The sequence below is a fragment of the Rattus norvegicus genome, chromosome 3 (genome assembly GCF_036323735.1).
Source record: "Rattus norvegicus strain BN/NHsdMcwi chromosome 3, GRCr8, whole genome shotgun sequence".
In the NCBI taxonomy this organism is placed as follows: domain Eukaryota; kingdom Metazoa; phylum Chordata; class Mammalia; order Rodentia; family Muridae; genus Rattus; species Rattus norvegicus.
In genome coordinates, this window is record NC_086021.1 from 166,425,290 (window position 1) to 166,496,265 (window position 70,976).

Sequence of the window (70,976 nt, forward strand, 5' to 3'; positions counted from 1 at the left end):
TGGGGATCATGACATCTGCCTCCCTAGACAGGCTGGGTCTTAGCAAGTGGAGGTAGATACAGTTCACCACCAGCCCTGAGCTCAGAAAGCCAAACCCCATGGTTAGGGGAGCTGGGAGTCATCTTGTTAGCATGCTTTATTTGTTGACAAGTCCACTAAGATGAGGTGGGAGAGCCAGAAAGAGTCCCAGGAATAAAAATCCAGCCTCCACCTCTGATTCCCACCACCCTGCTCTGGCTGGCCTCGCTCAGTGCTGGCTCCTTCCCAAGATGTGTTTTTAACCCAGCCTTAATTAGTGATTGTGTCAGTGTCTAGGGTCCTCAGGATTGAGCTGGAAAAAAAAAAAGAAAGAAAGAAGAAAGCACCCCAGAGAGAGACGGGTTCTAAAAGGCCCCCAAAGGCTGGGGCAGTGTAGCAAGGCTGAGAGGGAGAAAGGCTTGCACATTTGTGTTGCAAATTTCCAGTGTGAGAGCCAGCCATTCAAAGGGGTGGCTGCTGAAGACTGGGCAGGAGAGAGCCCCGGAACAAAGGGGGCCTCTCTGTGGGTCTCAGACCCTCCTTTGTAAAACCTGCTTTCCCAAAGGAGGGGAGAATTCCCAGCCTGCCCCAGGCCTCTGTGCAGCAGATGGGGAAGCCCAGACCCTAGACTTCACGACTCCCTTGACCCTCTTGCCCTTCTGGGTCTGTTTATGGAGTCCTCAGTAGCAATGTCACGCGGATGCACATGTGTGTTGTGTCAGAGCCAGGCCACCGAGGTTGGCTGCTGTGGCCTTTCTGGGTGGCCCCAAGACAAGTCACTTAATTTCTCTGAACCTTGGTGTCTTTCTCTGTAAACTGGCCTGGTTGGTCCTCTCTCCGAGTCTGTGTGGTTCCTCCAGAAAAGGCGAGCTTCTGAGTGGGTGGTAACTGTGAAGAAGCTCACCTTTTTTTTTTTTTTTTTTTTTTAATTTTAAGAAAAGCCTGCATCCGAGGAGGTCTTGCAGAGCTCTCCAGTGAAGAGACAAAGTCAAGACTTGCCTATTCAAGCCGGTCTCTAATCCCAGCATCCTCCATCCCAGTAGATGGAGGTAGAAGGATCACAAGGTCAAGGAGCACCTGGGGGCTACAGGGAGAGTTCAAGGCCAGCCTAGGTGATTCTCAAAATAAAAGTTTAAAAGGGGGCTGGGGATTTAGCTTAGCGATGCACAGTGTAACACCTCTGGGTTACTTGAAAGTGCTGCCCCTTACAGTATGTAACAGCTCTAGTAAATTCTTCTTGCTTGGAATATCTCACCTTGGAATGTCTTGTGGCAGGAGAGCTATGACTTATGAATGCCTACCGGGATGGCTATAGGGACAGTAGAGTTAATGCAAGTATCATGCTACAAAGAGACTGTTCCTACATCTGGCTGCCTCTCCTTGGCCTGTCTCTCCAAGAAACATTCTCCCTGCCTGATGTCCCCTGGAGTTGGATGATTTTATATGTGGAGGCAGGGGGGAGAACTTTCTCTAAGCCCCTCCACATGCTAGGGACCAAAGCTGATCTGGGTCCGAATAATAGGTGTATTGGTGAGGAGGGGGGGCGTTAGTAAGAGAGCAGGATCTCAGGCTCACCGGAAACGAGCTCAAAGGATCATTTTATTCTTGACTGCTAAGACATCAGACACACAGGGAGGGTCTCCCTAAAAACCCTGCGGTTCTGCCTGTGGAAGAGGGTCATAGCCTCAGGCAGCCAGGAGGTGGCGCTGTTCTCCAGTCTTTGGTGGAGTCCGGCTTTGTTTCAATGTCTGAGGCCCCTTGTGTGGGGCTTTGTTCCCTATGAAATCCCAGGACTAACAAAGCAGGTTCTGGTCAGATCTGTCTTGCCATCCTTCACTCTGCCACCCAAGCCCCTTCATCCTTCTCTTCCCAAATCATTCCCAAGTCTTTCTCTGTGTTTCCACTTAGGGGACCGTCCTGGCTCAAGCCCTGCCGCAGGACCAAAGTATATCTATCACACAGGGCTCTCGGCGCACCTGGGGTCAGTCAGTAAGGAGAGAACTTCTCTTGGGATCTCCTCTGAAGTCTCAGGGTTAGCATGTCTTAGCGACAATCGGCTCTGCGGACACGAAGAGGGCGTTCTTATAATTCTCTCATCATAGGCAGACCCCAAAGCCCTGTCTGAATCTCCAGTTCCCAGTCTCCCATAACAAAAAAAAATCATCAGGGATCTAATATGGCCTCATTTCCGCTCCGTGGTTCCACTTTCGTTAAGGCACCTAGTAGCCCGGCACCAACTAGCAGAAGCAAGATGTCTGCGTTCTCCTCAGAGCCTCTATCTCCAAGTGCAACTTTCACCCACTCCCAGTCATTTAGTCCAAGATCAGCCCTGCCACAGCCTCCCCACTCACCCCTGGCTTCCTAGGAGCTCTGTTACTAAACTCCAGAAGCTGGAATTCATGGCTAGGACACAGCTTGCAGCTCTGTCGCTAGCACCTGGGGCCAGCAATTATTCGTTATTTACTGAACTCCACTTGTCCTAAATCACAGCCCAGGTGGTGATGTCCACCGTACATGACTTCACCGCTCAGCAACCACCGGGATTAGGAACACCTAGGGCTCCCACTGCAGGACCGAAAAAGCTGGACCATGGAGAATCGGAGTGCTATGTGCCAGTCTCCTAGAGACAGTAAGTGGGGGCCAGAACAGCATAACCACCCTGGTCCAGCTACAGCACCCCAAGGCACGTCTCCTCCAGCCCTACAACAAGTAGCAGATTTCCCACAGAGTAGAGCCAGTGGAGGTCTCTGCAGATCCTGCCGGGTGGAGTTCTCCATGTGATAAAATTAAGACTGTCCCGAGGTTCATGATGGGAGGGCTGTGAGGGAAGATGACTGTCGGTTCACACGCATTCATCACAGCGGGGTGAGGTGGTTCAGCAGACCAGAGTTTGATCCCTGATGCACAAGGAGAGAACCAGCTCACACAAGTTTTCCCTGACCTTCACACACACACACACACACACACACACACACACACACACACACACACACACAAATAAACAAATGCTGTAAACGGTTTTAAAAGAGCAATGCTCCTGATTAACGTCAGAACCTTCAGATATGGTGACTTCATGAAACCTAGACCCCACAGAGCCATGCCCTGACCCCGTTTACAGCTCCCTCAGATTGGTCTCTCACAGACGAGCATTCCAGAATGCTAAGCAAGGAGAAGGCATCTCTAGCTGATCTGTGCGTCTCATCGTCCCTTCGAGCTCCCATCCATCCCTTTGTATCTTCCCATCAGACAGCACCCAGTGGCGCTAAGCACCATGCTCGGTGGCCAGGAACCGGGAAGAATAAGAAGCGATCGAATGAACTGGTATTTATGAAGCACTGCTCTGTGCCGAGCGAGGGGACCCCTGGTGTTCTGGGCCTTGCTCTGGTGGAGATTCCACTCTAGACAGGAAGGCAAGCAGAAAATTGCTTACAGTGTGGTGTGCACACTGTGTGACCAAAGTGTGTTTAGTGCTCTCAGAGCGCAGTGGGTCCAGGTTCCGTTTGTCTGCCAGCAGCAGGGGCTTTGTGAAGGACATGGCATTGAGATGGGGCCTCAAAGAGAAGTGAGATAGGGAAATGACACTTATTGTGGCTGGAAGGAGGGCCCTAGGATCTTCTGTGAACGTAAAATGTACTTGTGTATGTATGGAGGTTCCTGTGGGTTGCAGGTGCATATGCATGTGTGTGTGTAGAGGCCCTTTTCTTTCTTTCCTTCTTCCTTTTAACAAAAACAATCTCACAACATTTATTGCCACCTAATGATAATGTACAAGTGAAACAAGATGAGTAAACGTAGCTCCCAGAAGAAGACACCTTTAAAACCCTGAACTCCCTTCTCGACTTCTCCCCGCTTGACTATTGCTAGTTGCAAACACGTTGGAGCACAGTAATATTGTCTCCTTTTAGCATGATCCGACCCGGTTGTTCTCTTGACTTTGTTTTAGAATGAATTTCTTCTGCATCATCTGAGTACAAGGTTCATGTACTCATCAAAGCCAATGATACAACCCTCTATCCGAGCATCCACTTGCTCACATAGCCACACCTGAATTCAAGATCCACTTTGCAAGTATCTGAAGATAAGAGAGGAAGATGGGCTGCACCCTCTGGCCCTGGTGATGGAAGTCCCACAGACAACACCAGTAGGAAGGCCACCTCAGAAAACCGGGACCTGAGTTCTGGTGCTCAAACTTATAGAGTTAATTCCCACTTGAGCCCTATGCCTTCTGGTCCTCTGTGTGCTTCTCAGATGGGCTGATTGATTCCTAATTCAAATGTTGAAGGTAGGACCTAGGATTCTGGCATGTTAATCATAGAGATGGGATCTTATTTTGATATGAACCCAGGTCCATGGCTCCACTAGTAGGAAATAGAGACCAATAGATTTAGACCAAACTATGCAGGGTATCAAATGCCACACTAAGGAATTTCGTCTTTTCTTGTTCTCCACAGAGAGAGGACATTGGAGGCTCTCGAGGCCTGGTGGGATGGTTTGGGAAGGGGAACATTGGCAGCAACCTGAAGGAAGTGAATCCAGTCAGGAAGTTCAGGCCAGTGAGCCTTGGGCCTGAACTAGTGCAATGGTGAAAGGTAACTAAGGGAGGCTCTGCAAGATGAGCATAGGCTAGACCAGCACAGCCTAGACCAGCACAGCCTAGACGAGCTTATCAAGACAGCCAGGGCAGGGAAGTGAAGGGAAAGGATGCCCAAATGAGTCTATGGATGACTGGAGGGAGGGCCAGGATGCCTGTGGAGATCATGTTAAGAGGGGATGGGAGTTCCATTCGCACATGTTGGGGACGGAGTGTCATAAGACCTCCAGGAAACCCTGGGGACCAGGTGACTAGATCTGGTTCAGATCTTGGAAATGATGGTTGTTTCTCTAAGCTGCCTCCTCCCTCCCTCCCTCCCTCCCTCCCTCCCTCCCTCCCTCCCTCGTTCCCTCCCTTGAAGGGCACAGGAGTTGAAGTGGGGGGTAGGGTGGGGGTCGGAGAGACCTTGGGGAATTTATATCTATCTTCAAGACAGGTGAAGCAGAAGTAGAAAAGGGGGATCCAGGCCATCGAGATGGTGCAGCAGATGAAGGTGCTTACCATGCAAGCCCAGCCACTTAAGTTCCATCCCTGGGAGCCACATAGGGTGGAAAGAGAGGGGACAACCCCTCAAAGTTGTCCCCTGACCTCCACACACACTAATAATAAGGTCAAAAGAAGGAAAGACCCCAGTGAGAGAGCGAGCTACTTTCTGTCAGCCTGGAGATGGGCTCTCGAAACTAAGATTCTCTCTCTCCTTTGCTGAGTCTCCCAGAGGCAAATCCCATCTCCAGGCTCAAAACATACAGATCCAAAGACTGGGGGCGAGAGGTAAAAGAGAGGAAGCCAAAGGGTCCCTGCAAGAGAGGTGGGCAACTGCTTAGTGGAAGAATCCCTACCAAGCATCCACGAGGTCCCCAGTTCTCCCCTCAGCACTGGGAAATGAATGAAGGATTGTGAGAGGAAGCCAGCAAAGACAATTTCAGTAAGATATTGTGGTGCTTGCCATCTCCCTCACCGGACTGTTCTGAAGCAAATCCCGGACTGGTAAATATTTCAGCACGTATCTCAAAAAAGATAAGGGTTCTTTCTTCAACATAGTCAAAATCCTATTATCACCCTTTAAGAAAAAAAAAAAAAAAAAAGCCCTAACAATAATTCCTATGGAGGGCAATTTGACAAGACCTCAGAATGGAAGCTAGGCCTTAAGCTGGGGCTGTCACAAACCCATGATAAGGAATTTAAATTCTCCCAAGATAATTATAGCCAAGGCAAAGAGGAGATTGGAAAGGCCAGGGATTTTAGAAGCTTGGGGGCGGGGGGGGGTGCCCCTGGGAAGGAAATGTTATTTTAAAGGAGGAGGAGGGGAGGGGAGGTATAGAAACATTTGCAGTGCATAAAAGAAAATGGTGTCCTTGAGTTCATTTTTCTCACTCAAGGGCCTTTGGTCATAAATAAGAAATGGGAACCGGTCTGAAGTGAACCCAATCAGATAAAAATAACAAAAGAGATTGACTGGGTTCATTTCCCTCCCAGGCACTGCAGTTTCCGTGCGTTTCACTGGAAAGGGCGGTTAGCCACATTGCTGTTCATCAGAGGTCTGCAGATCCCTATTAACCGCTCAGTGAGGACATTGTCCCTCAATAGGGGCATCAGGAGAGCTAGGTTCAAAATTTAGATGTCGGGCTGGAGAGATGGCTCAGTAGTTAAGAGGTCCTGAGTTCAATTCCCAACCACCACATGGTGGCTCACAATCAACTGTAATGGGATCCGATGCCCTCTTCTGGTGTGTCTCAAGACAGCTCAGAGTATTCATATACATAAAATAAATAAATCTTTAAAAAAATTTAGATGTCTACGAACTTACACTGTGCAGTTGTGGGATCCAGGCGAGCTGGGAGCCTTGACCAGGAGAGATCTGCAACCAGGAAAGCTGACCTGGAGCACCAGTGATGTCCAGACCCTAAAATTCCCATCTTAAGGCTGGCAGGAGCAGGACGCCTCCTTCTCCGTCCTGGGCCTGCATGTTCCAGAGCACGTACATAGCCTTTTGGCCCCACCTCTGCAATCCTTGAGGTAGTCATAACCGGTGGCCAGGTTATAGGTTAAATTTCCTCTCTGGACAAAGTCACGTCCAGACAGCAAGCACCTCAAATTCCTTTTCATGCAGTAAAGCATTCCCTACACCTTGGTCTTGGACAATGACATCCGTTTGCCCTGAGTGCCCCTACTCACTCCCCAAAAATTTAAGTAGCCTTTGTGCTCCCCAGTTGAACGACCTGCTCGATAAAGCCTGCCTCCAGAGAGTCTGTTCTTGGGGGGCTCACAACAGCCTTGAGGTCTCCATCACACCCAGCCGTTCCTGCCTTGATTTCCCTCCCTTTCAGGTCACCAGTCACATCCCTGGCATCATGCCATTCAGGGAAGAGGAGCAGGTGACACCATTACTCTTTAATCTTGGGCAAGTTTGATCCTCTCTCTGAACTGATTTGTGAACCGAGGGAGGTAGACTCCAGATTTGATGCGCCAATAAACTACCTAATAGAGTGGTGTGCAGCTCCTGGGGTTCAGAGCGTGTTCCTGGGATTTGGCTCGATGTTCCGTGGCATCCGCAGAACGCTCCAATAAGCTCAATGAACGGTGTCATGGAGACGCCTGCGCTTATTATGCCAGTCCGTGCCTTGGAAACATCCAGGGCTGTATTCTACAGACCCCTGGAAGGAGAATGAAAGGCAGCCCTTGGGGAGCTCCTGGGAGGTGGCTAGGAAGGCATGCTGCTTGGAAGTTGCTTACAGCCATCTACAGATGGAGTGGGTTGCCCAAAGCTCAGGAAACAAATTGAACAAATCAGCTAAAATGACTGTCCAGTATCCCGCTTCCACACACGGTGGCAGGGAAGGGGATTCGGTGGGTGGTTGCCAGGGACTGAGGACTGCGATGAAGCTGGAGGAGCCGGGGTTGGCAGAGGATGCCGGATGTGACTGTCCTGTTTCTGGATCCTGGGAGAGGGGCCTGTGGAATTGTGTATGTCCAGAGCCTTAAGAACTGGTGTTGGAGAGGAGCCAGACAGAGTAGGCGAGAAACAAAACAGACTCTGTCCTGGGGCGGAAGAGAAGCCCTTTTCCCGAGTCCCGCTTCTGACAGGCTGTGGCATCTGGAGAGAGGAGACTCAGCTCCAGTGGTTCCTGCTTCTACTTCTAGCTCCTCCGGCAGGCCTTAGTGGGCTCCCATCACCAGGTCTCTGCTCATGCAGTCCTCATCCAGGAAGGCAGTTCTTTGTCCCTGCCAGCCTCGGCTCAGAGCTCCGCGCAGACTGCTGCCCTCCCCTGCCTGCCTGTTTCCAACAAAACACTGGATTTCAGACCCTTTAAACCAAAACAAAGCTGTGCTCGCCACAACTCTTTATATTCGTCTCTTCTTTTAGTTTAAAAATTAAAATTTTATTTACTTTTATTTTTTAATTTCTGAACCCTTTCTTCCTTCCTTTATCTCCGTCCCCCCCACCCCCCAAGACAGAGTCTCATGTAGCCCAAGCTGGCCTCAAACTTGCTTTGCAACCAAAGATGACCTTTAAGTTATGATTTTTATGACCCTCCCCCATATCCCACAGCAACACTGGACTCACAGGTGTGCTCCACCACGTCAGGGGGCTGGGCATGGAATTCAGGGCTTCATGCTCTCTAGGGGAATCACATCCTCACCCCGGTTTTCGTTGTTTTGTTTTGTTTTAGGTTCAGATATCACTGACCTGGTGATCCTCCTGCCTCAGTTGCTAGTGCTAGTTTGACTGTGTTTCTACTCAATAAGCTGTGTGTGTGTGTGTGTGTATGTGTGTGTGTGTGTGTGTGTGTGTGTGTGTGTGTGTGTGTGTTTCGACGGGGCTGATTTTTGAACTCGTTGGCCCTCACATCCATTTCTGCAGGAGATCAGAATCCCATTGAAATCAATTATGGTTCCTGAAGAAAACACTTCCAGTTCTCTCCAGCCAGCTCTAGCCCTTCCTTAGCTACACACTCCTAATGAACATTCTCTCGGGTCCAGCAGTCAGTGTTGGTCAGCCCTACGGTGAGGCAGCTGAGTGAAAGAGCTCTAGCAAGAACAGGCAGGCACCCGCCAGTCTTCCCACCCACTCATCTTTGGAAGCTGCCCTGAAAGCCCTTGGCTCACAAGATGTCTGCCGGGTAGGATGTTAGGACCTTGTGCCTCTTGGTAATAGAGGAGATCAGTGGAGTAGGGTAGATGTGTCTAGGACAAGGAGAGACTAGAGCATGCCACTCACAGAGCCCAGTACAAACCCATCGGGGCAGCGGCTTTTGTGGTCCCAAATGGCACTCTGTGCACTTACTGGGAACTGGGTCAAAGCACCACACACATCAGGCCCACTGGAGCAGAAAGTGACGGCTGAACTGAACTGGCCTCTGGCGCTTCAGATGCCTGCCCAGGTTTCTGAGCCTCTGCTCTCCGCTCACCCCACCAGCGTTAAGACAGACTTCAGCCTCAGAAAGGTCACCCTGATGCTGTTCTCGCCCGTGAGCATCTTCTCTCTCCCTGCAGCCGTTCTGCAGATTATTACTCTTTGCTTTTCTTTAAAATATTTCAGAATTGAAAATGAGCTTATCAGAGGTTATTACATTACCATGACAACCTGGCAGCTGACAACAAAGAAGCAGGCAGCACACGAAGCGAGCGGTCTCAGTGGCACTAGAGTAATTGCGAATTTTTTACCCAGGGGTCACTGTATGTAGACATATCCTCTGTTTCTCCTGTCTCTTCCTCTCCTTTCCCCCCTTTCCTGTTTGGCCCTTGAGTCCTCTGCCATCTCACTGTAAGCAACACAGGTTCTAATTCTAGATTCTCCCCGAGGCTAATGTATTGTAACCTCTCCTTTGAAAATAACGCTATCATTTGCTCAAGAGGCTGATGAGAACAGGGATGGTGACTGAATTTTTTTCCCTCACACGAGTGGTATATGCAAATTTTCTTGGGCTGGAAAGACGGCCCAGAGGTTCGAAGAGCTTATTGTTTCCCGAGGACCCAAGTTCGGTTCTCAGCGCTTCTGTCAAGTGGTTCATAACTGCCTATAACAGTTCTGGTCTCCATGCATACATTGCACTCACACACAAGAATTAAGATTTAAAAATAAGCTGGAAGCTGGGCAGTGATGGTGCTCATCTTTAACCCCAGTACTCGGGAGGCAGAGGCAGGTGGGTCTCTGGGTTCGAGGCCAGTCTGGACTACAGAGTGAGTTCCAAGACAGCCAGGGCTACACAAAGAAAGCCTGTCTCAGAAAAAAAAAAAAAAATAAGACAAATATTTTTTTTCTTAGCCTGACTAGTATATATACTCCCGGAACATATATAAACACAATATAGGGGTTGGGGATTTCAGTGGTAGAGCACTTGCCTCACAAGTGCAAGGCCCTGGGTTCTGTCCCCAGCTCCAAAAAAAAAAACAACAACAACAACAAAAAACAAACAAACAAACAAAAAAACACAATATAAAGTCCAGTGGTACAAAATGACATGCATTAAATGTGAGACACATTCCTGTGATCTCAGCACTTGGGAAGCAGGGAAAGGTCAGGAGTTCAAGGCTAGCCCCAGCTGGACTGGGCTACATGAGACCTTGCCTCTACAAAACAGAATAAATAGACAGACTAAATCTTGAGCTGGGTATGATGGTACTCATCTGTAACCTTAGTACTGGTCCAGTAGGAGGAACAGACTGGACTATATGGCCAGACTCCCTCTAAACAGACAAACCAACGCCAATAAGTCTCCTTCTGACATAGATGCTAGCTCTCCTTCCCAGAAAGGCCCTTTCCCTGTTTCTTGCACATCCTTGCTGGGCACCTGCATCCATTGCGAGGAGGCTCCCTCACCTCCTGCACCTGTCTCCTTTCCCTCAATTTCCCTTAAGGATCCTTCTCCGGCATCCAGAACTGCCTCCTGCCTTCTGGTTTACACTTTTCCATGTTTAGACACGTTCTCACTGCAGTCCAGGCTGGTCTCAAACTCAAAATCCTCCTGCCTCAGCTAGTATTGCAGGCTCACGTCTCCACGCCTATCCTTCCCAGAGCGTTTTCTTTTTTTTTTTTTTTCCGGAGCTGGGGACTGAACCCAGGGCCTTGCGCTTCCTAGGTAAGCGCTCTACCACTGAGCTAAATCCCCAGCCCCTCCCAGAGCGTTTTCTAAGCTCCGTGGTCCACAGTTTAGACGCCCCGCCCTCTGTTGAGCAGCCCCCTGTGGGTGAGGTGTGAGCTGTTCTGAGGTGTGAGCTGTTCCGGGTCTTTTGTCACTGCTATTTTTGTCCCCATTTTTATAACTGGAAAAATCTGTGACTCAGAGAAAGAAGTGCCCTGTTAACATTTTCAGAGAAAATATGGGCATCCTCTGCATTGCCTAACTACAAAATATAAAAATAAGGGAAGAGTTGCTGATCCCCAAGTTAAAAAAAAAAAAAAAAAGAGCCATCCAGAGATCTGACTTAACTTCATTTTTTTAAAAAGATTTATTCATTTATTATATATAAGTACACTGTAGCTGTCTTCAGAGGCACCAGAAGAGGGCATCAGATCTCATTACAGATGGTCGTGAGCCACCATGTGGTTGCTGGGATTTGAACTCAGGATCTCTGGAAGAGCAGTGAGTACTCTTATTTTTTGGTTGTGAGCCTAGCCTTTAACGGCTGAGCCATCTCTCCAGCCCGCAGTGAGTACTCTTAACCACTGATCCATCTCTCCAGCCCCAGAACTAACTTCCTAACAGTGCCTTTCCAATTCCTAATTCTACAAAGTTCTTCAACAAAACTGTAAGTACATGAGTTCAACCTCCAGCCCGCACACAAAAAGCTGGCTGTTTGTAATCCAAGTGAAGAGGTAGGGGTCAGGGCATCCCTGGGGCTTGCTGGACAGCCAGCCTATCCTCAATAGCAAACGCCAGGGCCCAGTGAGACCTGTCATAATGAAAAAGGGAGGGGTTGGGGATTTAGCTCAGTGGTAGAGCGCTTGCCTAGCAAGCGCAAGGCCCTGGGTTTGGTCCCCAGCTCCGAGAAAAAAAAAAAAAAGGGAGGTAGGTTTCTGGTCTCCATGCTGTTCTAGCTCTTCAGGCCACTCTTGCTCTTGGGAGCATCTGTCTCTTTAATAAACTATCTGGGGGCCATGGAGACAGCTCAGTGGGTAACTGGCTTGCTGTGTGAGCGTGAGGATCTGGGTTTGGATCACCAGATCCCATTTAAAGCTAGATGAGGTTTGGGTTTTTTTTGTTTGTTTGTTTGGTTTTTTTTGTTTTTTTTAGAACAACTCAGCAAAATAAAATTCCGGTTTATTGTTGGACATTGTTTCACACATACATCAAACAGGCCAAAAAAATGAACAGCAACTTCATAGACAAAAAAAAAGGAAAAAAATCTTTTTATCTTTGGCCTTTTTAACCATCTCATACAAACCAACTACTTATAGTACAGCTAGGTACATACACAAAACAAGTTACTGGAATGCTCAGAATAAGATTTTTTTTGTTGTTGTTGTTGTTTTTGGTTTTTTTACAAGGCTTTTTTTCTCCTAGATGAGGTTTGTAATCCCGGTGCTCCTGCGGTGAGGAGAGAGGCTGAGACAGGAGAATTCCTGGAAGCCTGTGGGCCACCTAGCCCGGGGTGTGCCGCAGCCAATAAGAGATCTGCCTCGGGGTTGGGGATTTAGCTCAGTGGTAGAGCGCTTGCCTAGGAAGCGCAAGGCTCTGGGTTCGGTCCCCAGCTCCGGAAAAAAAAAAAGGAAAAAAAAAAAAAAAAAGAGATCTGCCTCAGATAAGGTGGAAACTGAGGATCAACCCCTGAGGTTGACCTCTGACCTCCACATGGGCATACCTATACTCACACACACAGGTAGACACACGTGAAAATGGGTAAATAAGTAAATGAGATTTACAAAAATAAACAAACAATCTCTATTTCTATCACTTAAAAACAGACAAACAACAAAAGCGCTGAAAAACACCAGCAGGGGTTGACCTCTGCCCTGACATGTGCAGACTCATCCATGGAAAACTCTATTAATATGGAGTTCACATACACTCCATGGAGGAGCTTTAAATCTGTCTTCCTTGCTGGATAATTCTTTACGGCAGAGAACGTGTTCCTTCGACACTACTTTCCTAGCAAGCACTGACCAGGAAGGCGTGTGCTCCGGGCTGGAAGGTGGCTCAGTGGTTCAGAGCACTGGCCGCTCTTCCGGAGGACCTGGGTTCTGTCTCCAGCACCTGCATGGTTGCTCACAACTGTTCATCACTCCAGTTCCAGGAGATCCAATGCGTTCTTCTGACCTCCAAGGTCATCTGTCACATGTGTGGGGGGTACATATGTATATGCAGGCAAAACACTTGGACACTTGAAATAAAATAATGCAAAAGTAATACAATAAGTATGTACTCAGTGAATACCTATTTGAGTGAGTGAATTGCAGGTTTGTCAGTGGTTTAGCCAAGGAGCTCCATGCCCTGACTTTGAGTCCTGGCTACAATACTGATGAATGTTGTGTGAAGGAGACTGTCACTGTGGCAAATACTGGAGAGAAACAGTTGAGAAGAGGACTGATTTTGGCTCACAGTTTCACAGGTTTTGGCCCATGATTGCTTGGCCCTATTATTGTGGGCCACAGCAGAAACGGTGTGGCGGAGCACAGCAGCTCACCTGGCAGCCAGGAAAGCATGGAGAGGTAGAGAATGCTGCTAGATATTCTTTCACAGCTCTACTCCCACCAGGCTCCTCCCACCAGGCTCCTCCCACCAGGCTCCTCCCAGTGATCGACAGCTTTCAAGGAGGCTCTGCTTCCTAACTTCATCCCTTCCCAATAACCCCATCAAGGAAAAGAGAGCCCTCAAGATCAAAGCACTTCTCCAGAACCCAGCTCTGAACCCGAGCACATTGGGAACCAGAACTTCAAGGAGGCTTTTTTGCCTCCTAAGATTCATAAATGAATCCTAAGATTCATTTATGTGTTTGAGCGTTGACCCGCATGTGTGTTTCAGCACCGCATGCGTCGCTGATGCTCATAGAGGTCAGAAGAGGGTGCCTTGCGACTGGGCACAATTGTGAGCTGCCATCTGGATGCTGGGTACCTCCGTAAGAGCAGCAAGTTCTATTAAGTACCGAGCTATCTCTCCAGCCCCCAACATGAAATTTTTGAGGGGCCACCTCCTAATCAGAATGCAACTATATACACAATACAACAATGTACGGCTAACACCAGGTTCTCCACTCAACCCTGCCTCAGAATCATCAGCATTGGGAGGAAGTTCAATTAAACAAAGGCAGGTCACAGAGCAGCCACGAGGTGGTCAGCAGTTAGGGCTCAGCCGTCCTCCCAGGCGCTGTGCTTCCTTCAATGGCAGGCTTTGCGGGGAGAGTCTGATGTGAGGATGGAGAAAGCTTCAAAGTCAACAGAACTTGACCCTGGAGGAAGAGTGTAGAACCAGGGTATGTGATGAGAGGGCCAGCCAGCTCCCTTTGCTGAGTTCATCACTACTCAACAGAGACGATGACATCCAGTCTGTCTCCCTCTGGGAGATAGTCCTGCTGCAAGTCCCTTGGGAGGAAAACACTACACAGTTAAAAGGCACTATTGTTATTCAGCTGGAAAAGTGCTTTGCGCAGGACAAGGAAGCTAATCCCTGCCAAATGTGCACTTGCTTCTGCTGTGTATAATTGAATATTTAGTGTGGATTTAACCCGGGAAGCCAACAGTGCTGTCAGAGCCAAGGTTAATGGGGCACTTAATAAATGTGGAAGTAATTAATACCAGCCGGATGCTGCTGCCATGAAACTTGTTCAGCTTCCATGATTGAAGTGCTTCAGAGAGTCGAAGTTCTGGACTCTGTGCAGGAAGACAGGGCTGGGAGCCCTAGACTGGATCTGTGGTTCTACTGTGTGCTCCGCTGAGAGATTGACATTCACCTCTCCTGGAAAGCCTCCCATGGCTTCCAAATGTCTCCGTTGTTTCTCCTGGTTTCCCTTGTCACTCTGCAAATACTTCTTGTACAGAACTCAAAATACTCTGTTGTTCTGGGTAAACTGAGGCAAGAAGACTGCACATTTGAGGGTAGCCTGGGCAACACGACCCCTGTAAGGAAAAAAAAAAAACAAAATGAAGCAGGGATGGGGAGGGGGAAGGAGTGAGAGAGAGGGATTGGTGAGCGAAAGGGAGGGGGAAAAGAAAATACATGTAGCATGATGGTAAAATAAAGGCTATTTGGTAGGAAGGGGACCAGTAATAAGGCAGACAAAGGGATGAATGGAAACAAAACATAAAGGCATATGTGAATTAAGATGCCATGATAAAACTCATTGCTTTGTATGCTAATATAAGAGACCCTATTGTGGAGCTGGAGAGAACATTGACTGCTCTTCTAGAGGTCCTGAATTCAATTCCCAGCAACCACATAAATAAAATAAATAAGTAAATCTTAAAAAAAAGAAAAGAAAAAGAGAAACCCTGTTGTTGTGTTATTGACATGGGTGTCACCTCTACCCACCCTGGCCTCTGGCAATCGTCTGTGCATTTTTGCTGAAAACCTTTTGAGTTTCAGAATGGCCAGGATATCTGTTTGGATTTTTTTTTTCTCGGAGCTGAGGACAGAACCCAGGGCCTTCCGCATGCTAGGCAAGTACTCTACCACTGAGCTAAATCCCCAACCCCTGGATCTGCTTAGGAAGAGTCAGGTGGTTTGAATGAGAATGGCCCCCGTGGGCTCATGTGTTTGAATGCTTGGCCTCCATTAGTGGAACCGTTTGAAAAGGAACAAGAGGTGTGGCCTTGTTGGAGTGGTATGTCACTGGGGATGGTCTTTGGGGTCTCAAAAGCTCTTGTCAGGCCTAGTCTCCCTCTCTCTGGCTGCTGCCTGTGGGTCATGATGTAAAGTTCTCAGCTACTGCTCTATCACCATGCCTGCTTGCTTCCAGCCATGATGATAATGAACGGTGGTGGTTTGAATGAAAATGGCCCCCATAGACTGATAGGGAGTAGCATTATTGGAGGTGTGGTCTTGTTGGAGGAGGTGTGGTCTTGTTAAAGGAAGCATGTCAGTGGGGGAGGGTTTGAGGTTTCAGAAGCTCAAGCCAGGCCCAGTGTCACTCTCTATTTCCAAGGCCTGCCAATCCAGACTTAGAACTCTCAGCTATCTCTCTAGCACCATGTCTGCCCGCATGCCACCATGCATCTCATCATGGCAGTAATGGACTGAACCTCTGAACCCATAAGCCAGCCCCAATTAAATGCTTTCCTTTATAAGAGTTTCTGTGGTCATGGTGTCTCTTCACAGCAACAGAATCCCTAAGACAGAAGTTGGTAGCAGAAACATGGTATTGCTATGATAGGCCTGACCACGTTTTTATTTAGAGGAATATGAAACACTTGGGACTTCGGACTAGAAAAGTCCATTTTCAGCCATACTGGAAGATGGCAGTGCTGGGGACAACGTAGATGAACTACGCAGGCCCAGCTCAACAGATTCAGAGGGGAATAATATTAGTGTGAACAGCGGGCATACCGACCATTCTTGTGATACTTGGCAAATAACATGGCTGCTTTTTGCCATTATCTCCCCAAAATCTGCTGAAGGCTAAATGGAAGAGTTTAGGATTAATGCCGTTGGCACACGTGAGTCCAGGACACCCCTGTACTGACTGTGTCACACGGTTGTTAGTGACCGCTCTCATTCAGGCCTATAGCAAAAGAAGCAAGTAGGGCAAAGAGAAGTAAAATGTACCGTTTACAGAGAAAAGGGGAGCCAGGAAATGTAATGGTGGAGCCAAGGTCTGTGCTCTAGGAAATGAGACATTTAAAGAGAGGCCTGATTCAAAATGGAATAATGAGAGTGGTGACCTCAGGGTAGGACCCCACACAGCTAATCCGGAAACCTGCAAAAGGCAAAGGCCTGAGGCAGGCTCCTCCCACAGGCTCCTCCCACCAGGCTCCGCCCACAGGCTCCGCCCAGTGATCTATAGCTTTCAAGGAGGCTCTGCTTCCTAATGTCCAACAGCTAAGACAACGGGGTAACCTGCAAAAGGTACTGTGGCTGGTATCCCCATAAGAAATTTGTCTGGTGTCCTCCCTCATGATCCAACTTTTCACTGTGGACTTTTCTCTGTAGCTTAAGGCCCGCTGGTGGTTAGGAGGCCCCTGGCCCTTTGGCCAGTGTAGAAGCCAGCCCTGACAGCACATCTTATAGACAGAGAACAGACCTTAAATAGCCCACGCTAAAGGCTCCTGCAGGCCCAGAGAATGACCACACGATGAGTCTTCACTCAGGGCCCTTGCTGGCTCTGAGGTAAATGTGTCTCTGTCTTTGCTGTACATTCTACTGCTACCGTTGAAGACATAGGTAGGGTACTGTGGCAGAAAGTAAGGGACATTTACTCAGCAGGAGAGTTTCTGCAACAGAGAGAATTAAAACAGAACAGAGAGACTTAAAATTCTTTTTAGGGGGGCTGGGGATTTAGCTCAGTGGTAGAGCGCTTACCTAGGAAGAGCAAGGCCCTGGGTTCGGTCCCCAGCTCCGAAAAAAAGAACCAAAAAAAAAAATTCTTTTTAGGGCCAGGCAGTGGTAGAATATGCCTGTAATATCAGCACGAGGCAGAGGCAGAGGCAGAGGCAGGGGCAGGGGCAGGGGCAGGGGCAGGGGCAGGGGCAGGGGCAGGGGCAGGGGCAGGGGCAGGGGCAGGGGCAGGGGCAGGGGCAGGGGCAGGAGATAGATCTCTGTGAGTTCAAAGCCAGCCTGGTCTACAGAGCAGTTCCAAGCTAAGCTACCCAAAAAAACCCCCACTGTCTTGAAAAACAAATTCTTTTAGGCAGTTCTTGGTTTGGGTATTATGAGTTGGGTAGGGCTGAGCTGGGACCCACTGTCGCCTCCTGCAGTATCTACTAAGATGCTGGGGACTGGCGATTATGCTTCCTATATGATTTGTTTTGTTGTCTAAAACTTTATAATAAAAGGCCAGAGTGATGATGGATAAGAGGACTTGTTGTCCTAGAGGACTCAAGTTCAGATCTCATTACCTGTGGTAGAAGTGGTTCACAGCTGCCTATAACTCCAGCTGCAGGAGATCTAGTACCCTTTCTAGCATGTACATACATATCTCACACACATATAAATAATTATTAAAAATTTTTATAATGAAAATCTCTGGCTTTGTTAGGGTTTTACTGCTGTGAACAGACACCAGGAGCAAGGCAAGTCTTATAAGGCTACATTTCATTGGAGCTGGCTTACAGGTTCAGAGGTTCAGTCCATTAACAAGGCTGGAACATGGCAGCATCCAGGCAGGCCTGGTGCAGGAGGAGCTGAGCGTTTTACATCTTGTTCGGAAGGTAAGCAGGAGAATACTGGCTTCCAGGGAGCTAGGATGAGTGTCTTAAAGCCCACACCCACAATGACAACCTTCCTCCAACAAGGCCACACTTACTCCAACAATACCTCCTACTAGTGCCACTTCCTTGACCAAGCATATTCAAACCATCACAGTCTCCAATTATGTTTTTTTGTAAAAACCCAAGAAAGTGCACAGCAAGCATCATGCCCCACACCTACAGCCTACACCGCATACTCCACCTCTGTTGCTTTCTCGTGCATCCATCTCTACACCCCATGGATGGCTTCTTTACTCCTGGGTCTGATGCCCGATGCTGGCAGCTGGGTGGTCTCAGGATAGACACACTTTTGACATGGTGGTTGACTTTCAGGAGAGTTAAGTGCTGTGCCTGACTAACATGGTACCTCCTGTACAGAAATCCACTGTTAAAGCAGAGGAGCCTGTGGAAGACATTGTTGTAGCCATCTTTGGGAAGTGCTGTCAGCTACAGGGGAAGATGAAAGCCTTTTCAGAGATGTTGATATTCGGTCTGACCTCAGAAAGTGAGCATGAGTCTACCTTGCAAAAGGAAGAGGGTTGTGACAAATATGATATGGGGGTTTCTACTCTGCCTTTGATCCTTTAATTCCTGTGATGGTTTGTATATGCTTGGCCCAGGGAGTGGCACTGTTGGGAGTTGTGGCCTTGTTGGAGTAGTTGTGACCTTGTGGGTGTGGGCTTTAATATTCTTATCCTGCTTCCTGGGAACCAGTATTCTGCTAGCAGCCTTCAGATGAAGATGTAGAACTCTCAGTTCCTCCTTCACCATGTCTGCCTGGACACTGCCATGCCAGTGATGAAAATGGACTGAACCTCTGAACCTGTAAGCCAGCCCCAATTAAATGTCCTTTATAAGACTTGCCTTAGGCTGTTAGGGATTTGGCTCAGTGGTAGAGCGCTTACCTAGGAAGCGCAAGGTCCTGGGTTCGGTCCCCAGCCCCGGGGGGGAAAAAAAAAAAAGAAAAAGAAAAAGAAATTCAAGACTTGCCTTAGTCATGGTGTCTGTTCACAGTAGTAAAACCCTAAAGACAGAAGTTGGTACCAGAAGTGGGGTATTGCTCTAATAGGCCTGGCCATGCTTTTGTCTGAAAGAATGTGGATTTGGAGACTTTGGATTTGGAAAGCAGTGGAATGCTTTAAATGGGACTTAATGGGCTGTCCTAGTAAGAATATGAAAAACTTTGTTGTTGAGATTGATTTGAACTGTGCAAACCTGGCCCAAGAGGTTTCAGTGGAGAAGAATTTCAGTTTGTGGCCTAGAGACTGTTTTTGTGGTATTTTGGTGAAGAATGTGGCTACTCTTTGCTCTAGTCTGAGACTCTGCCTGAGGCTAAGGTGAAGAGACTCAGAATAATTGCACTGACAAAGGAAGCCTCAAAAAACTCCAGCAGAGATTTGGTGTCTGGTTAAGTCTCATGAAGAGCGTTTTGAACAAGCGTAGGAAGCTGGGAAAGGAAAAATATAAAATATATGGTTTGAGTATTAAAGAGACCCCAGGAAGTGAAATGGAGCTGAATCCTATGTTTTAGGAGATAACAGATTAAAGGATTTGGGGGCAAGATCCTACCCATCTAAGTTTTGATCCAGGCATGATGGTACAAACCTTTAGTCCCAGTGTTACAGGAGACAGAGCCATGCAGATCTCTGAATTCATGGTCAATAGACAGAAGAAGTTGCAGGATAGCCACGCTTAGGCAGTGAGAGAGATGGAAAACAGAAAGCTGGTAATAGAATAAGGGGGGGAGCATGTTCCAGCCCAGCAAGGAGCAGAACATGGCAGCTTCAGCCATGTGGCTCTGGCTGTAGAGTGAAGAATAGAAGGGACTACTGGGACAATTGATGCTGGTTAGATGGAGCTAAGAAATGAGTGGTGATTAAAAAGAGACCAGCAGGGGCGGGAGAGATGGCTCAGAGGTTAAGAGCACTAACTGTTCTCCAAGAGGCCCTGAATTCAGTTTCCAGGAACCACATGGTGACTTATGACCATCAATAATGGGATCCAATGTTCTCTTCTGGTGTGTCTGAAGACAGCTACAGTGTACTCACAAGCATAATACTAATAAATCTTGAAAGAAGAAGAGGAAGAAGAAGAACAAGAAAAAGAGGTGAAATCTTCTGGGAAGTGTTTTTTTTTTTTTTTTTTTTTTGGAGCTGGGGATCGAACCCAGGGCCTTGTGCTTCCTAGGCAAGCGCTCTACCACTGAGCTAAATCCCCAGCCCCTGGGAAGTGTTTTCTAAGAGCATAAAGTGTGTTCCAGAGATAGATAAGGCTGTACTTGGTGCTGCAGCTGTACTTGGTAATGTGTAAGAATCACCCAGGTAGGGGTTGGGGATTTAGCTCAGTGGTAGAGCGCTTGCCTAGGAAGCGCAAGGCCCTGGGTTCGGTCCCCAGCTCCGAAAAAAAGAACCAAAGAAAAAAAAAAAAAAAAAAAAAAAAAAAAAAAAAAAAAGAATCACCCAGGTGGTATTGGTTTTGAAGGCATGAAGCGGGTCATGAAGAGGCCTGACACAGTGAGAGGCCAGGGAAAGTCATTGGTAAAGGTGCAGCCTCAGTTGTAGTTGACAGCCCAGGACTAAAAGGGTCATGCAAAGGATCTGTGGCTTGGCACCATGAAGACAGGCTATGAGAAGCTATTGGTGAAGCCTAGTTGCATTGGAGGACCCCAGAATATTGGAGATGCCAGTACCATGTGATGATCTCCAAGAACAGCAGCAGCAGTGGAGTAGATCAACCTGAGCTTAGAGTGTTACAGAGCTGGAGAAGTGAAGCCAGCCCTTACAAGGAGCCCAGAAGATCATGTGTGGATCTCAGACATTGAAACAAGAAGCTGTAACATTGAAGTTGCCTTAGAGACCCCAAGATGTTCTAGATGCCAGAGCCGTGGGCTATCTGCTGAGGAAAGCTGCTAACAGGGAGCGGAACCAGCCCGGGGAAAAAGAAGTTTGTTGCAGTCAACAAAGATGAAAAAGGAGCTGGAGTTCTGAAGGCTGCTTTGACGTCAGCCATGGAGATGCCGAGTCTGGAGTTTGCCCAGCTGGTTTCCTGTCTTGCTTTAGGGATTACAGTAAAGTGATTGGATAGATCTCAAAAGAGACTTTGAACTTTGGACTTTTGACATGTGTTTGAACAAGCCTATGGGGGCCAGGGAATGGAATGTGAAGGTTTGTAAATGTTTGGCCCAGGGAGTGGCACTGTTGGGAGGCGTGGCCTTGTTGGAGTAGGTGTGGCCTTGTGGGTGTGGGCTTTAATACCCTTGCCCTAGCTGCCTGGAAGCCAGTATTTTGCTAGCAGCCTTCAGATGAAGATGTAGAACTCTCAGCTCTGGCTGCACCATGCCTGCCTAGATGCTGCCATGTTCCTGCCTTGATGATAATGGACTGAACCTCTGAACCTGTAAGCCAGCCCCAGTTAAACGTTGTCCTTTATAAGACTTGCATTGGTCATGGTGTCTGCTCACAGCAGTAAAACCCTAACTAAAACAGTTCCCAAATAAAATGCATAAAACCTTTGTATTATAAGAAGCCTTAGGGGTTGGGTATTTAGCTCAGCGGTAGAGCGCTTGCCTATTAAGCGCAAGGCCCTGGGTTCGGTCCCCAGATGGGGGCGGGGGGAGCCTTAAAGCACTAGAGCTGGCCAGATATCAATCCTCTATGCTATTTTGTCTATTTCCCTGTCAATAACCCTAAGATATCTCTTGCCATGTTCTGCCTGGAAGCTCCACCTTTTCCTCTCTCTCTCTCTCTGTCTCTCTCTGTCTCTCTCTCTCTCTGTGTCTCTCTCTCTCTCCCTCCCTCCTTTTCTCTCTCCCTCTCTTCCCCCCCTCTCCTGTAGTCTGTCTCTGCCTCAGATCCCAAGCACAAGAACCCAAGCCCCACCTACCTTTCTTCTGCCCAGCTACAGGCTGTAGGCATCTTTATTAGCCAATCACAGATAACTTGGGGGGGGGGGCAAGGTTAATACAACAAAAGCTGAACTATGTGAGGATCTCCCAGTCTTGGAGCAACACAGAATTTAGCATTTGAATACAAGCAGCATTAGACCAACCCAGTAGAGAAATGAACATTGTGCTAGGAGCAGATGGGTCTGGTCCAGAGAGATGGGGCCACACTGGCACCTGCATCAGCCTGTGAAGTGTTCTTTAGAGAACTATACACAGGCGAAAGGGTTCCTGACTTCCCTGCAGTAAAGAATTTCAGGATGAGCCTGTGTGAGGCAGGGCTGGAGTTTCTTAGCAAGAGATTTTTATGAAGATTGGTATAGAGGGGACCGGGAAAAGTGCACACACAAGTGTAAGTCTGGGCTCCAGTGTCTCAGTGGTACCACATACATTATTTTAGCATCTTCTGAAATGGCAAATGGCATTGTGTTGTAAAAATATAAAAAGTAGGGGTTGGGGATTTAGCTCAGTGGTAGAGCACTTGCCTAGCAAGCGCAAGGCCCTGGGTTCGGTCCCCAGCTCCGAAAAAAAAAAGAAAAAGAAAAAAAATATATAAAAAATAAAATGCTGTCTTTTTACCAGCTCTAGGTCTGGGCACCGCAGTGTCCCAAGATATCTGCTAGATATCTTAGTCTCAGTCAGCAAAGCCTCTCACCTGCTTTGCTCCATCCCATATCACACTGCTGAAGGCCTCTCTCTGAGCCTGGCAGCAATCTTTCTACCTATCTAGTTCCCAAGGCAGGTTTCCATGCCAGAAACACACATCCCAACTCCGAGGCATCCCACACATTCTCCCAAATTCAATTCTCCACGTGAAAGACCACACAACACAATAACCTCTGATCCAATTGATAAGATATAATCGCCCATCTAAACATACAAAGCCTGGTACACACCCATCCCCTTAAGAGCATTCATAACAACCTGTAAAGGTAAAGCGTGGAATCTTAACGTCAGCCTCCATGTTGTCTCTCTCCAGCTACTCTGCAGTCTCCTCTCTTCCATTCCTGTCACCTCCACTTCCTTCAAACTTTTCTCCCGCCCATCCTTCCTTCTTGTCCAATGGCAGGCCTTGTTCTATCCTGTACTGGTTCTCACCTGTATTTTACAAATTAAATGGGGAGAAGGTTCTGAGGAAGTCACTTGAGTCCTGAGTAAGTGACTTGAGGCAGTGAAATTAGCATCAAAATACAGATAACTCCAGGGCTAAACACAGCAGCATTGTTTGAAAGCCTTCTAATATATGCTTTTATTCACCCTCCCCCTTTCTTCCCTATCTATCTATCTATCTATCTATCTATCTATCTATCTATCTATCTATCTATCTGCGACAAGGTTTGTTTGTGCACCCCTGGCTGCCCTGGAACTCACTAAATAGATTAGGCTGGCCTTAAACTCAGAGAGATCCGCCTGCCTCTGGCTCTGGGATTAAAGGCACATGCCAATACCAATCCATCATTTCCCTCTTTTTTGATAAATAATATCATAGGATGATCCAAGGCTTTCTTGAATGGGGTTACAAACTAATAAAGTAAAACAGAATTTGTACAAGAAAGTCATGTCTTTTTACTTGATTGGAGTTTATAGCTTTGTTTATGAGATATCTAGAATGTAGTATGCTTTCACCTGGGAAAGGGGGAAGGCCACACTTAGTCATATACAATAGTGTGGGTCACTGCTATTTTAACTTTATTTGAGATATCACTGTCTAAAAGGAATTCTGACTCTATGTAGGTAACTTTCATGACAAATTTTGATACTCATACTGGAATTTTTGATGCAAGAGGCAAGAGTCCAGGGTGAAGAGACCCTTCTGTTTCCTGCTATCTCCTTAATCTTAGCCATCTTTCTATTCAGGGATGGGTCAAGACTGGCCTATGGAAAACATGCCTTCTACCCAACTCTACCTTCCTTTCCTTGTATCCAATACATTGTTACTTTTTTTTTTCTTTTTTTTTTCCAGAGCTGAGGACCAAACACAGGGCCTTGTGCTTGCTAGGCAAGCGCTCTACCACTGAGCTAAATCCCCAACCCCACACTGTTACTTTTAATGTGCGTGTGCGTGTGCGTGTGTGTGTGTGTGTTCGTGTGAACGCACACATGCTTTGAGGAGTGTGTGGGCACTTGTGTGTTTTACAGGTAGTGGTTAAAGGGAAAACTGGGTGTTATTCCTCAGGAACTTTCCATCTAGTGTGTTTTGTTTTTGAAACAGTGTCTCACTATGTGGCCCTTGCTGGCCTGGAATTTACCAGGTTAGTTTTGAAGTCACAGAGCTCTGTCTGCCTCTTGAGTTCTGAGATTAAAAACCTGTGCACTGCGCCTGGCTAGGAATGAACATTCCATCCCCACCACCCAGACCAGCTCCACCTTTCTTTTTTAAGATAAGGTCTCTCACTGGTATGGAGCTTGTAAAGTAGTCAGGCTGGTGGGCCAGAGAGCCTCTGAGATCTGCCTGCCTCCACTTCCCAGCACTGGGATTGCACACTACCACACCCACATATTCTGTGGGTTCTGGTGATTAAACTCAGGTCTTTCTGCTTGTGTAGCAAGCACTTTGCTGACTGAGTCATCTTCTCAGCCCTACTACCTCCCACTTTTCACCACTTCTCAATCATCACCATCACATAGAAAGTTAATAATATATCACCCAAAGGATTACTCCATTGATGATAAAGTCCTTAAAATATACTAATTTCTCCAACTCCCCCGATACACCAACACATCAGGCTCTGGGACACATTTCATACCAAAGGACCGAATACCTCTACTTTCCTTCTCCTATTATCCTTGCTTGCAACTGTTGCTGTAATAAAATGCTCCGACTGAAAACAACCCAGGGAGGAGAGGGTTTATTTCATCATACAAGAAAGCCAGAGCAGGGGCTGGAGAGATGGCTCAGTGGTTAAGAGCACTGACTGCTCTTCCAGAGGTCCTGAGTTCAAATCCCAGCAACCACATGGTGGCTCACAGCCATCTGGAATGAGATCTGATGCCCTCTTCTGGTGTGTCTGAAGACAGCTACAGTGTACTTAAATATAATAAATAAATAAACTTTAAAAAAAAAAAAAAAAAAGAAAGCCAGAGCAGGAACTCTGTCTGTCTTACCCTCTGGCTTGCTCACCCTCTGGCTCACCCAGTTACCATCCTAAGTGCACTGGGCCCTCCTACATTAAATACCAATCAAGAACATGCCTTTACAGACACAGCCACGGGCCAGTCTGATCGCAGCCATCCCTGAGTTAAGGTTCCCATCTCTTACATGACTCTTAGTTCGTGTCAAGTTGACAGCTGATTCTATGACACCAACCACCCAGGGCCCACAGAAAGCTGCCTTGGTTCAGCGTGTTTGTGGCATCTGCCTTGCACGGGTTGACTGTTGCGCAATGGCTAATGCCGTCTCTCTGAGGCCTTGAGGGACTTGCTTGGCTTTCCCAGCCTTAGCTTCCTTTACCCTTCGATGGAAAGGAGACGTAGCCTTTAGCAAGGCAGGATACTGATCAGTGCGAAGTAGTTGGGATCCAGTCAAAACAGAATAATCAACAGCATGTGAAGGGCTGGGGAGATGACTCAGTGGGTGAGGTACTTCCTGTACAAGCAGGAGCACTTGAGTTCCAATCCCCAGCACCTATGTAAGATGGTGGCTTGCATCTCTAATCCTAGCACATGGTGATCCTGGGGTCCTCCAGGCATCCATTTTAGCAAAAATGGCAACTTTTATGTTCAGTGAGAAACCTTGTCTGAAAAAAAAAACAAGGAAAGAAATAGAGGAAGATTCCCAACATTGACCTTTGGCCTCCACATGTTCCACCTGCACATCCACATGCACACATATGTGTACACTGTACACAAACCATACACAGAGGTGGGCAGTGGTGGTGCATGCCCTTAATCCCAGCACTCATGAGGCAGAGGCTGGCAGATCTCTGAGTCTGAGGCCAGCCTGGTCTACTGAGTGAGTTCCAGGATAGCCAGGGACACACAGAGAAACCCTGTCTCAAAAACCACCACCGCCGCCGCCACCACCGCCAACAGCAACAACAACAAAACCAAATAAACAAAACCAACCAACCAAAAACCCAGACACAGAGACAAAGAAAACAAAACAAATCAAAGCAGCGCTCACCCTGTCCTGTGTTCTGAGTAGAAACATTCCTATCCCCATGCATTCTCTTTCATACTGCAAACACGCGACTGTGCAGACAGTAAAGCTAGAGACAAACCTGTCATAGAGCTCTGCAGGGAGCTAATGGAGGCATGTGGGGCACAGAGATAAACTCAGCCGGAGTCCTCTCAGGACTTCCAGAGATAAGGAAGTAGCTGAGCCTGAGGCAGCCACACTACATCTTTCTATATTTGGAGACAGATAGTAACAGGCTTCAGAGTACACACATCAGCATATTACCTACACCACATGTGCCAGCATGCTCCCCACATTACCTGTAGTAGCACGCCAGGGCTGGGCTATACATGTCACACACTAGGTGACTTGAGCAGCAGACATTTATCAGTTCCAACAGCCAGGAGTCTGAAACCAAGTAGTCCGATGGCTCCTTGTGAAGGCTTAAGAGATCTGTTCTACAGCTATCTCAGCTCCCAGGGTTCCATGGGGGAATTTTGTTTTTTGGCCTATAGGAGCATCCCTCCGCATCCTCACATGTGCGTCTGTGTCCAAGTCTATTGACCTCATTTTTGTCTTAAAGTGTGTGTGTGTGTGTGTGTGTGTGTGTGTGTGTGTGTGTGTGTGTGTTCCTGTGTCTGCATGTTGTGGGAAGGGGCACTCATGCTATGCCAACCATGCGGAGGTCAGAGAATAACGTAGTGGAGTAAGTTCTCTCCTTCCATTTTTACGTGTGTTCTGGAGGTTGGACTCAGGCTCCCAGGCATACGTATGCAGTAGCATCTTGGCTGAATGAGCCAGCTCCTTGGCCCTCTTGTTTGTTTGTTTGTTTGTTTGTTTGATATAAGATTGCTTTATTTAGTCCTGGATCTCCTGCCTTTACCCTTCTGGTGCTGGGATTAAAGGTGTGCCTCCCCCACCCCTCGACCCTCTCCAAGGTTTCTCTGTGTGTCCTGACTGCCCTGGAACTCACTTTGTAAACCATACTGGCCTTGAACTCACAGAAATCTGCTTGTCTTTGCCTCCCAAGTGCCAAGATTACATGTGGGAGTCACCAAGTCCGGCAGCTGATTTACTTTTATAAAAATCCTGACTCCATAACTTCACAAAGCTCATTTCCTGTCATGACAATGACTACAGCAAAAGGGTAGCAGACCTCACGGCCTACTTGGCCTCCAAAGAATAAGAAGGCCTGGACCACCCACCCCAGCAAGAAGAGGAGGGAGGGGCTGGAGAGATGGCTCAGCGGTTAAGAGCACTGACTGCTCTTCCAGAGGTCCTGAGTTCAGTTCCCAGCAACGACACGGTGGCTCATAACCATCTGTAAAGATATCCGATGCTCTCTTCTGGTGTGTCTGAAGACAGCTACAGTGTACTCATATATAATAAATAAATAAATCTTTAAAAAAAAAAAGGAGGGAGAGGCCCTGTCCCAACTCAGCACCCCCCAGCACCGAGCCCCATCACGGTTTCCATCCTAGACCCTTGGAAGGAGTGGAGGGGCTTAGGGAGCCCTGCTCTCTTGAATGCCATCCATAAGGTTTACTGTAACCCCTTCCCCCACAAAGATCCCATCTCTAAATAGAACCACATTCTGGAGTAGTAGAGGTCAAGTTCCAATGTATTGTTGGGTGGAGGGTATATAACCCATCTCATAAAACATCTTTTTTGGGGGGCAGGTATGGTGGCTCACACCTTTAATTAGGGAGATTAAATTAATTTAATTTAATCAGAGGTAGATGTTATCTCTGTGAGTTCAAAGCCAACCTGGTCTATATAGAGAGTTCCAGGCCAGCTGGAATGACACAGTGTGATCCTGTCTCAAAAATAAAACACCTCCAAACAAAAACCACTGTCTTTACCCATACATATTGGGCCCTTCAGGTCAGTCCTGTAGACATCATCTTTCTTTCTTTTTTTTTTTTTTTTTTGGGGTTCTTTTTTTCGGAGCTGGGGACCGAACCCAGGGCCTTGCGCTTCCTAGGTAAGCGCTCTACCACTGAGCTAAATCCCCAGCCCCGACATCATCTTTCTTTAGCTTTTCTTCACACACACACACACACACACACACACACACACACACACACGCATGTACACATGCATACACACATATAACACATGCACACACATGTACACACATACACACATGTACACACATGTACACATACACACAAACACACGCTCATATATAAGAATGTTTTGGGGTTGGGGATTTAGCTCAGTGGTAGAGCGCTTGCCTAGCAAGACCAAGGCTCTGGGTTCAATCCTTAGCTCTGAAAAAAAAATGTTTTGCCTCCATGTATGTATGTGTACCATGTGTGTACTTGGTACACACAGAGACCAGAAGAAAGCTTCTGATTTCCTGAAATTGGAGTTATAATAGATTTTGTGCCAATATATGGGTGCTGGGAACCAAACTGAGGTCCTTTTGTAAGAGCAGCAAGCACTCTTAACCACTGAGCCCTCTCTTGAGACCCTAGTTACTTGCTTATTGCTGTTATGCTCTGACAAAAGAAACTTAGGAAGTTTTGGCTCATGGTTGACAATTACAGTCTGCTGTTGGGAGGAAGTCACAGCAGCAGGAGTTTGGGACAGCGTACTTGAGGATTCATCCTCAGCATTAGAAAAGAAAAAAAAAGAAAACCCAGAAATCCATCTACTCAATTGATTTAGGGGTTGGGCATGGCTTAGTAGGTAAGAGTGCTTGTTGACCAGGCCTGAAGGTCTCAAATACCCAAAATAAAAAGCCAGGCATGGCTTCACATACATCTCGAACGCCAGTGCCAAAGCAGGGTGTCTACAGGATCCCTGGGGCTTTCCCAATCTCAAGGGAATAAGGTGGAATATAATAGGACACCTGATTGACTCCTCTGGCCTCAGCATGCATAGGCACGTGCACATGTGTGCATATGCCATACCCACCAACACCCACTCACCATACACATAATTAAAGGATTTAGGGGTCAGAGCCACATCAGCTGACATGGGACTGAAGGATGAATCCTAGAGATCATTTTATCTGCCAAGCTGAGTTGTTGACTGGAAGCTTGGCAACTGCCCATGTGAACCTATGTGGGACTTCCCAGGAATGGTCCAAGAGCAAGCAAAGAGGAAGTCACAATGTTTTTCTGTCTTCATCTCGGAACTCAAGCTCTGTATTTCCCCAATATCCTATGGGTCACATTGGTCGGCATGGGAGGAGACTGTAAAAGGCTAGACTATCAGGCACCAATAACATCACTGTCCATTATAGAGGCTGGTTACCACTCACTGCCTAAACTCGGCCTCCATTCTTAACTCATTCATCTCACTTAATCAAATACCTGTTATTTGCCTTCCAAACATTTATCACATTATAGATTCTATATCTACTATGTAACTTACTCTGACTATAAACTCCACGGAAATCAGAGATGTTCACGGGTCTCTTTTTAATTTATTACGGTGATTTGGTTTTGTCTGAATTATAGCATGTGAATGTGTCCTACCCCCTTATATTGTAGGTCTCTGGCTCAGATTTAGAACTGAGTTCTAAACAGTGTGGAGACCGTCTGTAATCAGAAAGGAAAATTGCTCCAAGTTCAAGGCCAGTAGGGACTACACTGTGAGACCTTGCCTCAAATCAAACAAAAATCCATTAAAGCTTCAACCTTCAGTGTGTATTTAGGAAACAGCAGGAGGAGGACCGCGAGGAAACCGTGGCTCCGATAAAGCCCGCTGAACGGAATCTGCGGCTGTCCGGGGCACATCGCTTCCGGGTCACAAGGGATCACTTCCGTTGCGGCGGCACGGTGTTACCGGAGGTAAGTAAGTATTCAGGTGCGGGTTACGGGGCCGGAGCTTCCTGGAGGGCGGGATCGGGACGGCGCTACGGGTTACAGCGGCTTCCTGGGGCTGTGGACGAAAGTTACTTGCGATGGCAGTCTGCGTTCCGAGGAGACTGGGACCTTTGCCCGGGCCCTCGCTAGAGTTCTTCAGGGCCAAGGCCCAGCCTACCCTCCGCCAGGTGGAGCCCGGACTTGGTCTGTCGGGTGTGCCCTGTGTTGCTATGTAACCTAGGGCATCTCGCGTTTCCTCTCCCGGTCGGTCTCCTCCTCCGCAAAGAGCGCACATAGGATAAGGATAAGGAGGCTATGAATGTATAAGTTCGTAGGTGCAGTGTGTGCTTGAGAGAAAACTCTTGTCAAAGAGAGGGACGGTGAATGCAATAGCCTCTAACTTATCTGCGGTTTCAGTTACCTGTCACCTGAATACAGAAAGTGGAAGACTCCAGAAACAAACAGCACAAGGCTGGCTTTTACTTGGTGTGTTTTGAATAGCGTGTTGAGAGCTCAGTAGTAGAGCCTTAGTGTGCTTGAGTCCCACATTCAAGCCCCGCTACTGTTCTTCCCAGCCCTAGGAAAGTTAGCGTGATGACGTTTTACCTCTTCCGTCCTTGCACATACATCATCTTGCTTGGAGTAGCCTTCTATATATGCTCCCTACTCATTAGTCACTTAGAACAGCCGCCTGAGTTCAGGTAACCCTTATATCAGCACAAGAGTAGTAATGATAGTCTTTGGGGTTTGCCAAAGCAAACCCAAACACTGCTACTGTTAAGTAAAAAGGTGCTTTTTTACTAAAAGAAACAGTTTTTGTTTTTGCTTTTAATTTAAAGATCCAAAGATCCTTAAGTTAAAATTGCTAAAAAATCTTTGGTGAGAACAAAATGTTTGTTTGTTGTTTGTTTGTTTTTCCAAGATAGGGTTTCTCTGTGTAGTCCTGGCCTTCCTGGAACTCACTCTGTAGACCAGGCTGGATTCACGTCTGAGATCCACCTGCCTGTGTCTCCTCAGTGCTGGGATTAAAGGCATCAGCTACCACTGTCAGGCAAAACAAATCTTATATCTGTGAAATTATGAAGAAGAAACACTTGTGTTGACTATGGTATTGCACCTCTGTAATTTTAGCATTTGCGACTTGAGGCAGAAGAATAGTGAATTTGAAGCCAGCCTGGGCCCAATTGTCAGACCTTGTGTAAAAGCAAATTAGGGTTGGAGCAATGGCTCAGTAGTTAGGGTACTTGCTGCTCTTCCATAGGGCCCAGTTTCCGTTTCCGCTGTTCACATCAGGCAGTTCACGATCACGTCTGGTTCCAGAACCAGGATGGCCAGTGCTTCTGGGACTCTAGGTCATGAGCACATACATGCAGTCACAGCAGCTACTCATAATTAAATATACATCTTTAAAAAAATTAAAAACTGGCCAGGTGGTGGTGGTGCACACCTTTAATCTCAGCACTTGGGAGGAAGAGGCAGGAGGATCTCTGTGAGTTGGAGGCCAGTGTGGTCTACAGAACAAGTTCCACTAGAAGCAGATCCACTAGTCTGCAGATCGAGTTCTAAGACAGCCAAGGCTACACAGAGAACCCTGTCTCAAAAACCAAAACAAGACAAAAATAAAAGTCGGAGCTGGTGGTGCGGCTGAGTTGGAAGTGTGCTTATGTAGCATGCAAGAAGTCTCGGGCTTTATCCGTAGCACCCTAAAACTGGGGGTGGGGGTGTAGAGTACTCCTACACTCCTTGGCTGCATAGCAAATTTGAGGGCTACATGGGAACTTTTCTGAAACATCAATAAGTAGTAGTTTTGCTTTTGTACCTCACATTGCCAAGGTTACAGCCATAGTGCGTAGTAGTAAATGTTTACTTAGGGTAGACAGGGCATCACAGTTGTGAACAGAAGACATGGACAAAGAAAGCCTTACTATATGAAAGCTTCATCCAGGCTTTCCCCTGCAGGAAACAAGAACACAAAGCCACTTGCAGTGAATAGGGGGTGGCCACACAGGGTTAGGGATGGATTTGTTCTGAAAAACAGAATCTCCATAGAGGCTGTAGCTGCCAGTGAAGAAGCTTCTGCTACATTCCCAGCAGAGGAACACATGAAGGTGATTATGAAGAGCCAGCAAGTGGGGAATTGGACAGCAGATGTTGCCGGTGTGTTTCAAATTCTACATACCCCAAAGGACGCCATCATGACCTTTGATCCTTGGATAGAACAGAGAAGCAAAGGCATCCATGCGATTACTTAAGGAGCATGTTCCCTGCAACATTGTCGATAGAATTAATAAGACAACTGCAGATTGGTATGCTGTTAAAGTATTTATTTATTTATTTATTTATTTATTTTTTTATTTATTTATTTTTAGACAGGCTTTCAGTTCTGGCTGGCCTGGAACCCAGTAGATAGACCAGACTAGTTTTGAAATCACAAAGATCTGCTTGCCTCCCTAGTGTTGGGACAAAAAGTGTATGCCACTGTCCCAAGCAACTTCAATGTCTTTTTGAACGGTTTTATTAACTGAAATTTTTAGGGTAAGAGTCGGCTCTGGCAGTGCCAACAAGCTAGATTTGGCTACTGATGGTTAATATTTTGATTACTGAGATAACTAACAGTGAAGATGAGAAAAGGGGATGTATTCAGTGTGCCCCACATTGGGAAAAGGAAGGAAGGAAAGGATCCTCTGGCTTCCAAGCGCCTCCCCAAGCACTGTCAGGGGGTTAGGCTTGAATAGAGGGGTGGAGGTATGCTATGCAGTCCTGGTCAGGATGAGGCCCTGCCTGTCATCGGTCCATCACCCGCAAGGTGGTCTGATGCTTTGAAAAAAACTGAAATCTTTCTGGACAGGTTTCCCTTTGGACTGGCTTAAGTGCTTCATCCTTTCTCTTTCCCCGTGTGTCTTTGATTCCAGTGCCAGGGACGCAAAGGCAATTGGATCTCTGTGAGTTCAAGGCCATAGAGGTCTACGTGTCTTGTTCCGTGGTGAGATTCTGTCGTAAGCAAACAGAATATCTCCTGATGGTGCTTACAATAACTTTTTTTTTAAAAGTCCTCAGCTGTCACATTCCCCAACCACCATCCCCTCTGCCTCTGACACCCAGCCATCCCCAACATAACTTGGCTTGACCCCCTTTCATGCAGTGTCAGAAGGTCCGCGGCCACCTAATGCTGCCTCACAACACCCACACTTTTATTCCACCAGACAGGCACCGTGGCATCTACTCATCACAACCTGATGGTTTGCTTCTAGGGACTGATCCTGTAGCCTTTATCACAGGGTGTGTGGAGAGGAATTAGGGTTTAGTACTGTGCTTAGTACATCCTCTGGTAAGACAGAACAACTCCGTGGCATCTTAACCTTTTTTAATTTTATGTATGTGAGCACACTATAGCTGTCTTCAGACACACCAGAAGAGGGTATCGGATTCCATTACAGATGGTTGTGAGCCACCATGTGGGTGCTGGGAATTGAACTCAGGACCTTTGGTAGAACAGTCAGTGCTCTTAACCACTGAGCCATCTTTCCAGCCCTAGCATCTCATACTTTTAAATGACAGTAAATGAATCAGTCATATTTTGCAAGATGTCTGCCCTGGAGTTTCAGTACAGCAACTACCAACTGTGATTCCCCTAGGGCCTGCTCACCTCTCCGCTAGACTCTTACCAGTGTTAAACAGCTTTTGGGAATTGTTATGATTGTTCCAATGCAGTATCTACTGATACTTATCGATTCCCCTGCCTCTCTATATACATGCTATGTGGATGCTGCAGCTTGAACCAGGTCCTCTGAAAGAGCAGTCTTAACCACTGAGCCATTCATCTCTCCAGCACTCTGCCTCTTTACTGGAAGTCTCAGAACAGCTTTTGAAACTCTCCTCATCAGGAAGCAGGATCCCTGTCCATAGTCTGTACAGCACTGGGGAGCAATTGGGAGATCCCGAAACCTCTGCCAATTTGAAATCTACATTTTTAGAGTTAAGACTTGATAAGTATTGCAATCCCTACATACACCTGAAGTTATTTATCTTGAAATGGTGGTTTAAAAGTATCTTAGGGCCTGGGAATGTAGTGCAGGTGAAAATGCTTGCCTGGCATGCACGACAATCTATCTGGGTTCAGTCCTCAACACTGCATAAACTGTGGTTCATACGGTGATCCCAGCGCTTAGGAAGTAAAGTGGGAGGTTTGCAATCACCGTTAGATGCCTGCCGAGTTCAAGGCCTGCCTAGGATATGTGAGACCAGCTCAACAAATATTTAAAATCAATTTTAGCTTTATGGCTATTTTAAGATACTGTTGAATCTCTAGATAATGAATGAGCCCGTGTCAGGACAGTACCATTAACTGGAATTTCCATGTTCAGATCTCATTTCTGCTTAAAGCCCTGCCTCTGTACCCTCTCCAGGCTATCACAGTCCAGGCAGCCTTTGGAAGCTCCTCTCGCCGGCCGGGATGGTTTCTCAGAGCACCTCTGTTGTAGATGAGGGTTTTGAGGACTACTTGCCAGTTATTTTGCAGATGTCCCTTTTTCTTGTGAGCAGACTCAGCAAAGGCTCTGAGAAGGAAGGCCGTCAGCCTGCTGTGGATCTAAGAGACATGGTTGATGTTCTCCAGGGTCGCTTGGCTTCTCCTGCTTTTACACTGTACTTCTAAGAGGAAGTCACGATGTCCTTGAGACACTTCATCTGAGATTGTGGAAGTGTATGCTCCACACACACAGACAGAGTGGCTACATAAATAGTTGTAATTCATGCGAGAGATGTGTCTGTTCTCTGCCATAGACTTATCAGCCTTTTCTCTTATCAGTATTTATTTTATACCCTGAGTTCCTCATTCTTGTATCCCAACTTTGGCTGCTAACTCCACACTCTTAACAATTCCCTGGCAATGTTTGGTTTTGCTTTTTCTGTTTTTAAAGCACTTGCATGCTTTCTGCCCCAGGCTCATCCTGTTTATTTCTGCTTAGAAATTAGCCACTTCTGTAAGGACTCCTGGTTTCTTTTATGGAAAGATGGCCCAGAAACCAAGATCTGGACACAAGGTGTGGTCATTGCTCCTGGGACACTCTTATTTCTGTGCTCTCTCAGTGGCCAGAGTATGGTATCTGTGTGTACATGGCTCTAACTATTTCTGTATGTGTCTATATTAAGATAAGTACACTATGCTGATGTCTCTAACCCTCAATTATTACCCTGTGGATGACGGTAGCCTTCCTTTTCTTATCTGGAACCTTCTCCCCACGGCAACAGACCCATTTCTCCCTTTATTCACTTATAGTCGGTTCTGGTGTGTGTGTGTGTGTGTGTGTGTGTGTGTGTGTGTGTGTGTGTGTGTGTGTGTGTGTGTGTTGCTTCACAACTAGACCTAGCATACAACTAGATTTCTTTTGTTTGTTTTTGTTTTTTGAGACAAGGTTTCTCTGTGTAGCCCTGGCTGTCCTGGAACTCAGTAATCCACATGCCCCTGCCTCTAGACGGCTGGGATTAAGGCATGTGTAATCATGCCTAGCTGGGGAAACAGCTTTAACAGGTGGTGTAAGGGCATCTACAGCTCCTTCAGCCTCTAGTTTTAGAGTCGCCTCTTATCCTCAGAGTCACTCATGGCAGGACCGTGTTCTCGCCACCTCTCTAGTGTGTTTAGGATTATCAGATTCATAATGGTGCCGTGCATCCCATTGTGACCATTTAAAGCCATTTGTGTACCTTAAAGCTTCCTCTTTGTGCTGTGACTTTTGGTTTTGACCTTCCTGCTAACGTCTTCTGTTTATAGAGTCAAGCTGAGCAGTTTCCTCCATCCCCTCCAAGTGTTTGAACTTCATTCACAGTTTGTCCATCCATCCTGTTGTTTTTTTATTCAGAATATGTTGTAACCTCAGACTTATACTTCCTTGGCTCCTGTCAGAAGCACTTCTTGTGAGCGTCCTGTTTCTGTTTTTGTCCCCTGGTCTGCTCTCTACACAGCAACCAGGGAGATTGTGGGATTTCTTTGCCAAGCACCCCATAGTGGCTTCACTTTCACCCAGAGTAAGAGCCAGACCCCTTATAATGGTCCACATGGCCCTCCCCAGAGAGTTCTCTCTCCTTCTTACCTTGGAGCACATTCCTGTCCTGGGAACTTTGCCCTGACTGTTCCTCCACTCTGGAATATTCTAACTAGTGGTTAAATGATACTCTCTGCCTTCCTTTTTGGGGTGTGTGTGTGTGTGTGTGTGTGTGTGTATACTGAAGACTGAATTCAGGGGCTTGTGTATGCCTCTGAACTACCTCTGCAGTCATTTGCTCTCTTACCTTAGAAGAAACGTCCCTTTCTTAGCCCTTCTCTGACCACCCCACATAGAATAACATGGCATTTTAGTTGACACTGTATGTGACTATAAGCACTCCCTAGGATGGAGGCTTCATGGCACACCACAGTGGCACCTGTCCACTGCGATCCTCTGCTAGTGCAGCCTTGGCATGCCAGTGCATGCCAGTGTTATTTCATTGGTTAGACAGGGCTGTGGTCACTCTGGTGATACAGTTGTTTCCTTTTCTCAGTATTGCATTGCCAAACCTCCCCCAGCTTGTCTTGTGTTTGTGTGCCCGGTGTGCTGTCCTTTCAGTGAAGTCCCATGGTGTACATGCTCCATCTCCAGCTAAGGTTAGTGTCCCCTTCCTGCTGGACACTTCCTGCCGTCCAGTGTTAGCAGTGGTGCTGCCAAGACTGCTTTTGTACCTGGAGGCCCTTTCTTTTTAATTATTTCCTTAATCTAAATTCTAGGAAGTAAGTTATTCAGACAGAGGATATCATCCATTTTATGACTTGTTATATGTTGGCCTAATGACCACTAAAAGAAAAAAGGCCTAAGTATATTATGGCTTTGGGCACATTTTTTGATGGACTCCAAGTGACATCAACTCTCTAAGAAGTCAAGAGATAAGCTACAGTGTAGCTGGATGCCCACAGTCAGCTGTGTATACCACCCCCAGCCTCCTGACACCTGAAGTTTCCATCACAGTACCCTTAATCTTCAGAACAATGGCAAGACTGAGTATCGCTGCCCTCATAGACTCTCAGGTTTGAGCATGAAGCATGGACAAGGGCACTAAGTTTATGAGGTGCCATGGGAGGAGTGAAGCTTTTTCTTTAGCTTTGGCACTAGGGCTGGTGCCCTGAAGAGCCTTGTCAGTTCCTCCCCTGGAACTGGGCTGGGCTGCCTTGGAATTCACTTCAGGGCCAGCTTAGGAGCTGCTCCAAGCAGTCTGCGTGCCTCCAAGCCTCGTACCTTGTACATGACCAAAGATGGTATCCTTGAGCACCATGCCCCACCTGATTCACTGTAATTGGAACCAGCCGACACGGCTCTTTCCAGAAGCCAGATCCTCCCCGGGAAGCTCTGAGGATGGGGGGCAGGACAGTGAGTGAGGGGTGGCTCCTGCTCTGAAAGGCTTCTAGAATAGACTGAACTGATACGAGAATTGTATATCTTGCTAGCCAAGCACATGACCTTTGGGAGTGACCAGGTCAAAAGGAAAACAATAAACATTTGTGTGGTACCCACTCTGTTTGCATAGTCCGCCATCTTGTAATCCTTATGTGTTTTTCATGTTGGAAAATCATTTGAAGTAGAGGAGCAGCAGGGCCCAAATGGCGGAAAGCCATATGGACAGCCTCAGGGGGACAGGGCTAGTCTGTAGAGCCATGTACTGTATGCTTAGCTAACATGGAGAGGAGAAGAAGCAGGTAAGCCAGACACGAAGGTACGGTCCTGTAATCTCAGTATTCTGGAGTTGAAGACAGCAAGATAGGAGTTCAAGGCCGTCCTAGGCTATGTGGGAACCTATGTCAAAAAGTAAAATGAAAGAAATAGTAAACAGAGAAAAGAAGAGCAAAATTTTGTTTTGCGTTAAAATGAAGCATAAAGTTTGCCTTTTTGGGGGACAGTCTTGGATTGCCCAGGCTGGCCTTGAACTTGTGATTCTCCTTCATCCACCTCCCAAGTCCTGGAATCATAGATGTGAGCCTCTGAATGTAGCTCAAAGTTTTCCACTTCTAGGAATAAATTCAGTGTCGTTAGCCATTTGTATTGCTGTTGCCAGTACTTCTGGAACTTCTTCACACTCCTAGGCAAAAACTCTCATCCTACCTAGACACTGGTTTCTATGGCTGCTCTGACAGTTTATGCCTCGCCCCCTCCCCCCCATCAGCAGCTGTGGTGGTTTGAAGGAGAGTGGCCTCCATAGGCTCATATGTTTGAAAGCTTGGTCCCCAGTTGGTGAACTGCTGGAGAAGGATTTTGAAGTGTGGCCTCGTTGGAGGAGGTGAGCCACTGAGGTGGACTTTGAGGTTTCAGAAGCCCACACTAGGCCCAGACTCTGCCTGCTGACTGCGGGTCAGGATCTAAGTAAAGCTCTTAGCTACTGCTTCGATGCCATGCCTGTCTGCTTGCTGCCATGATGGTCATGGACTGGCCCTCTGAAACTGTGAGCAGGCCCTCAATTAAAAATTGTCTTTTATGAGAGTTGCCTTGGCTGTGGTGTCTCCTCACAGAATAGAGCAGAACCTAAGGCAGCAGTGCACACAGCTTCTGCCAGTTTCCCCATCTTGTTACTGACACTTGGTGCCTGCCTGTGCTTCTGATATACTTTTTATAAAACATTTCAACCCCTACCGTGTGCCATCATATCTATCCAAGATCAAAACCAAGCTTCAGGCTTGGCATCGGGTAATTTTACCCCAGAAGCCATGTCACAAACCCTGCCATCCTGGTTTTGAGACTGAATCTTATTAAGTGTAGCCCATACTGGCTGTGTTTGTAGCACAAGCTGCCTGTGAATTCGTCCAGCTGACTACTGGGATTGCAGATGTGATCTGACTGCCCTCCCCCAGTTGTTTATTTTGTTTTTAATGCTGATTTTTAGGGGTCAGAGGCACACTTGCTGCAGCATGTAGGTGATGGTTGGAAGAGGATTCTCCTTCCATCATGCAGTCCCTGGGATCTAATTCAGGTTGTCAGGCTTGGTGGCAGATGCCTTAGCTAGCTGAGCCCTCTCTGGCCTCTGCTTTGTGACTTACGTTTAATTGTTGCCGCGTGGAAGTTCTTTGCCTATCAGAATGCTAGATCTTTACCGTCAGTGTGATTCACGTCTTCATCCATTCTCTGGGCTGTCTTTCACTCTGAGGAAGGTCCTCTGTGAACAAAAGGTCTTGATCTTTTTTTGGAGTCTAATTGACTTCTTTCTTTTGTAACTTGTGCTTTTGATGTCACATCCGGGAAACCACTGCCAAACCCAGTACCATAGAGATTTCCCCCTAAGATTCTCCTAATGGTTTTATAGTTTGGACTCTTAGATCTAGATCTTGGGTCAGTTTGAATTAGTCTTTGTATGAGGAACAAGGGGACCGGCTACCTCATCGGTTTGTTTTGTGGGTAGACATTATTTGTTGGTACCGCTTATTTAAAACCTGTCCTCTCCTGCCTATGCGTGTTGATTTGAAGCTCTCTGTATGTGTTCTCATGTCAGTAGCTCTGCTTTGATTACCTTAGTTTTCTACTAGTTTTGGACATCATAAAATAAGTTCTCCAACTTTTTTTCCAAATTAAGTTAGATTAGTTTTAGTGGTTTAACAGTGTGCCATTTCAACATATAATCAGCATAAACATTGTTAGTGAGATTGTTTACATTCTTTCATGATAAGTCTTGAAATTTGTCTACATTTAATTTAACTGTCATTTCGGTTCAGACCAGCTGCATTTGGGGCCACATGAGCACCATATTGGGTAGCTCAGAGTTCACTGGTAATTACATGGTATGGCACAAGTCTCCCTTTGAAAACACAAAGGCACCCGTGACACCTGATACTACAGTACATTTGTCTCCTTATTGTTGGGGTGGTAAAAGAAAGCATTTGTAGGTGTCATGATAACGAAGAGGCAAAGGGGGAGGGTAACACAAAAGGCTTGATGGGGAGGGTGACCCTTGTGCTCAGGCTTGGCGTTAGAATAGGGTTCTGAATAGCAGTCATGGTTGGAAGGCTGTTCTGGGCAGATCGCAGCTTCATGGAGGGCTCGGCGTTCTTGGAGAGCCACAGCAGTTCTTCCAGCGTTACCAGGGTATTAAGAATGGAATAGGATGGGGTTGGAGTGATGGCTCAGTAGTTAAGAGCACAGGCTGTTCTTCCAGAGCACCAGGGTTCAACTTACAACTGTCTATAACTCCACTTACAGGGGATCTGACACACAGACATACATGCAGACAAAACACCAATGCATGTAAAACAAAAATGAATAAATCATTAAAGAAGAAGAAAGAAAGAAGGAAGGAAGACAGAAAGGAATGGGAACCAGAAAGAAAGAAAGAAAGGGAAGGAAGGAAGGAAGAAAGAAAGAATGGAATCGGAACCAGGCAGTGGTGGCAAAAGCTTGTAATCCCAGCACTCAGTAGGCTAATCTAGGCTAGCCTGGTCTACAGAGGAAGTTCTGGGACAGCTAGGGCTACGCAGAGAAACTGTCTTTAAAAAAGAGAGAGACTGGAGGGCTGGTGAGAAGAGAGGTGGGCTAAGGTCTGACTGGTCACCCTGTTACCTATCTACCAGCTTTTGTATATAGGCTGGGGCTTCCCTGTATCCACTTTGTCTCTCCATTCAAACTTGTAGTTAGAGCTGGGTATGTCACACATCTGCATGCCAGCCCTTGGGAGACAAAGTCAGGAAGGCAGACAGATTTTGAGTTCAAGACCAGCCTGATCTAGATATCCAGGACAGCCAGCACTACATAAAGAGACTGTCTCAGAAAACAGAACCAAAAACAAAACAAAACAAAACAACAACAACAAAACCCCAATAAACAAACAAACAAATAAAATAACAGCAGCAAAAAGTAATTAGAACTTAGCGCTTTTCTCTGCTTTACTTTTTACTTGGTCAAGTTTTAAAAGGGCCGGGTCTCCCAAGGCTTACACCAGGTTCCAGTTTCCCTTCCTAGCCATGTGGGTACCAATTTCCACCCTGGGATCTCCATCTGCTTTTCTTTCTATCTCTAATATTCTTCCCTCAGATTACAAGTGTGAGTCACTCCACTTCTACCCTGTTCTCATCTCTGTTTACTGAAGACCTGTGGCATCTACAGAGGTCTTCCCTCCCACCCCATACAAGCCCAAATGTCTCCCAGACAGTTTCTCTCCCCATACAGCCTGGCTCCGTGGTTCCCTGTCTGCCTCCGTTCTTCAGTCTTTGGTATTCCTAAGTGTAGTTTCACTAGGTGGGTGACTAGATAAACCGAGTCAGATGGGTAGTTGGTGATCCTCAGTTGGTAGGGTGCTTGCTCAGCATTCCTGAGGCCCTGGGTTCCAGCCCCAGCATTTGGAAGGCAGAGACAGGAAATCCGAAGCTCATGCTCATCCTGGGTTAATAGCAGGCTCCAGGCTAGCCCAAGACGAGCGAGACACTCTCTCAAATGCAAAACAGAATGAAATACAGAGATATGCAGGTCTTTATGAAAACATTGGTTGGATATTTTTGCATTTGCTTATTTATTTGTATTAGCTTTATATTCAGAAGACAGCAAACACTTACAAAGTGGAAAGTGTGTGCATATTTCCTCCAGTTAGATTCAAGAGTGACTTATGCCTCTCGAAGTTGCTTCCTGTTCTTGTGTATGTGTGCATGTGCACCGTGGGACCACTCAGAGATCACATGGAGAAACCTGACATTCACTCTTTCCTTTAGAACTTGGTTCTGGAGAGCAGTGGATCTCAAGAGACGCCTGGCAGTGGTGCCTTGGGCCATGGCCTCTGACCTGGATTTCTCGCCTCCCGAAGTGCCTGAGCCCACCTTCCTGGAGAACTTGCTGCGGTATGGGCTCTTCCTGGGAGCCATCTTCCAGCTCATCTGTGTCCTGGCCATCATCGTACCCATTCCCAAGTCCCAGGAGGCGGTGAGTCCTTCCCTAGGACCTTAGCTTTCTGGATGGCAGGCTAGGTTCTTATACCGGGAAAACCACCAGACAGGTTGGCAGGGACTATGCTGGCCCCTTACCAAGTTAGCCTTGTCCCTGGAAGCCTACCTGATGGATCTTTTTCATAGTTTTGTTTTGTTTTGTTTTTTAAAGGCAAATTCTTATTATATAACCTAGGACTCATCCCAAACTCTATCTTCATGAGTCCTGTATGCTAGGTTTCTATTAAGCGCTTATTTTATTTTATTTTATTTTATTTTATTTTATTTTATTTCGAGACAGAGTCTAGCTGGCTTTAGACTTGAGGTAGCCTCCTGGGACTAGCAGTGAGCCATCACGAATGGCTTCTGGTAAGACTTTCTTTAGCTCCTTGCTCATCAGACTGCTGAGAGATGTGCCTCTGCCTTCAAGGGGTGTCTCGTACTTGATGATGCATAGTCCCAGTACTTAGGGCAGGAGGATTGTGAGTCCAAGACCAGTCTGGGCTGGTTAGTGAGAGCCCATCTCCCAAAATTGGGTGGGGGGGAAGCAATAAATGTACCTCCAGGAGAAGTACAATATCCAATATGAGTGACTAACTCATCCCTGGGGGAGGGCAGTGTTGTTCCTGCTGCAGACGGGAAATGCACGGATGTCTGCCAGGTGCGGTGGGGAGGACAGGAGAAATGTGTTCTGAGGTAGAGGAAGTGCCTTCGAGGAGCTGGAGCACTACAGGACCGGGCTAGTCCAGGGACCTAGAGATGACAACGGCTACCTCAGAGGGGAGGGTGAGCGGTGCAGTGGAGGAGTAGGCGGGGCACAGAGGGTTTGAAGATACATGGTGACAGGATCACATTGGCTTTGTGTTTGTACACTGCCCCCATTTTCTTCTGATGTTGATTTGTTGAAGAAACCAAGTCTTTATCATCTGTGATCTATACGTCCCGCAATTTGGATGACTGCTTTTCTGTGTGGCTGCTGCTCCCACAGGAAGTTCCATATGAGCACCTGAGGCCGTGCAGTCATTGCTGTACTCATCATGACTGGTGCTGTGGACTTGCTGGTTCACAGCTGAGGTTAGTGTAGGCAGCAACATGGTGTCTGGCTCCTGTGCACTGAGAGACTGTCGTAAGTTCAGATGGTCTCTCTGACCCTGAAGTCTTTGTCCTAAATGGCTGTAGCGTTGGCTGCTGCTCTCCTGAGACTCAGAATCCCCTCTGCAGTGCTAGCTGCAGCCACTGAGTGAGGCTCTTTGTGCTGAGTTCAGTGAGCTATGACGCCGGCCGGGACTGGGAACTGAACCCAGGTCCTCTGCAACAGTAACAAGTCCTCTTGGCTGCTAAGCCATCTCTCTAGTGCCCTGTTTTGATGTCTAAATTACACTTACTTGTTTATTTGTTCATTGGGAGTGTGTGTGTGTGTGTGTGTGTGTGTGTGTGTGTGTGCACGCGTACTTGTGTGGAAGTCAAGGACAACTTTTGGAGTTGGTTCTCCCCCTCCACCATGTGTGTTCTGGGATAGAGCTCAGTTTGTCAGTCTTGGCAGCAGACAGTTTACCGTGGGATCTACTCCACTGACCTGGGCTTTATTTCTTTGTTTTGATACTTGAGTTAGGGTCTTAAACCAAGCTGTCCTTAAATTAGCTGTCCTCTTCTCCCACTTTACCCCCCCAAGTGCTGTGATAACAAGAAGTGTGTGCCAACACACCCAGCCACAATATGTTTTTTAAAAGAGAAGTTGCCCCAGGTATAATGGCTCACAGCTATAATTACAGCATGCAGGAAGCTAAAGCAGGAGGATTGCTGTAAGTTTGAGGGCAGTCTAGACTCAAGTAAATTGTCGGCCAGTTTGGACTGTATACAGTGAGACTCTATCTCAGTGGAAAGAATTGGAATTCCTATTGGGTATTTAGAATTCAAACTGAAGACTCGGATATTTTTTTTTCTTTTTTTCTTTTTTCTTTTTTTTCGGAGCTGGGGACCGAACCCAGGGCCTTGCGCTTGCTAGGCAAGCGCTCTACCACTGAGCTAAATCCTCAACCCCAGATATTTTTATTTTGAGTTTATAATTGAATCTTAAAACATTTTTCACATTTGTTTGTTTGTTTAGATAGTTGGTGTGTGAGTGTGTGTATGTGCCACTGTGTACGGAGGACAGAGGACAACCATCAAGAGTTGGATGGTGAGGGTCCCTGGGATTGAACTCAGGTTGCTAGGCTTGGCCTTTACCCACTTTACCCACTGAGCTATCTTGCCAGTTCTAAAGTTCTATCTTTGGTTTATATTGGCAGTCTTATTTCATAGAAAGAGTAACAAAATGACTAATTTGTTCTGTCCTGCTATGTTGGAGGTCACCAAGGCCAACTTAGATTTAGTGATGGACTAGGAGGCCTTGCACCTATGGTTACCGCAGTAAAAGGCTATAGAGAAGGCATGGGATAAAGCTGGGGAGAAACTGACCCAAGTCCAAAAGTGCCCTGACTGGAGCCACAGAGATGTGTCCAGCTCCAACAGCAAGGAGCCCATAGATCACGAAACATTGTCTAGCAAGGAACTCCTTAGAGAGTCTGTGTCCAGGTTGTGTATGTGGGCTGTGTTGGGCTATCTGAGACAGTATCACATAGCAGAGGTTGGCTTACATTCCCGATCTTCCTGCCTCTATATCCCTAATGGAATTTTAGACATGTACTACCACGCCTGGTTTATGGGGTGTTTGGAACTAACCCAGGGCCTCATGCATGCTAGGCAAGCACTCTACCAAATGAGTGACATCCCCAGCCTATAAACATGGCCACCAGCTAATAGTTTTCTTTTTCTGTGACAGTATTGGGCATGAGATCTGGGGCATCGCCTACTGAGAGGCAAGTGTTCTACTAGGCATGAGCTATAACCCTAGCCCACAAGGCGTTTATTAGGAACTGGTCATATAAGCACTTCCTACCGACTGTATACTCAGATTTCAGAGTTGCAGACCGCAGATGTCCAGCATAAGCTGCATTGCTTAATGGGGTAGGCACAGCGCACTCTTACTAGCTGTGGGCATGAAGAGCCGTTAGAGATCCCAGCGCCCAGTGCTGGTGAGGACCAGCCGTGCCAACAGGGACCATCCATGCGGCAGCTTCTAGAAAGATGGCAACTGTGTTTCAGGTTACACACCTACAGTGTGTGATTATCACTGACCCGAGACTCAGGCGGGAAGGTGGGGGAGTTTGCCATGAGAAGGGTGTGTCAGCCTCTTCTCTGTGGATCACTTCACTCTGGAAGACGTTAGGTGCATTTGCTACAGCTTGGTTTTAGTTTCTAGGAATTTTTCTTTTTAATTTGTTTTTGAAATCTTATAAAATGTTTATATAACATTTCCAAACTGTGTAATAAGGAACATTCATAGAAGTTTCCTTTAATCTTATTATGCCCCCACCACTCCCTGCTTCCTCCCATAGGGAGCCATTTTTATTACTATGATTCATCTTTATCATTTTGATTCATTGTTGTTTTTTAAAGCAAATAAATGCTTGTGTGTTGTGTATATATGAATATTTGTGCGTTTGTGGTCCTTCCTCTGAGGCACTGGGCTGGCACATCATCATAAACCTACTTTCTTCTTCTTTTTTCTTTTCCCTAATGCCTCACTATGTAGCCTTGGCTGGCTGGAACTCCTCTGCATGTAGACCAGACTGGCTTCACGCCTGTCTGTCTCTCTGTCTCTCTGTCTCTGTCTGTCTGTCTGTCTCTCTCTCTCTCTCTCTGTCGTGCTGAGATTAAAGGCATATGTCACCATGGCCTGCTGTTTCTTTTTGGTTCTTTTTTTTTTTTTTTTTTTTTTTTTTTCCGGAGCTGGGGACCGAACCCAGGACCTTGCGCTTCCTAGGCAAGCGCTCTACCACTGAGCTAAATCCCCAACCCCGGCCTGCTGTTTCTTAATGCACAGCACGTCCTGGGGACTGCACATCTTGGGGTTTGTGTTCTGAAGCTCCTGCTTATGCAGTGGAGAGGGTGATGGGTCCTGGTGCAGTGGGGAACCAAGTCACAGGAGCAGGTATGGTATGGGTCCAGGGGAGGAGGCGCACCAGGTTTTAAGTTTTTAAAAAGTGCCCTTAAGGGGCTGGAGAGATGGCTTAGGGAGCACTGGCTGCTCTTCCAGAGGACCCAAGTTCAATTCCTAACATCCACATGGCAGCTCACACCTATCTGTAACTCCAGTTCCAGGGCTTCTGCTATCATGATACAGACAGACAGACATATTAAAAAAATTAAAAATTACATATTTTAAAAGGTGCCTTTAAGGCACCTGGGTGGTCTGTCAAGTCAGCAGGTGGGTTGTGGGTCTGTAGAAAGAAGAGGCTGGGGGCAAGCAGTTAGGACGTGAAGGCATGTGTCAGAGGACAGTGAAGCCCTTAGAGCATGGAGAGGAAGTCTCCCAGGAGACACAGAAGCAAGATGAGAAAAGGACTCCGAGCTGGCCCTGTGGCACACAGCTGTAATCCCAGTAAACTCAGGACTGATTTGGGCCGCATAGACACTGTCTGCAGCAGGGGTATGGAAGTGCTCAGTGTTTGTAAAGTGCTTGCTGTGCGACATGAGGACCTTAGCATCCACAGTGCATGTGACTCCAGTTCTGGGTGAGTGAGACAGACAGAATATCAGGGCTCGTTCGCCACCAACCTAGCTGAAAAATAGCAAGTTCCAGGTTAGGCGTTTCTTCTCGTTTCTGTACCACATACAGCACGTGCACTTTCTCATGCCCATATACACAGGACAGGGCAGAGCTTGGAGGGGCTCCAGCATGGACAGACTTGTGGCCCATGCTGGTTTCCTCCTCAGTGTATTCGGGGATTTTGTGGATGTCACCCGTAGTCACAGCTCACTTTAAGAACATAGTCCCTGGCCTCAGTCCTCAGCTAGGGCATGCTGTGGGTGTTATAAGTGACAAACCTATTGTCATTAGCTGCCTCTGCTGAAGCTGCTCTGGCTCTCCGGGGATGGGGGTGATAACTTGTTTTATTTGGAGAGCTAGGAAGGGAAGCCATGTTCCGCCTATTGTTCTTAACCCTTTGAAGTGAGCAGAGGCTTGGAGCCATCCCACAGGGTAAGGCCTTTGAGCAAGGAGTTGACAAAGAGCTGAGAAATAAGCTCCCCAGATCATGTTCACTGTGACATACCCCCCCACCCGGTAATGAAATTTTTTAAAAAATTTAATACATGTCTCCTAAAAACAGCAAAAAATATGTTTTAAGTACATCTCCTAAGTCACCAACAAGCAGGAAGCCCTAACTTTTTTTAGAATAAGAATTCATTGCAGTGGGGTTGGGGATTTAGCTCAGTGGTAGAGCACTTGCCTAGCAAGTGCAAGGCCCTGGGTTCGGTCCCCAGCTCCGAAAAAAAGAAAAAAAAAAAAAAAAAGAATTCATCGAATTCATCGCAGTAAGTTGTTTTGCTTTTCTTGGAGTTCATGGGCAGGGGACACAGGGAGCTGTCTTCCTAACTGACCTTTACTGTGTTAACTTAGCTTTTGTTTATTTTGTTGAAACAAGACTTCCCACTCTAGCCCATGCCGGCCTTAAACTGATAATAACAGGCCTTCCTGCCTCAGTTTCCTACGTACTGGACTTGCAGGCATGTGCCACCATACAGAAGTGTCTTAGCTGTCTTTGTGAATGCATGTGTGTCTGCGTAGAGGTCAGAGGGTAACTCACAGGGATTGGTTCTCTCTACTGTGTGCACTCTGGGGATTGAACTCCAGTCAGCAGCTTGGTGGTTAAGCAGTTCACCTGCTCAGCCATCTCACTGGCTCCAGTGTTAGCTGGTCAGGAACTCACTGTGTAGACCAGGCTGTCCTCAGACTCAGAGATCTGCCCGCTTCTCTTCTAAGTTCTAAGGTTAAAAGGGTATGCCATTATAATCTACCCTTTTTCCTTTAAAAAAAAAAAAAAAACAGCTCACTAGGGGACTGGAGAGATGGTTCAGTTAAGATGGCTACACCTAAGCTTGGCTTCCAGCACCTACATTGGGCATCTCATAACACTTATTATAACTCAGGCTCCAGAGGATCCAACACCCTCCTCTGGCCTCTGTAGGCACCTGTATAAATACACGTACACATAAATACAAATAAAATAAATCTTAAACAACAAAAAACTGGGGCTGGAGAGATGGCTCAGCTGTTAGGAGCACTGGCTGCTCTTGCAGGGGACCTGGGTTTGGTTTCCCAGCACCCACATGGTGGCTTATAACCAACTCCAGTTCCAGCAAGTCCCATCTCTGTGGGTACCAGGCATGCCCATGGTATACATTTAAACAAGGAGACAAATCACTCATACACATAAAATAACATACGTCTTTTAAAAGTTAAAAAAAAAACCCAAAACCAAAGTCTTCTCAGTGGGTTAGCAGTAGTGGGGATGATGATGATGATGCTAGCATAGAGTAGTGAACCACGTACTGCCGTAGGCTAGCATATGGCCCCTGGAACGAGGGTTCTGCCACCAACTTCCTTCTGTATGTTGCCATGAGACAGCCTCCTCCCCTCCCACAGCCGGTAACTAATGCGCACAGTGCTGAGTGTCTAACAGCCGTCAGGGGTGGAGGAAGAAGGGGGCTTTAACTGGAGGACAAGGGAGGTCTTAGGGAGCCTGGGAAAGTAGGGGCAGCTTGTAGAGGCTCCCTATGGCCTGAGGGCAGCGGGAGGTGCTTGGTAGAGGACGATGCTACAGAGGTGGGGGAGGGGCCGAATGGGGTGTAGAGCTCAGAGAACAGTGCTGCTCTTTGCCGTTTGCTTAGGGCAAAACCATCCTCTTGCTCGGCATGTAGACACAATTATTAGTGGCTTTTTGGGTCAGAAGATAGTATTTTTGGCTCCAGATGCTGGGAAAGCCTTTGAAAAGCAAAAGTGTCTTTCCTGTTCTCCAATAAGCTGATTCCTTACAATGGTTTATACATGCCTTCAGCGCTTCAATACCTAAGAGATTATTTGAAAGCTCTTTAGGAGCTAATGGGGGGCAGGGGAGAACACATATAAATGCTTCCCACACCACCCCCTTCCTTTTCAGAGGAAAAACAAGAACCCATTGGCCAATGCAAGCCAAGCCTCTGGAATCCTAAGCCAGATGGAAGGTTTTCCCATTGACACCTCATTACGCTAAGACCTGAGAAAACAGTTATTTGCTCCTGACTAAGGCCAAGGTCACACAACCCAAGTATTTTCCTGTAGGCTGAATTCTAAAATATGAGGTAACAGGTCCTTAGACACAGACAAAACAGCAAATACATTTGTCTTTCAAGCCAAGTTTGGTTATATGGAGCATGGTAAAAAAGAATCTAAGGGACACTGGTGACCAGCGTGTAAAGGCCCCAAGCCTTTCCCAGTTCCAGAACCTGCATGATCGAAGAAGAGAACTGATTCGATAAAGTTGTCCCCTGACCTTACAATGTCACACGTGTGTACACACACACAATAAATGAATGTAGTAAGATTTAGGCTGTACATAGTGGCACACACCTTTAATCAGAGCGCAGCGGCAGGTAATCTCTGCAAGTTCAAGGCTAGCCTGGTCTATGTATTCAGCTACAGGTATGTGGTGAGACCCTGTCTCAAAAGGAAGATAAAATAAAAAAGATTTCTGAGATAGCATCTAGGCTCTAGAAGAAAAGAAATTGATTTTTGATTCTTGCCGTGAGCCAGGGGCTGGGAGTGTCCTCACTTTGTGGTTCTGTACCTGTGTGGGGACATCTGGGAAGTTTTTGTAGTCCTGAACTGACTGCCAGAGATGCCGAGTCTCTTTTTCAGAGGGTTAGGTCAATGCTTACAACATGCCCAGATGAAACTAACATGTATCCTGGTCTAGCCCTTAGATTCTTCTGTAGCATAAACTAATTTTAGGAGGACGGGTTAAGTTTGAAATGATAGCTTGATATTACAGGTTGAGAAGGGAGCTGAGTGGTGGTAGTGTATGCTTTCAATCCCAGCACTCAAGAGGAAAGGCAGGCAAGTCTCTGAGTTCAAGGCCAGCCTGGTTTACAGAGCTAGTTCCAGATAGCCAGGGACACCTGGGAGAAAGCCTCTCTGGAAAGAAAAAATAACAACAAAAACAAAAACCAACCAAACAAGTTGGGAAAGGAAACCTGGGAGAAGTTAGAAGACTCTCATAGGGCCATTTCCTCTGCTCCCTGACTGTGGTGAGATGACATCTCCCACAATTTCCCTCTTTCAGCTACAGCATCCTAGGGAGGCTGCCTTCCTGCTTGGCCCAGTTCAAAGGACTCTGGAAGGAACCGTATGGCTGGCCTGCTGAGGACAGCAGTCGTCAGTGGGTTGGGGCTTTAGAGTGATGGCTGGGATTGAGGAGCGGAGATCTCTTCCTCTAAAAGCTGGACTCCTGGGGAGCTTATGTGAAACTCCCAGAAACTAGAGGCAAACAGGTTCTGCTTACCATCTCTGCCGGGCCCAACGTCCTCCTCAGAGGGGTTCTAGCAGGGCTGCCTTTAGGCTTCTGGGGTTTGTGATGACATTGGCAAGCTCACTGGTATTTTTCTGGGGAGGTCTGTGTAGGTTTTCCTAGGTGAGATGCAGCATCTTAAAGGGCAGCGAGCCACACGTACTGAGGCCGATCACTGAGATCCTGTGAGTTTGAGGCCAGCCTGGTCTGTATAGCAAGTTCTAGGACTACATAATGGGAGCCTGTCTTAAGGAAGAGAAGAAAAGAGAGGGAGGAAGAAAAAGAAAAGAAAGAATAGTGAGGGAGTGCAGGTGGCTACTCTCTGCCCTGTCTGGCCTGAGCTTGCCACCCAGGTCTCTTCTGGTTCAGCTTCTGCACAGAACGTAGAACCTGTTAGTCCTACGTGAGGGGTCCTGGCTCTGTTCAGTACCTTCTGTAGCAGGCAGTACCTTCTGGCCACTCTCCATGAGTTTAGATTTGGCTGAGCTAATCTCAAATATTCCTGACTTTTCTCAGCAACCAGCTGCCAACACTTAGAAGGTGGACAATTTTGCTTGCTTACATCTCTGTCCGGGTCTGCAGTGTTAATAAGAACTCAGTGGCCTGGTTCCTGTGGCTTCCCACACAGACATGGTATTGGCTCATTAGCTTGGGGAACTGGGGATCTCAAGGCAGTTCCTGCCTTTCCCACGGTACTGACTTCCTTCTCATGTCCTGTGCTGAGTAGGAAAGATAGTTGCTGTCAGCGTCCCTATCACCAGGGTTTATAGCTCAGGGCCATTTCCTTGCTCGGTTACTTTACAAATCTCATGGAGGGTCTACTTGACCACGTGCTCTCCTGGGGAACTCACTGGCATATAGTGAGTGTGGTGACATTTTTTTTTTTTTTTTTTGGTTCTTTTTTTTTTTCGGAGCTGGGGACCGAACCCAGGGCCTTGCGCTTCCTAGGTAAGTGCTCTACCACTGAGCTAAATCCCCAGCCCCGAGTGTGGTGACATTTAATATGCTGCCCACAGAGCTGTCCCTTCCAACCTGAAGCCTGTAGTGTTCGGAGATCTAAAAGCCCTTCCTGAGCTCTGGGTCAATGGCCAGAAAAGTTCTGTGTGAGAGCCTTGAGTTTCCATGCGCAGCAGGGTCACCATAACGGTACAGTTAACTTGAACAAACATGTTCCCAGTCCTGGCATCCAGGGACTAGCTCACAGAACCACCTCTGGTTCTGCTGCCATGTAGTTGGCTTGGGAGGCAGGTGTGCTTTACTTAATGACATGTTCCTGAGATGCTGTGTGAGCAGAGTGAAGGCATCATGCTTCCACAACCGCCAGGCTGCGAGTGTGTGCCAGCTCACAGGGAGGGTAGACACACAGCACACAGACTGACCAGTGGGAAGGACCGAGAGAGGGGGGGGGGGGGAGAGAGAGAGAGTGTGTGTGTGTGTGTGTGTGCGCGCGCGCGCGTGCATGCTCATCTGTGGGCCTGCTTGTCTTTCTCAATTGCTTATTGTGTTGTTTTTCTTAACTAATTTTTATCTTATTTTTTATGTATAAGAATGTGTGTGTGTGTGTGTGTGTGTCTATGCACCATGTGTGTGCAGTGTTCATAGAGGCCAGAGGAAGCTCTGGATCTCCTGGATCTCCTGGCATGGGTTACAGATGGTGAGTGCTGGGAATCCAACCCAGGACCACTGCCAAGATCAGCTCTTGGCCAACTGAGCCCTCTCCCAGCTCCATTCTCTTTCTGCTTTCGAGATGAGTTCTCACTGGACTTGAAACTCAGCAGTTCAGCTGCACTAGCTGGCCAGCAAACCCCAGGCATCTTGTCTTGGCCTTTCTAAGGCAGGATAGCAGGTGTGTGCTACCATGCCCGATTCCATACCTGGGTACAGGGGATTTGAACTCAGGTCTTTATGCTACTACAGCAAATGCTTTACCGACCACCCCTCCCAGATTGTTTTTTCTAACACAGTTCCACTTACCTGCCAAGTGTCTTGGACGCTGTGTGTGTTTGGCATAGTTGAGCCTTGTGAACAGCCTCCCCCACTCCCCATTTCATCTGCTATCAAGTCCTCGTCTCAGGGCCACTCTCACTCCATCTCTACAAGGTCAGTTTAGCCCCTGGCCTGCCTGGCTCTACTCAGGCAGGAATGATGTGTGGGAAGAGACAGAGCACCAGTGTGAGGCAGGCTGACTGACTGGTCAGCGTTCTATGCAGTCCTAATCTTGCAGAGCCACAAGAGGAGAACTCCTGATGGCTCTAATGAGATAGTTCCAAGCAGCGTGCTACTTTTTCTCCCTGGACTGTTTTCAAGGGAGGAGTGACAGTGTTGAAACGGGACACTATTCTGTCTGGTTTGCAGGCACACAGCCATGGAGAGTTGCACAGTGGAGACAGCAGGCTTAATCCTTCTCTCCAGCACTGCACAGATTCCGCTCCCTGGGCTTGGCCCATAGCAGCAATTTTCTGACCTGGTGGTCTGCTCTCTTGCCACCTTGTTATGGATAGGATTGTGTCCACGAAAGACACTTCTATAGGCCCAGAAAACACCTGGCAACAGAGGGTTTTTTTTTCCCCTTAATTGCTTCAGACGAGGTATGGTGCCCCCAGACTGAAAGGTGAGGCTGTTGGATGTGTAGCCTGTACTTCCGGGGCTTGTCCCAGCCACACACATCTGAAGAGAAGTTAAGTCACTCACCTGCTGAGTCATTCCTGTCAGCTGAGAGGGAAAACCACCCCTGTACTGCTCAGACCCGAGGACCCAGATCGCACTGTGACAGCCACCTTGGCTTCCCTGTAGTTTGCCTACAAGTTCTCAATGTCAGAGCTTTGGCTTCCTTGCCAGCAAATGAGGCCCCAGTGGCCTCTTTATCATCACGAGGCCCAGTGAGCAAATGACTGGAGTGTACTGGCTCTTCTGCAGGCCCCTGTGAGCACAGAACTTCCCATACTGGACACACATGAATAGACAGTGAGTGCTAAGCCCCTGTCACAGTGGATGCCAGCAAGCGATGCCAGTGGCCCTGAGTGAGAGCGACCTGGATGGAGACAAGGCCAAGGCTGGAGTAGACTACCATCCAGAAACCACACTGGGTCTTTTAAAATCCGTCTCATACAAAAGATCAGCAACATTTTAAAATCTGAAAACAGTTCCAGTCCTGACTGTTGCCATCATTTTAGGAGAAGAGGCTAGAAGCCATGTGGAAGATGAGGCGAAGGGAGGATTTGAGGGAAGGATGCAGAGCAGAACACATAGTGGTTGGGACGAGCAAATCTAGAAGCTCTTGGAAAGTAGAATAAACAGGCCTTGGGGACAGATCGGTGTGGGGGCATGAGGGACCAGGGAGAACTTAGAAATGAACTTGGGCAGCTGCATGGGTGGCAGTGCCAAAAGCTGAGGTGGGGGTGGGTATGGTGAGGACGAAACAGCTAATGTGTGAGAGGCATGACAACTGTGGTGTATACACACCCCCAGAGGAGCGCTTCCACTGCAAAAGCAAGCACGTCTGCACCGTTATCCTGCTTTTCTGAGTCCTCCAGGACCACTGGTCACAAGGAGGCTACAGACAGAATCTGGAACAGACTGGTCTTCTCATTCTGGCATGGGACTCTAGGGGGGCTGCTAAGTATAAAAAACTAGATTTTATAGTTAACGACAAAGCAGTGAGAGACATATATCCTAGCTCTGCTGCTCATCAACCGAGACCTCAAGCCAGCCCTGGTCCTTTCTGGGTGCTGTTCCCTGTGTTTATAGCCTGAGCCTATCCTGGCACTTTGTCTAAATGAATGGCACAGGGCCTGACTTGCTAACTAAAGGCAGTGTTGGGGATAGTATGGCCGTGGTGTGACTGCTGTGGCTGGTGTGGCCGTGGTGTGACTGGGGTATGGCCGTGGTGTGACTGGTGGCAACACTGGAGGCTGCACGTATTTGATCTTAAAATAGCTGTTCCTCTGGGGCTGGGGATTTAGCTCAGTGGTAGAGCGCTTACCTAGGAAGCACAAGGCCCTGGGTTCAGTCCCCAGCTCCGAAAAAAAGAACCAAAAAAAAAAAAAATAGCTGTTCCTCTGAGCACGTAGAAAACAAGAGAGCCTGGCCCTGCCTGCTCCATCATTGCATTCCCTCCCTTGTCCAAGTAGCACTGTCCTGCAGATGGCTTGCTGGTGAGACAGCCATGAGAACATGTCACCGTAAAGGTGCCATCCAATGAAGGAAGACATCCAACGTCGGCCTCTGGCCTCCACACACGTATATACACACATATGTATACACGCATACCTACAGACACACATACACATGACCACAGGCCCATGTGTACACCATACACACAGTATACATGTCTGTGGTAGAGTGTTGGTGGTTTTATAAAGTATCTGGACACTTTCGTAAAGGAATGCAGCAGAGAAGGAAGGCTGGGCAGTCATTATAAGTAGCATTTGTTGTTATTTTTTTAGTTGTATGTGTTCCAATAGTTTCCCTGCATGCGTGTAAGTATATCCCTCAGAGGCCAGAAAAGGATGTCAGATCCCCTGGGTCTCCAGTGGTTAAATACAAGTGATTGCGAGCTGCCACTTGGGTGCTGGGAGCTGAACCTAGGTTGGTTATAAGAGCAGCAAGTGTTCTTAACCACTGAGCCATCCCTCCAACCCCAGACATATGTTCTCAAGAGGGCGCGCCTGTTACTACAGGTGTCTAGGAAGCCCTGCCACCTGACTGTGGCACTGTTAGGCTGCTTTAACTGCCTTCTGGGTATGGGGCATGAGGCAATACCCCCTGGCGAGGCCTAGGGTGGGGGACAGTGGAGAAACCCGCACCTTGGAAGCATCCTTCGGCAGGTACAGGAGGAGCAGAGGCAGAGGTAGGGCAGTGGCTGAATGGAAGGCAGGGAGGGGCTCAGATGCTAGAGAGTGGCTGAGTCAAGACAGAGAGAAGGTTGGGTCAGCACACCTTGAGACCTGTTGCAAAACAGTGAAAGGAGGACCATTGAGACCCTGGTCACTCTTCCTGCTAGAGGAAGGCCGGGTTTCTGGAAAAGATGCCATGTGACCTGGGATGGTTGAGTTGGAAGGATACGGGACATGCCCATGCTAGTTATCTGCTGTATAGTTGACTGGGGGTGGAGTCCCAGAGCCAAAAGGGGCGAGGCAGCAGGAAGAATCTCTGTAGCATGAAGCCGCATAGGACAGCCACTAGACCGCTATACCAGCCCCCACTGCCACAGGCTGGAGCTCCGAGTAGCAGCTCAGAGACCTGGGCAGGCCTCAGTAAGCTCTCTGGTGTATGCCTGAGTTCTGCTCTGGGCACCTAGAGGCAGCTGGCTTCCAGGAAGTGTGCAGGTGCTGTAAGGACGGCTCTCTGCTCCCAAGACCCACAGTGACATTGACATCATATCCTGCTGGGTTTGCCTTAAGCATGAGCTGCCAGTGGACTCTGCAAGGGTGTGCAGTTGTCAGCCACTCTTCTGGGACTTGATTTTGTTTGTTTTTCTAATTTTTTTTCTTGGCAAGTGATATTAAATAATAGTGTTGGGGGACTTTGGACACCATTGAGTTCTGGCTGGAGGAGGCCCAGCAGCTTGGAGGATGTGAGCTCCAGTCCTGAAGCCTTTTCATAACACCCACAGGGCCATTTCCCTGAGCTGCAGTTCCTCCCCTTGCAGGAAGGAGGCTGGGCCCTGGGGACCTAGGTAATGCCAGAAAATAAAATTAGCTAGAACCTGGGCTCAGCAAATTCAACACAGATGTCTTAGTTAGGGTTATACTGCTGTGAACAGACACCATGACCAAGGCAACTCTTATAGAGACAACATTTTATTGGGACTGGCTTACAGGTTCACAGGTTCAGTCCATCATCATCAAGGCAGGAGCATGGCAGTGTCCAGGCAGACATGGTGCAGGAGGAGCTGAGAGTTCTATATCTTCATGTGAAGGCCACTAGGATCAGACTGGCTTCCGGGCAGCTAGGATGAGGGTCTTAAAGCCCACATCCACAGTGACACACCTACTCCGACAAGGCCTCACCTCCTAATAGTGCCACTCCCTGGGCCGAGCATCTTCAAGTCAGCACGGCAGAGGAACCTCTTTGCCTTCCAGAGCTACGAGGTAGCCTTAGTCTGCTTTTTAATTTTTTTTATTTTAGCTGAAGGGGGTTGAAGGCTAGAGAGATGGCTCAGCAGTTAAGAGCACTCGCTTTGCTTGCAGAGGACCTGGGTTCAATTCCCAGCACCCACATGGTGGATCACGGCCATCTGCAGCTCCAGTTCCAGGGGCTCCAATACCTTTTTCTGACCTCTGGGCACCGAGAACACATATGATACACAGACATATATACAGGCAAAACACACATAAAATGAAATAATAAATCTTAGAATAGTTTGAAAAAAATATATCAAGGGGCCAAATGCAGACAGCAATTTTTCCCAAATTAAGTTCCAGCCAAGGCTACCCAGTGAGACCTTGTATCAGGAAGCAGAGGCAGGTACACCTTTCCCCATGCTGTGCTGGGAATGTTGGCCTTGAATACAGGACAGTGCTCTTGAGTCATGGGCACTACAAGGGGACACAGAACTGCTATCATTGTGTGTATGAAGTACCCAGGAGGAGCTGGGAGTCCAGATTCCATGGGAAGTCACCCAGCTGACATGGGTCTTGAATTTAAACTTGCTTTCTTTTTTTTTTTTTTTAAGAATTATTTATTTTATGTATATGAGTACGCTCTAGCTGTCTTCAGACACACCTGAAGAGGGCACTGGGTTCCATTACAGATGGTTGTGAGCCACTGTGTAGTTGCTGGGATTTGAACTCAGGACCTCTGGAAGAGCAGTCAGTGCTCTTAACTGTTGAGCCTGTTATGTGTTTTTGTTCATGTGTATATGTATGTGTGTGCGAATGTGCATGTATGTCTAAACGTGTGTGTGTATGTATGTGTGTGTATGAGACTGTGTGTGTACTATGGAAGAGTGTGTATATGTGTGCATATGTGTGTGAAAATGTTATTTAAGTATGTAGGTGTGTGTGAGTGTATACAGGTGTTTATGTGTAAGTGTGTGCGTATGTGTGCGTGTGTTTAGGTATGTATGTGAGTGTGTAGTGTGTGTCTGTGTGTGCAGCTGTGTATGTGTGTGAGTGTTTTGTGTATGAGTGAATATGTATGTGCGTGATGTGTGCAAGTGCATAGGAGCCACAGAGCACATGTGGAAATCAGAGGACAATTATGGAGTTAAGTTTTCCTTCCACTGTTATGTAGACTCTGGAAATTGAACTGCATGGCAAGTGTTTTTGCTACTGAGCCATTTCACCAGCCTGGCATGCATTGTTTTAATTTCATTTGTTTGTTTGTTTTATTGCATTTATTTATATGTTTATTTGTTGCATGGGGGTTATGTGTGCCACGTGCACTTAGAGGTCAGAGGACAGCACAATTTTGGCAGTCCGTTCTCTCCCACTCTGTGGGGCCATTGGGCTTGCTACACCCCCCCCCCTTCTACTCCCCGCTAAGCGATCATGCCACACACCCCACCCCCACCCTGACATGGAATTAAACACTGCAGACCAAGTGCAGCTTGAAGACAAAGCCCAGGCTGTCTGGCGTCCCCTGGGCCAACCTGCTTTTTGCTTCCTTTGGGGCCATAGCACTCCTCATGTTATCACCAGATGAGAGGAATACCAGATAGGAGCCATTCCAGATTCTTCTCTGGCCTGAGCAGAGTGGCCTGGGGCTCAGCTTGTTTATCTCCCAGTGAGGCCAGACCCAGATCTGCAGCTCTGACTGCCTTTTTTTTCAGCAGCAAAACCTTTGTTCCAACCAAACATGAGGGTGCACCATGGCTATAAAGCAGAGCAGAGCTGCCCCAGCTACTGAGGACCTGGGCTTCTGGTCTGAGGCTGCCTCTGACCTCCCACAAGGCGCCTCCACCAGACCCTGTAGCACTCGGTGCAGTGATAGCTCACCTGCCAGCTGCCTTCTTCACCCTCAGCCCAAAACCTGGGGAGTGCCAGCCACAGTAATGGCCCCACAGCCAAACCTCACTAATGCTGTCCTAGCCTGGGGCATCCTGACAGCCACCGGGCCACCAACCCTGCTGGTGCTTCCTGTGACTTCACCTCCCCCACTGCCCCAGGTGTCTGTCACCTTACATCTTACCTTTTATCTTACACATAAAGCATGGGACTGAAGTCCCACAGGCCACTGGACTGGAAGGTAAAGGAGCCCAGATGCTGCCTGGTGCCAGGTACTTTGAGACCCTGGGCTGGGAAATGATCCTTCCCTTGTGTCTCCATGGTGTGCTTCAGTTGACAGAATCCCTTTGGTCAAGCTGGATTCCTCTAAACAGTACTCTTTTTTTAAATCACCACACAGGAGGCAGAACCGTCTGAGCCCAGGAGTGCAGAGGTGCCCAAGAAGCCCAAGGCTCCCATCCCTTCCACCAACAAGAGGCCAAAGAAGGAGACCAAAAAGAAGCGGTAGACTCAGAGGCCTGAGGAGCCCAAGGCCCTAGCCTTGGGGACAGCCCTCCTGGGAACCAGCATCCTGTTTGCTCTCAAAGACTGTCTCTCTCCTTGGCTCAGAGTCTGAGATGATTGAAACTCCCTTGACTGCAGAGATCTGAGCAGTCGCTAAGCCCCAGCTGTGCAGACCACCACTTCCTCTTCCTTCTCTCTTGTGGTACACAAGAGATTCCCGAGACCAAGCACTGCTCTGAGGGTTCTGAAGTCAGATCAAGCTCACAGGGCAAACTATTCACATTAGTCCTCTAGCCCAATGCGTCACTAAGTGTGGAATTGTTGCCTAAGGCTGCAGACACACCCTCTCCCATGGCTTGGCCACATTTGTTACTTCTGTATGCACAGAACTTCTCGTGAGTTCAGGTCAGGATGCATGGCTCTGCAGTGTGGAGCTAGCCCACTCACTGCAGCAGCCAGGTCCTGAAGATGTTGGGGGTTGGTGGGGGAGGGACAGTCGAAGGCCTGGGCCCAGTGATGCCTGCAGGAGAAGGTACTGGCTGAATGAGGCCAGATTTCCCGAGCACAGCCTTTGTAAGCCTTTGAAGTAGGCTTGTCACTTTCAGACCAACCTCTTTGTAACCCATTTTAACATTCAAAGTGCCTTTGACTTCAGCCTGTCCTCCCCACATCTCTCATTCCCTGACCAGTAAAGGAAATGATGTGGAGAAGTCAAAGCAAATAAAGTGTCCCGCATGCTGAGCCTGCCTGTGTAGCTGCTGAGGAGGGAAGCGGGCAGCCTGGGTCTCTTCTGAGGGTGAGGGGAACACTGTCCCCAAAAAATGGGACAGTGGGGGGAGAAAGGGCAGCTCTGGTCAAAGCAGCCCTCCAGGCCAGACCACTCTGGAGCGGTTGTTCAGAAAGAGTCCAGTCAGTGGCTCCATGCTATCCTTAGTTATTGGAGACCCTTGCAAATTAGTTTCCACAGGGTCCAGACCCCTATCTCCATCGGTCCCTCCTGCCAGAGGACAGTACTGCAGTCCATAGAGATTCGAGAAGTATAGTACAGTATAGTACCATACAGTGCAGTACAGTGCAGTACAATACAGTACAGTACAGTACAGTACAGTACCATACAGTGCAGTACAGTGCAGTACAATACAGTATAATACAGTATAGTACAATACAGTACAGTGCAGTACAGTGCAGTACAGTGCAGTACAATACAGTATAGTGCAGTACAATACAGTACAGTGCAGTACAATACAGTATAATACAGTATAGTACAATACAATACAGTACCATACAGTACAGTACAATACAGTGCAGTACAATACAGTACAGTGCAGTACAATACAGTATAATACAGTATAGTACAATACAATACAGTACCGTACAGTACAGTACAATACAGTGCAGTACAATACAGTACAGTGCAGTACCATACAGTACAGTGCAGTACAATACAGTACAGTGCAGTACAATACAGTACAGTGCAGTACAATACAGTACAGTGCAGTACAATACAGTATAATACAGTATAGTACAATACAATACAGTACCATACAGTACAGTACAATACAGTGCAGTACAATACAGTACAGTGCAGTACAATACAGTATAATACAGTATAGTACAATACAATACAGTACCGTACAGTACAGTACAATACAGTGCAGTACAATACAGTACAGTGCAGTACCATACAGTACAGTGCAGTACCATACAGTACAGTGCAGTACCATACAGTACAGTACAGTGCAGTACAATACAATACAGTACAGTGCAGTACCATACAGTACAGTGCAGTACCATACAGTACAGTGCAGTACAATACAGTACAGTACAGTGCAGTACAATACAGTATAATACAGTATAGTACAATACAATACAGTACCATACAGTACAGTACAGTGCAGTACAGTACAGTGCAGTACAATACAGTATAATACAGTATAGTACAATACAATACAGTACCATACAGTACAGTACAGTGCAGTACAATACAGTACAGTAGAAAGTTTTAAGACTCCAGGCAGCTCTGATTATAGAGCCTGAATCAGCTGCCCAGCACAGGCCCTGAATTTGGTGCCCCTAACACCACAAAGTCAGGACAACAGGCTCCCTTGCCTGTCAGATCCTTTCCCAAGTGTCATGGGGGCTGCTGAATCACTTGGGTATTGACACCTGTCCATTTCAGGTGCTAGTCCAGTCCTGAGACACCACAGTGGAAGTGAAACCCAAGCCCAGAGACTATGCAGTTTAGTGGTATTTAGTGTATTGGGCTGTGGGGTCCCTGCTCTACAGAGGGATTTGACAAGGCCTCTGAGAACCAGGGACATTCTGGTTGGCAAAGGGCCACTTTACAAACACAAGCACATAGGGCTTCCGCTGAAGTCTTCTGTTTGACAGTCACCTCTTATCCCAGGCTACCGAAACAAGGAGCCTTTGTGGAAACCTTGGTGCACCTGGCCTGGTGGGCGACGGACACACAAGCAGATGTAGAGTGGAGTCTCTATCAAGGGGTCACAGCGGGTTCACTGGGAGCCCAGCTCAAGCGCCATTCAGACCAAAGTTTAGCCAAGATGCCTGGCCAAGTGCAAGTGACCAGCCAACCAAAGACTTGGCAGGAATTGAGAGCTAAGGGGTTATGGTAGGTATGATGCCAGGCCACTATAGCTCTGTCCTCTGAGGGAAAGACCCTCTTGCTCCCAGGAGCAGTTCTACCTTGGGTCCATCTCCTTGTGTTGCCTCAAAGGCTGCTCCCGAGATCCCCCTAGGACTCATGACTGCCATGTTTCTCATGCCCTCCTTCCTTCCGTACTGTGGCAGAGGTGAAAGCATCAGCTTTCATGAGTCTCTTCTGATTCCTACTCATCCAAGGGCCTGGGAGACACCCTTGCCTCCACCTTCTGCCTGGCCTTCCCAAGGCTGAGCTCCAGGCTCCAGCTTTCCTGAGTTACCTGGGGTTTCTGGGACAGAGAAGCAGAGGGATAGCTTGATCATCAGAGGCTATGGGTGGAGGCAGACTCATCCTATGATCCAGTCTGCAGGCTGGGAAGCTGGAACTGAGGCCAATGGGGAGTAAATTCCAGTCAGAATAGAAGGCCTAGAACCAGGAGCAAGAAGGGGATGGACGGCCCAGCCCCTGAGCCAGGGTGGGGGTGGGGGATCCAAGCCTCCTCACCTTGTTCTATTTGGCACTTGGACCAATTAGACAAGGCCCACCCAATGGGGGAAGCCTGCTCACTTCAGTCAGTAGTGAAAAAATCCTCGTCTGTCTGGGAACAGCCTTGCTGCCTACCCAGAAATAGTCTAACCTAGCATCTGAGGATCCCACAGCCCTGGGGAGTTGATGGAGTAGCCATCACACTGCCCGGTGCCAGCCCTTCCCAAACATCTCTCCTGACCTGACCCGCCAATATCTCCCTGTAAGTGCCAAAGGCACCACAGAGAGGATTCCTGGGCTCTTCACCAGCGTCCCAAGTCAGCTGGTCAGAAAGCTCACGGTCTTCCACCTTTATGGAGAACATGTCTCCTTAAAAAAAAAAAAAAAAAAAAAAGGGGTTGGGGATTTAGCTCAGTGGTAGAGCACTTGCCTAGCATGCGCAAGGCCCTGAGTTCGGTCCCCAGCTCCGAAAAAAAGAAAAAAAAGAAAAAAAAGAAAAAAAAAGAAAAGAAAAAAAAAAAAAAAAAAAAAAAGAGAGGCTGAAATCAGAGGATCCAAAAAAAAGAAAAAAAAGAAAAAAAAGAAAAGAAAAAAAAAAAAAAAAAAAAAAGAGAGGCTGAAATCAGAGGATCCAGGTTCAGTTCCCAGCATGCACCTGGCAGCTCACAACTGTAACTCCAGCTCCAGGGGGTCCAGTGCCCTCTTCTGGCCTCTGAGGGCATTAGACAAATACATGGCATACATGCATACATGCAGATAAAACACTTGTGTACATACATTTTAAATTCTTGTTAAAATTGAAGTATACAATTCAACTTTATGTATATAGAAATACATACATTATACATAACGACTGTAATCATGCTAGTTATATATAAAACCATCACACTCAAGAGTGAGTGCACGGGGGTTGGGGATTTGGCTCAGTGGTAGAGCGCTTGCCTAGCAACCACAAGGCCCTGGGTTCGGTCCCCAGCTCCGAAAAAAAAAAAAAAAGAGTGAGTGCATGTGTGTATACGTGTGAGGGGTGTGAGTGTGTGTAAGAGAGCAAGTGAGTGTACAAGTATTTTGAACACTTAGAATCTGCCTCCTCAGGACATTTTAAGCACACACAACACCATGACCTGGGATCAGGATGCTACATGTTAGACCTCTGGAATTCAGTCATCTCGCATAATTGAAGCTTCGTACCTTTGGCCAGTATCTTCCCGTGGCACAATCCTCTCAGCCCCCGGTATGCTCCATTCTGCTGTCTGTTTGACAAGGAAGATTATGGTATCCTGTATTTGCTTAGTCCCTACATCATCCTCTGGTACCCTTTCTGTTGTTAGAAATGGCAGAGTCGGGGCTGGAGAGATGGCTCAGCGGTTGAGAGCACTGACTGCCCTTCCAAAGGTCCTGAGTTCAAATCCCAGCAACCACATGGTGGCTCACAACCATCTGTAATGAGATCTGATGCCCTCTTCTGGTGTGTCTGAAGACAGTTATAGTGTACTTACACATAAAATAAATAAATAAATATTAAAAAAAAAAAGAAATGGCAGAGTCCTTCCTCCTTCCCTTCCCTTCCCTCCCTCCCTTCCCTTCCCTCTCTCCCTCCCTTCCCTTCCCTTCCCTCTCTCCCTCCCTTCCTTCTTTCCTTTCCTCTCTCCTTCCTTCCCCAGCTGCCTGAGTTCTGGGATTATAAGCAAATACCACAATGCCTAGCTTTTTTTGGTGTTAAAATGTGTTCTGTTCAATTATTTTCAAAGCCACCTTTTCTCTGTTTCTTTTTGAAGCAGAGTCTCACTGTGCAGCCCTGGCTGTCCTGGAACGTGCTATGGTCCAGACTGGCCTCAAACTCACAGAGATGGGTCTGTCCGCCTCTGATTTCTGGGTGCTGGGATTAAAGACATGTATCACCATGCGTAGCCTATCTTTTGGAGCCATTTACCCAGGGCCTTGCGCTTGCTAGGCAAGCGCTCTACCACTGAGCTAAATCCCCAACCCCCATTTAAAAGTTTTAACTGCTGACAGGTACCAGGGTTCTAACTCCTCCTTGTCCTTGCCAACACTTAGCTTTTTCTTGAGAGAACATCATAGCAAGTGCGAGGTAGCTGGCCTTGTTTACACTTCCCCAACAATGGGAGTCGAGGGACTTCCAACGCGCCCGCTGGCCACGGGGAGACCAACTTTGGAAAAGTGTCTGTTGAGGTCGTTTGGCCATTGTTAAGCCAGACAAATGAGCTTTTTTGCTACTGGATCGCGTGCATGCGATCTTAGACCTTGGCCCTTTATTAACTATGACGTGCAACTTCACCTTTCTATAGCACAACTTCCATCTCCTTTCCTCGCTCGTGAGCCTTCTGTGGGACATTGTGCACACATTTGCTTGTTCCTTGTCACATGGGCTTTTCTATCGTATCCAGATGGGGGGTAGACATGGGGGTGCACACCTTTAACTCAGGAGCTGGAGGCAGGCAGATTCTGAATCTGAGAACTACCTGGTCTACACCATGAGCTCCAGGCCAGCCAAGGATACATAGTGAGGCCCTGTCTCAAACAAACACCTGTTGCCAAGGGTAATGTCGAGGAGCTTTTTCTTCTCCTCCTCCTCCTCCTCCTCCTCCTCCTCCTCCTCCTCCTCCTCCTCCTCCTCTTCCTCCTCCTCCTCCTCCTCCTAGTTTCCCTTTGTCAGGTTTTATGTTTCAGACTATAATCTGTCTTAATGGGCTAGAGAGATGGCTCAGGGACCTGAGTTCAGTTCCCAATACCCAAGTCAGACAATGGTTAACTCTAGCTACAGGGGAGCTGGCCACCCGCTTCTGGCCTCTGATGGCACCTGCATTCACGTGCACATGCTCACACACAGACACTCAGGCATGAAAATAAACTATTTCACGATGAAGTTTGTATATCTGGTAAGAAGAGGGAGGGTCTGGTTTCACTTCTTTGAGTGTTACTGTCTTACGCCATGTTTTGAAGGGAGACGAATGTCTCTAGTGTATATTTCTGGTGGCCTCATTGAAGATTAGTTGATAACATGTACTTGAATTTCCTTCTGGCTCTATTCCACTCTCCTGCTCCATTTTATATCATCCTATTTTTATTATTACAACCTTGTACAGTTTGACTTGGGGGCCCATCTGGCTTTGTTTGAACATCTGGCTTTGTTCTTCTTGGAGATACTTCAGACTATCCAAAGTTCTTGGCAACATAGGAATTTTAGGGTGACTTTTTTCTTTTTTGTTCTTTTTTTTTTTTTTTTTTTTCAGAGCTGGGGACCAAACCCAGGGCCTTGCGCTTCCTAGGCAAGCGCTCTACCACTGAGCTAAATCCCCAACCCCGGGTGACTTTTTTCTATTCCTATAAAAAAAAATGAATTTTGGAAAGGATGACACTGAATCTCTAGGTCACATGGGCTAATGCCAACATTTTAAGTTTTATTAATTCTTCCAGTCCATGAACATGGGAACTCTCTCATTGTGGCTTGAAGGATCCACAGGCTTGCATGTGGCTTGTCTCCTAAGGGCTCCCGTAGAAAGCCTGGTCCCCAGTATGGTGATGTAGATAGGATGTGATGGAAACTCTCTTTAATACACAGGCCAAGTGGGAGCTTTCTCTGGCCTGGGGGGAAGGGGGCGTCATCATCATAAGGAAATGTTTCTATGAACTGTCATGAGAACAAGTTGTTAGAAATGCCCGAGCCAGCTTCCTGAAGCCCTCTCTGGCTTCATATCTGTTGCGATAAACCCGTTCTTCCTAAGCATGGTCCCACCTTGATGTTTCCAGCTACAGTGCTAAGCAAGAAGCCAAACTGAGAGATCACGTCTCTCATTAATCCACTCTTACTTGGATAAAGGACAATTTTCTCTCCCGAACTACAAGGGCTGCAAGAGTTATTCCTCCCAATCTCGGATTTTCAGGCTCCAAACTCTGATCTAAATAAACTTCTTTGTAAAGTAGCCTGCCTCGGGTATTCTGTTATAGTATTAGAGAACATAGCAATATAAAACGTATCTTTTGGGGAACAAGGGTTGCTAGGATTTGAACTCAGAGCTTTGCGTATGGTAAGCTCATGGTCTACCAAAACGCTGTATCCCAATGAGCCAAACATCTTAAAAAATCTTGAAGTTACCCTTGACTCCTCTGTCTTGGTTGATCCTTAAGTATCTCCTTGCAGCTTAAAATTTAGAACGATCCCCCTGTCTCACCATTTCCTGCCACTGTTGAAGTCTGGCCTACCATTATTTCAGCCTGAATATTGAGCAACTTCTTCTCAACATAGCAGCTGGCAACAGCCTAATAAAAGTTGTGAGACTAGGGGGCTGGGGATTTAGCTCAGTGGTAGAGCGCTTACCTAGGAAGTGCAAGGCCCTGGGTTCGGTCCCCAGCTCCGAAAAAAAAAAAAAAAAAAAAAAAAAGAACCAAAAAAAAAAAAAGTTGTGAGACTGGGCCAGCAAGGGGGCTCAGCAGGTAAAGGTGAGTGGTTCCAAGGCTAACCCGAGTTTGATCCCTGGAGAACGCATGGTTGAAAGGGAGGACCAACTCCAGCAAGTTGTTCTCTGACTTCTACTGTGTGTGTGCCTGTCTCTTCTCCACTCAAAATAGATAGATAGATAGATAGATAGATAGATAGATAGATAGATAGATAGATAGGTGATAGATAGATAGACAGATGATAGATAGATAGATAGATAGATAGATAGATAGATAGATAGATAGATGATAGATAGAAGTGAGAATTTTTTAACTTGTGAGATCATGTCTCTCACCCACTCCCATCTCCCTCAGATAATAGCCCAAAATTTTCCCTGGAACCCAGCAAGGCTGCAAGGGACACTTCACCTCCTTTGACTGCTCCCCAACTCTACCCTATTTTTACTGGCTTCTACCTTCCAAGATACCAAGCAACCCCAGCTCAGGCCTCTTCTGCCCCATGTTCCCACTTCCTTTACATATGATGTCCCGAGACATCTGCGTTCTAATCCCCAAAGCCTAGGCCAGGGTGTGGGGTTGCAAGTGTAATCAGGCTAAGGATTTGAGCAGGGGACACTAGGGTATCCAAACAGCCCAGTCTCATCCCAAGAGTCCTTACAAGAAAGAGAAAGGAAGATGGAAGTCAGAGAGTGTGTGACCCAGAAGCAGAAGTTGGGGCTGTGAGCAAAGAGCATGGGCTGACTGAGGAAGTCATAAGATGACACACCAGAGAGGAAGTTTCTTCTGAAAAAGCCATCATCTTGATTTTCACCCCGAAAGACCCACTTTGGACACTTTATCTCAAAGATTACAGGTGTGGTAATTCAGTCCCGATCCTTAATACCAGCACCTTAATGCAAGCACGAGAATCAGAAACTAACGGTCATCTTGACTATGTTATGAGTTCAAGGCCAGTCTGGGCTACGTGAGACCTTGACTCAAAACAACGACAAACCCCCTGGGCCAGGGAGACCGGAGTTCAAATCCCCAGCTTCAGGTAAGAGGGGGAAAAGGTGTGACAGTATTTTTGTAGCTCTAGCATCCAGGGCAGGTGAGAGAAGTGGAAGGAAGACAAGACTGTGGGGCTCACAGGCCCCTAATATAGTAGGGACATTGAGATCCGGGCTTAGCTAGAGACCCTGTCTCAAAAACTGAAGTGGACACAAAGAAGAGAATCAACGTTAATCCAGGACTTTCTCCCTCTTGCGAGGAGGGGCATGAGTAGTTGCCATAGCAAAAGTTATGCTTTGTTATGCTGAGGGTCACCACACAACGTCGTTCACACTCTGAATTCCTAATTCCAGTCCTAGGCCTGTCTCCCCAAGGCTGCTCACCTGTGCGATGGATCTTAGCTGAAGATCAGGTCCAGTCTCTCACAGAAGTCTCTGAATCCAGGGTCAGGCTCCTGGGGAAGACTCTCCAGCCCCAGGGCAGATCCGGGTGGCATCTCTCTAGATGTGCAGAGCAGAACATCGCTCTTAGTGTCTGCTTATGTACTGTTCAGTGGGTGTCGCAGGGTTCTAGGCTTCTGTTTACCTTGAGTGAGGGACGTCACTGGGTTCTGGTTATCAGGTGCAGCCTTGGGTGTGGTGGGGATCCTGAGGTGAGCTATTTTTACATGTCTAAAATGCATATTTTACCGTGCTCATTACATGCAGATTTATTTTTATCATTTTAAGCTATGTGTTTATGACTGCGTGTGGATATAGACACACGAGTGCATGTGCCAGCAGAGGCCAGACGTATCCAGATTCCCCCTGGAGCTGGAGTTGCAGCTATGAGCCAGCTGATGTGGGGGCTGGGAATTGAACTTGGGTCCTCTGGACGAGGAGCACATGCTTTTAACCACTAGGCCATTTCTCCAGCCCTAGTCTGTGACTCTCACACACACATATGTACAGGCTGGCGCACCTCCAGCCCCACAAAGTTCCAGCTCATTCAGTAAAGTGCTTGCCATGTGAGTGTAAGGAAAGGACCTAAGGAGAGTGGATGCGGTGGTTTTCAACCTCCGTGTATACACGCACACATGCACGCCCACATGTATGTATGCACACACACCTATACCTGTGCACACATAAATATGCATGCTAGGCCTGTACATATACGAGAGTTCTAAATAAAGTGCAAGAAAGGAATTCACCGCTAGTCATCAGGGAAATGCAAATTAAAACCACAATGTCCATCAGCACCCTGGACTGAGTAGAGTCAAAAAGACAGAACAGGCCAATTATGGAGAGGCTGGCATGGCGGCATGGCTGCCAGGACTGTGAAGAGAGCAGTACCTCAATAAAGCACTGGGGAGTTCCAGGCAGCTCCACGGACCTCCCAGCTCTGCATTCTGCCCCGAGGCATCACCTCAGCAAAGTGAAAACTGCTGCCCACAGAGTCTTGTGCTAAATTCATGGAATGTTCATGGTGGCCTTATTGACAAAAGTCAAAAGCCAGAAATAGCTAGGGTGTGGTGGTGTATGCCTTTAATCCCAGAATTTGGAAGGCAGAGGCAGGTAGATCTCTGAGAATTTGAGGCCAGCTTAGTCTACATACTGAGTTTCAGGCCAGCCAGGCTACATAACGAGATGTTTTCTCAAAACCCAAAACCAAGTCAAACAACTGGAAACGTGCCAGGTGCTATCAAAAACAGAATTGTCAAAGGCATGATGATACACATCTCTGTCATCTCAGTACTCAGGAAGTTGAGGCAGGGGGATTTTAAGTTTTAGGCCAGCCTGGGAATACACAGGATGAGAACCCGTCTTCTCATCCCACTTCCCCATTCCGAAAAGAAAAAAAACCAATTTCCCTAAATAGGCAAAATGTGGTATGTTTAAAACCAATGATAAAGGATCTAAATAAACCTGAAAAAGGTTTTGGTGAGTACAATAATTCAAGCACACGCACACGACACATACTTCCTGTTTCTAGTCAAATGGCTGATAAAGTAGACACCACTACCCAGGATGCCTCGAGGAGGAAGGCTGAGGACAAGGCTTTCTGGAGGGATCAAACATCCTAGGGTTGGAAAGATGGCTCAGTAGTAAACACCTTTGCTCTACAAAGCTGTCCTCTGACCGTCACGTGAGCGCTACAGCATGCACACACCTGCATTCGCATGCTTACATCCTACATGACAACCACAGTAATGATCAGTCTACGTTCTTTATGTTGACCGAATGCTGACCTTTTGCCTCCACATCAGCTGTCCTCAACAGACCTTCATCCTAGGGCCAGACTCTAAGTCAAACGCTCCACTCTTTGCCTCCTCAGCCTATCTCTGAGGCTGATTTGCTTGCAGGTGAGGAAACCAAGGCTCAGACACACCAAGCAACTTGCCTTGAGGAACTTGCTTGAACAAAGAGCTTAGTGCTCAGGTGATGGTGACTTCATGCCTCTGGGCCATCCCGTTCCCTCCATCAGCCCTTGCTCTGTCCTGAGGGTTTGCTATGTTGGCCGCTGACTAGAGACAAGCTGACTAGAGACAAGCTCAACGCAGCCACTGAACTCATAGGTGTCAGAATTGTATTGGGACCCGGAAAGCCTGGAGAAATGAGGCTAAGGTCATTGTCACACCTGCCTAGTTTGGGGAAGGGAGCTGCTGAGAGTGTAGTGTGTGTATGTGTGTGTGTATGTACATCCACGCATGAGTTTATGCACATATACATACACACACACACACACACGTTACACATGCACACACGTACATATGCACATGCACAAACACAGTTTTGACCAGGCTGGCCTTGAACTCAGGGATCTCCCTGCCTCTGTCTCCCCAGCACTGGGATTAAAAGTGTACAAAACCAGTGCACAACTGCTTATTTGTCTATTTTTTTTAAAAAAAGATTTATTTATCTAATGTACACTGTAGCTCTGTCTTCATGTACACCAGAAGAGGGCATAGGATCCCATTACAGGTGGTTGTGAGCCACCATGTGGTTGCTGGGAATTGAACTCAGGACCTCTGGAAGAGCAGTCAGTGCTCTTAACCACTGAGCCATCTCTCCAGCCCTTATTTGTCTATTTTTGATGAAACTCGGGACCTCCAGCACACTCGGCAAGCACTCTGAGTTATAGTCCCAGTCCTAAAGTTTCTTTTTTATTGTTTATTTATTTTATGTGTATGGGTGCTTCGTCTGCATGTGCACCACAGGGACGCAGTGCCCTCAAAGGCCAGAAGAGGGTTTCCGGTTAGAGGAACACCCGTGCTCAGTGAGTTCTGACTGATTAGTACCCAGAACAACTAAAGAAGTCACTCTTGTTTTGTTTGGTTTCATTTTATTTGTTGTTTATTTAGACAAAGCCTCACTTTGTAGCCCAGGCTATCTTGTCATCTCCCTCTTCCTGACTCAGTTCTTCAACACTGGGATTCCAGATACGCACTGCCACAAAGGGTTTCTAAGCTGTTTTGTTTGTTTTGAGTTTTTGAGAAAGGGTTTCTTGTGTAGCCTTGCTATTATCCTGGAACTTACTCCGTAGGCCAGGCTAGCCTCAAATTCACAGAGATGAGTCTGCCTTTGTCTCCTGAGTGTTAGCATTAAAGGCATGTGCCAGCTTTCTAAACTGTTTTTAACTGCACACAGTGGGTCTGCTATCACAGTGGCTGTGGTCATGCTCAGCCTCTTGTTTAAAGAGTGGTGATGTCACCGCTCTGTTAGTGTTCTCGGAGGACACTATCCTGTGTTTTGAGAGGACTGAGATGAACAGTCCTCACAGAAATCGTCTCATAGGAAGGAAATGCATACATGTTCAGC

General features: G+C 47.3%; 2 protein-coding genes across 5 annotated transcripts in view; one reads left to right on the forward strand and one right to left on the reverse strand.

Moving 5' to 3' along the window:
* Ghrh (growth hormone releasing hormone) overlaps positions 1-7,230 on the reverse strand; it is a 19,757-nt gene extending 12,527 nt beyond the window's left edge. Inside the window, exons 1-2 of one of the 3 annotated variants that reach the window (XM_063283212.1) lie at positions 7,088-7,230; positions 6,417-6,569 (exon numbers count right to left, since the gene is read on the reverse strand). The gene's annotated coding sequence lies outside the window, so the exon portion shown is untranslated. Of the gene's footprint in view, positions 1-6,416; positions 6,592-7,087 lie in introns of those variants that run through there. The other 2 variants (XM_008762304.2, NM_031577.1) reach the window with 2 other exon arrangements.
* Positions 7,231-29,777: 22,547 nt separating this feature from the next.
* On the forward strand, positions 29,778-59,363 carry Manbal (mannosidase beta like). 2 transcript variants are annotated; one of them, NM_001173380.1, is made up of 3 exons: positions 29,778-29,808; positions 41,531-41,738; positions 58,519-59,363. In NM_001173380.1, the coding sequence occupies exons 2-3, from the start codon at positions 41,589-41,591 to the stop codon at positions 58,624-58,626; spliced, it is 258 nt and encodes an 85-aa protein (NP_001166851.1). In that variant the 5' UTR covers positions 29,778-29,808; positions 41,531-41,588; the 3' UTR covers positions 58,627-59,363. The 2 variants fall into 2 exon arrangements, with proteins under 2 accessions (NP_001166851.1, XP_063140466.1); XM_063284396.1 differs by lacking the exon at positions 29,778-29,808 and adding an exon at positions 29,828-30,011.
* The last annotated feature ends 11,613 nt before the right edge of the window (positions 59,364-70,976 follow it).

What these genes read in the sequence shown, in the direction of transcription:
- Manbal (NM_001173380.1), top strand. Translation starts at nt 41,589, where the DNA reads ATGGCCTCTGACCTGGATTTCTCGCCTCCCGAAGTGCCTGAGCCCACC. An exon ending in TTCCCAAGTCCCAGGAGGCG is followed by an intron (nt 41,739 to 58,518) that starts GTGAGTCCTTCC and finishes ATCACCACACAG; the next exon opens with GAGGCAGAACCGTCTGAGCC.